At 51.6% G+C, this 54663-nt stretch overlaps 1 protein-coding gene and 1 long non-coding RNA gene across 8 annotated transcripts; one reads left to right on the top strand and one right to left on the bottom strand.

The window, feature by feature from the left end:
* The first annotated feature begins 1377 nt into the window (after nucleotides 1-1377).
* On the top strand, nucleotides 1378-3049 carry LOC106146342. Its single transcript, XR_001230736.1, has 3 exons — nucleotides 1378-1538; nucleotides 2536-2923; nucleotides 3013-3049. It is a non-coding gene; the product is annotated as an uncharacterized LOC106146342 (long non-coding RNA).
* Nucleotides 3050-26775: 23726 nt separating this feature from the next.
* N4bp1 (NEDD4 binding protein 1) lies at nucleotides 26776-45614 on the bottom strand (the record flags this gene model as incomplete). 7 transcript variants are annotated; one of them, XM_005401396.2, is given in 8 exon segments in its annotated part: nucleotides 27399-27485; nucleotides 28171-28282; nucleotides 28584-28633; nucleotides 29693-29800; nucleotides 31568-31675; nucleotides 34817-34913; nucleotides 36594-36724; nucleotides 43921-45614. In XM_005401396.2, coding segments are annotated over 7 exon segments (2256 nt in total), but the record flags the coding sequence as incomplete, so codon positions are not given.
* Nucleotides 45615-54663: the final 9049 nt, after the last annotated feature.

The following is a 54663-nucleotide window of genomic DNA, read 5'->3' as shown; positions in this document are numbered from 1 at the left end:
TGACCAGTTGTCGATCTACCACAAGCAGGTTAAGCAGAAATAACCTGTCACATCAATCCAGCTCTAAATTCCAAAGCAAAGCAGTAGCCAAGTGTGACGGCACAAACCTGTAATCCCAGTACTCAGGAGGCTGACGCAGGAGGATCACCACAAGTTCAAGGCCAGCCTGGGCTACATAAGCAAGTTCAAGGCCAGCTGGGGCCGGGAATGTAGCTCAGGGATCAGGGATGTAGCTCAGCGGCACAGTGCCTGCCTGGCAAGCACAAGGCTCTGAGTTTGATTCCCAGCACACACACACACACACACACACACACACACACACACACACACACACACGAAAAGGCCAGGCCACATGGACTGCATAGTGAGACCATATCTCAAAAAAACAAATAAACAAACAGCATTCAGTGGCTGAGGATGAGCTGGACTTCAGGTGGGGGAATCTGTGTGTCTCCCTTCCTCACTTCCCCCGCTTGGGCTCCCTGCAATTCCCACTAGAGCCATACACACAATACAGAACAGATAGGTTTAGAATACATTTAGCCTTTTATCTTATTTCTGGTGTTTGACAAGTCCAAAAATAAAGTTTTTCTTAAATGTCCTATTATTTTGCACAAACTGCTTCTTGCAAAACCTCTGACTTCTGAGCCTGGCAAAGACTCTGTCAGGGAAATCAGATCCACAAAGGTCTTACCTCATGCAGTCTGCATTTTGCAACAACCTCACACTATCCTTTGTTCAAGTGTTCTGACCTCATTGCTCCACTGCCTGCGGCCCGGCCACAGGAGCTTTTTGACACCCCTGGGGTTGCAGGAGATGGGCAGGATGTGGGACCCTGGCCAAAGCCATCAGCGCCTGCTCTCCTGCTGAGAGCAAGGGGCCCTCGTCCGGCTGGGCCTCACTGGAGTTTGGTGCCCGCCTCTGGCTGCTTGCTGAGCGGCACACTGCTTCCAGCCAGCATGCGCACTTTGCACCTGAGGCCTGAGGGACCCAAGGGGCTGTGGCCGTCTCAATGCAGGCCCCGCAGCTGCGCATCAGGAGGGTTTTAGCTCGAGTCTCACCCCAGCCTCCAGAATGAGGAGCGCAGTGTCCCTGCTGGAACCGGGCGGCGGGTTGGCTGGAGACAGTGACAAGCGCATCTCCTGCTACCTCTGTGCCGCCTATGAAAAACACGCTCTGCTTCCCAGCCGCTCCAGGAGCCTCAGAACGGAATCCTTCTGCCTTCGCTCTAGCCCTGGGTGACCAAAACCAGGAGGTGAAGGTCAGAGGTAAGAACAATGCTTTCTCTACATCTGTCCACCCAAAGTCAAAACAAAACAGTAAAAACAAAAGACAAGAAGAGGAGGACAAACACAGAAGTCCTTCTCACCCTAGGCAGATGTGTCGCTGGCGTCACTCCACACCATTGTGCAACTTGCCCTTCTGACCAGTTTTGGGGGGGTTGCTGTACCCAGGGCTCGGCGCCACACAAAGCTCACGTGGTAAGCCCGGGTTAAACAGTAAGTGTGTTTGAAAAGCTCTGGATACAAATGACAAAGGTAATGACTTATTATTTTTACAACTTTTCTGTAGTTTAAAGAGGAGCTGACCACGTCTGGTGTCCCAGAGAGGAGAGAGGACTCCAGGAGGGTGACAGGCTGGGCAGGAAGGCCGGGGGTGGGACAGGGAGGACAGAGAAAGCACTGCCTTTCCAAGTCACCCTCAGCGCTGGGTGGGGACTGGCTGAGCTCCTAGGAGCTTGGCAGCAGGACCAAGCGGCCTGAGCCCAGGCTTTGGAGGAGCAGAGAGATGTCACCTGTTACGCCACCACTCACTGCCATAGATGGAGATGCTGCCCTGGAGCCCAAAGCCCATGTGAGCAGAAAGCCTTCCGGCTGCCTTCCGTGGTGTCAGGGTAATAACCACTCGGATGTCCCAGGAGCCTGAGAGGCTGGCAGGGGGCAAGTGTGCAGGAGGCTGGCTGTGCCCACTGCCCGTCCCAGGAGAGCAGGGGACAAGAGCCTGGGTGGCCAGGACAGGGCCCTGGGAGCTCTGTCACTGTGGGAAAGGAGCTGGCCACTTGGCCCTTCCCCTGGGTGCTGGCCGGCAGCTGGGCCTGGCTTTCCATTCTCCACAGCTAAACTGGATCCAGAAGTTGCCTAGGCCTGTGGTATCAGATGTGTGATCTAGGGCCAGCTGGCCCTGCCTACTTCGAGAGCACAAAGCCCTGGCAGAGGTCTTGAGGGCCTGGGGCTGGTAGGTCCCAGGTCAGTTCCCCTGGGGGACGCGAGGGTGTCCTCAAGCTGTCCCCCAGCTCATGCTACAATCACTGTGTCCAAGAAGTGTCTGGAAGCGGTGGTGGGCTGAGTCTCACAGGCCCTTGGATCCCACCTTCCACCCTGAAAGCGCTGCCAGCAGTCTGGCTCCTGTCGAGCTGTGCCTAATGAAGCCGAGGCCCCTCGCTCCATCCAGGCCGGGGTCCGACGGTGCACACCGAGCACAAGGGTGGCTGTGCCATGATCCTTCCTAGTTTTGAGTCCCCTCTCTCCCTTCCAGGCAGACGGGAGCCAGGCATTCAAGAGTAGCAGCAGGCCGGTGCTCCGGGCAGCACTGCAGAACAGGGGTCCACACAGAGAGCCACAGCCAGGCAGCCAGGGCCAGGTCTGGTGCCTCTGTCTCCCAGGGCTGCTCCCTGGACACTGGTCTGGCACCACTGGAAGCGAGTGAATGGGGAGCCCTGCTTGAGGGGCTGGCGACATGGAAATGCAGGAGAGTGTGCCAGAGCGGGGCTGAAGGTGATGCCTCTCGAGCCCCTGGTAAGCCCAGGGCAGGGAGGCCCCGCTGCAGAGGACAGTGGTGACCAAAGTTGGGGCCAGCTCTGCTGAGGGCAGATGCCACTGGATGGAAGCAGCACCGAGCAGCTCCGCACAATCTATGATCCCAGGTCAGCTCTGGGGTCCATGGGGGGGAAAAGTAGAAAGGGCATTATTAGGGCAATTGATGAAATTTATTTATTTTGTCTTTTTGAGACAGGGTCTTGCTATGCAGTGCAGGCTGGCTGTGAACTCACTCTGTAGCCCAGGCTGGCCTCAAACTCATGGTAATCCTCCTGCCTCAGCTTCCCAAGTGCTGGGATTACAGGTATGCACTACCATACCCAGCAATGAGATTTAAATATAGATTGCGTCTTATATCATAAAACTCCCCATTCATATTTAAACTGTAGTCTTGTCCTGTTCTTAGGTGATGCAGCTGCAGTATTTAAGGGCTCCTCTCCAGGGCCTCAGCAGGTCACACTGGGAAGTGTGCTAGTGGATGACTTCAGATGAAAGATATAGCCCTGCCTCGTAGGCCCAAGGAGGGAGGGCCCCCGGCGCACGGGGAGCCATGCGGCCGAGAGCGCTGTGGCGCTCTGGCCTTCAGGCCGGCCGCTGCCGCTCAATTGAGAACTATCATGACACAGAGAAACAATGACACAATTGGCCCACCATGCACCGACTGCAGATGCCCACCCACAGACGTGTGTGAATCATTCAAACATGGAAAAATCCCTGGGAATACATGCCATACAACGGGACACTCTTGCTCCTGCCATTGAGGACCAGAAAGGTCCAGAGCCAGTGGAGGAGCAGCTGCTGAACAAGGACTCAGAGAACATGAGAATGCAGACTAAGCCCGAGGGGTCAGAGATCCTGTGGACTGGGGTCATGAGAGCCGCTCAGAAGCTGTAAACCAGGAGGACCTTGCACAATACCTGCAGAGACTCATTGGAAGCCATTCTTCCCCTGACAGTACAGGCTGTGGTGGAGCCCCAGGGAAGTCTGCAGCAGGATTCCTGCTGCCTGTGCTGACAGTTGGGGAGAGGACACTAACTGGTTGTGGGGTCCCAATGCGATGGGAGGCTGGAGAGAAAATGCTACAAAAAATGGCTTTGGCCCCAGATGGCTCACTTGATTTTTGACAACCCTTAGGCTGTAACTACTTGTTAGATCCTTCTTGTGTATCTCTTCCTGAGAAACCACTTTGAAGATACCACCATGTATTACAGCAGTCATTGATATTTTCCTACTACTCTATCCATAACTCTGTAATGTTTGTATTGTTCCTATCCTATTTCATAAATGGATCCATGTTTTAAAAAAAAGAAAAAAGAAAGATATAAAGGTAATGACTTATCATTTTTGTAACTTTTCTGTAGTTTGAAGAGGAGCTGGCCACATCTGGTGTCCCAGAGAGGAGAGGACTCCAGGAGGGTGACAGGCTGGGCAGGCAGGATGGGGATGGGAGAGGGAGGACAGAGAAGGCGCTGCCTTTGCAAGTCACCCTCAGCGCTGGGTGGGGACTGGCTGGGCTCCTGGGAGCTTGGCAGTGGGACGAAGCGGCCTGAGCCCAGGCTTTGGAGGAGCAGAAAGAGCAGAAGGGCAGAGTTGACGAGCGCCTGGTTGTTGCCCCGCTTCCTTCATGTGTGGACGTGCCTGCCGCTCAGGGCTGCTGCTCCTGCCTGTTACCCTTGCTGCCTTGAGCCCAGCACAGTAAGGGCATTTGAATGGAAGCGTGCCAGGTGTGCATTCTATTGCCAGAGTGGCCCGCCCCTTGGCCCCGGCAGTTCTTTACCCTGCACTGCTGCCTCGGCTGGTTCGGGAGTCTGCGAAGCATCCTGGGGCAGGGAGCAGAGGGTCAGCCCTGGCCTGCTCACGGCCGCGCTCAGAGTCCTCGCTCTGCTCTCTAGGCATCTTCCCTCTGTGAAGGTCCTGCGTCCAAGCTTTCCCCTTTTGTTAGGACAGCAGTCCTCAGACCCCCTCAAAGGAGCTCATCTGACCTAATTACATCTGCAGCAGCCCTGTCTCCTGAGGCCCTGCAGGTCAGGATGTCAACACTGGACTTTGAGGAGCACCCAGCTTGACCCACCATGAGATGGAATGTAGAGGGTGGTGGGGATGGTGGGTGGGGAGGGCGCTGCGTGGGATGGGGTGAGGTGTCCCCAGGCAGGGTCCGAGGGAGTCCCCGTGGCGGAGAGGCGGAGCCTGGCTCACTCCACCACCGGACAAGCTGCCACTCACTGACTTCCATCACAGAAAACACATTTTTGGGACAGGAGGCAGAAAGGGATTTATAGGCAAAAGTTTGAAAGTACACACTCCAGGAGAGCAGGTGTGTGTGTGTGTGTGTGTGTGTGTGTGTGTGCATGCGTGCGTGTGTGTTCTGGGGGACTTGGGAATGGAAATCTGTAGCACTTGTGAGTCTATGGAAGGGGAATCCGATTCACATGTGAAAGGTGACTGCTGTGTCCACAGGGAGAGGGCATGGCCCATGGGCAGGTGACAGCCACCCAGTGACAGGCAGTGGCCGGAGCAGGCAGAAGGCGATGGCCTCTTCACCGGAGAGCCCATTGACAGGTAAAGGGGAACGGCCAGGGCAGCTGGGCTTTGGGCTGGGTTCCGTGAGTAACGCGGGGCTGGGCTGCTCGTGGAGACCCAGGATCTCCTGCATAGCCTCGGTGTCCTCCTCCAGGTCTAGTGGCCATGGATTAATGAGCAGTGGGCAGCTGTATAACAGAGAAACGTGGCATGAGCTGGGCCAGGTCTGGGTTAAACCTGTCTTCTCACTTCCCAGCAGTGCGGCTGAGCGAGCCTGCCTCGAGCAGCCCACCTCTCACCTGTGGGACAGGCGTAGCATCGACCCGTCCAAGGCTGCTGGCAGCAGTGCTTGTCTTGAGCTCTGCAGAGTTGCGCACTGAGAGTCGCTGTAATTAATAATCAGTCACAATAGGCCACGACCCAGAGTCACTTAGGAAAGAAGCCTGAGGGTGGACACGAACCCGGGGACCAAAGTCTGGCCAAGGGCTTTTCTCCACTGAGAGGATTACACCTCTTCCAACCCCATCCCTAAGCCCTGTCTCGTCATGAAACGAGCTCCAATCGAGAGACACTGTACTGTATTTCTCACCTGTTCTTAAAAGGGGGAGGTCACCCTGGTTGTGGTGGCCCTTGTCCATAATCCTAGCTATTCAGGAGATAGAGGCAAGAGGATCGAAAATCTGAAGCCGGTTTGGGCAACTTAGTGAAATCCTAGCTGAAAATAAAATAAAAAGGGCTGGAGATGTAGCTAGGTGGTTGAACACTTACCTGACATGTGCAAGGCCCTGGGGTCCATCCCTAGCACTGAAATAAACAAAAAATGTCATCAAAGATAGAACACTCTGGGAGGCCGAGGCAGGAGGGTTGAAAGTTTGAACCCAGCTGGGCAGCATAGCAGGAAAGACCTTGTCTCAAAATGGGCTGAGGATGTAGCTGTGTGTGAAGGGCCTGAGTTCAACCCCCAGAGTCCTCCTCTCTCTGTACCCGTGTGCCCAGCTCCTGCCCACCCCTGCTCTGCACTGCTCCACTGTCCCCCAGAGCCACGTCCCCTCCCTACTCTGCTCCATGGGTGCCCGAGCCCAGCTCCCGTGGTCAGCACCACACCTCAGTGCACAGCGGAGAGCGGCTGTCTGCTTAACACACACGCACGCGTGAGATCCACTGGGTGTGGCAGAGCTGGGCCATTCTGTTCCATCTTCCAATGTCAGTGACAGTTTCTGCTCCAGCCACTGGTGGTGGCAGAGGGTTCCAACTGCCCTACGTCTTCCTCAACACTAGATGTTGTCCGTCTTTTGTTTTAGCTTTTCTGTCAGGGTAACTGTGGTTGTAACAGCCAAAATGCATCTTGTTAACAAGAACGACAGGAACCATGGAGGAAATACTTGGCGTTAAGGTCCAGGCTGCATGCCCAGCACTGCACACACACTGCTGTCAGTGTCACTTGGATTTGAGGTTGGTAGTGCTGGGGGTGGGCCAGGGCTTGACTGCCAGGCAAGCACTCTGTGTCCTGCCCTGCTTCACCTGGCCCCTGGCCCCTCTGCACAGCTTCCCTGAGCTCCCAAGGGCTCCTTTGTCCCATTGTCTCCTGCTGCGGGGCAGTCCTTCCTCAGAAAGGGTCACCCTCCCCTCTGCATCCTTCCCTCCCACCCTGAGACTGTTCCCGAGTCGGACCCGCTTTGCCTGCCACACCAATGCCAATTACAAAAAACAGAAAGTTTTGCAAAAGAGAAGAGATTATTCTCAAGGCAGCCAAAATGTGCTGGTGGCCCAGCTTGGATGCCCGACTCTCAAATCCCCCTTCCCTGGGTTTGGGGACATTTATGGGATAAAGAAGCAGGGTGATCTAAAGCCTGGGAAAGGTAATGGGACACATGTTCAGACACCCACAGTGGGGCTAACGTGATCTCAGGGTGGAATTTGGGGCCTTCTCACGTCAAAAGGTCACCTACGCTTGGGACGCCTGTGCAGGCCCCAGTGAAAGGTCAGCAGCTTCAGCAGAAGTGGCGGAAGGCCCCTGACAGGCAGCCCAGGCAGTGCCGGTCCTCACAACACACACAGCAGAGGTGTCGTCTCCTATGAAGAGACGAGAAATGTGTCGCTCAGCTTCGTGACCTCCACAATTAGTGATTTTCAGAGACAACTCAAAGCAACTGAAAGACAACGAAAAGCAAGCAAAACAAGAGAGTTTATTCAGGTTTCCCTTGGCTCCGGGTGTATCTTCTCATGGAATCTGCTGTGTTTGATGAAGCCAAGTCCTGGTGTCACTGCCTTTATGGCACAAGTCACACTTGTCCCCTTCTCCGTGGGCATTTCTGATGGTCTCTCGCTGCCACTTGTCAGGAACTCAGGTGAGGGGCTGCCTCAGTTTCTCTCCCTCTGATCCCCTGTGTGGAGCCAGAGCCTGAACAAAAGTGGCCCCATGTCCACTAGGCCTGGGAGAGTAGTAAGAGACAGAAAGTCCAGGGCCCATGGCTTAGAGAAAAGCACATTTATTTTTGTCTCCTGCAAGTGAGGCCCAGAGGCCAGGAATCCCAAGGCTGACCCCTGCTTGTGGGACAGGGACCCACAGCTGTCGGGCACCAGGCTGGCTCTGCTGTCTCACTGCCTTCCTCCACTCTTGGTAACTGTTCCAACCATTGCTTCAGAATCCCAGCCAGCGAGGAGATGGAGTGAGGAGCCGCTTCCCTGAGTTCTGGAAGCTTTCCGGAGGCTGCCTGGGCCCACTCTGCCTACAGCACCAGCATCAGAACCCCACACACAAGGGGGGCCTCATCCGGGAGGCCCTAACAGCTGGCCTCTATTTCCAGAAGGGGAGAGGGCCTAGCATCTATTGCCACAGCCCTGTCACAGCGTATATTGACTGTGGAATCACATTGAGTCCCCAGAACCACCCCCAACTAAGGGAGGTGTTTTTATTCCCATGGCACAGATGTTGTGTACCCCAAAACTCAGCTCATCAGCAGGGCTTGTGGGAAGTGCTTGGGTTGTGCAGAAAGTGCTCACTGTGGAGGTGGGGTCAAGTGGAGGAGAGGACAGGGGAGAGGGGGGAGGTGCCTCTTCCTGCCCTCTCATCCCTGGTCTCTCTGCTCCTGCTGCCGCGCGCTGAGCAGCTCTCCTTCGCCATATCTTCCCACTCGGCCTTCCAGCCTTAGAGCTGGCCAGCTAGACACTAAAAACGTGGGGCAAAATAAACCTCCTTTAAGTCGCAGGTGTTGGCCATCCAGGTGCAGTGACAACAAAGTGTTGAGACCATGGACAGTGTCCTGAGGTCCCGGGAGGCACCCATGCACCTGGCCCAGATTTGGGTCATCTACTGGCTTTCCATAGCTCCCTGAATGCTGTCTTCCCCTTCAGCTGGTTTTCCCACCTTCCACAGCCTATGAGAGGTGACCTGGATTCCCACAAGGCTGAGGCCCATGGCTTGGGAGAGCCAGCCCCTCCTAGCACCCAGTGCAAGTGGTAAGCTCCAAGAGGCACCAGTTCCATCCCTCCCCACCCAGGGCTCCAGCCACTGAGGGGCACCGACTCAGGACCTCGTCCTCCTGCAAGAGCACTCCCTGCTCACCTCCAAAGCAGGCCTCATGAGACAGGAGGCTGACGCCATGAGGAAGTCAGCAGTTGGAGAACACTGCCTGGTGTCTGGGTGTCCGGCCCCAAAGCCCCTCCTCATTGGGCCCGTGCCCACACTCTCCCAGCTGCTTTGGACACCAGCTGCAGACAGGCAAAACCTCCTTTCCCAGCACCCCACTGCACCCCACCAAGTCCCCAGGCCCTTGCATCACCCACAAGGAATGAGCTGGCTGTCTCCCTGGAGCAGAGGACCCTCCTGGAGTAGAGCTTCCAACGTCCACCTCCTCCTCGTACTAAGGGACTCGGGTGAGGAGGGGGAGGGCAAGCACTGGAGAGCACGCTGCATGGAGCAGACTTTGGACTCCATCCTCAGCAATGGGGCCCCGGAAGGGCTTACGCAGAGGGGACAGTGGCCCATCTCAGTGACCGTGGAGATTGGCTGGAAGGGAGCAGGAGCTGGGCCAAGACCAGCTCCTTCCTGCCTTACTGCCTGTCTCCAACACTAACTGAAAAGTCAAGTGCACACCCTTGCTCCCTAACATGTCTTGGCTGATGCTATTGCTTTCAAGTCAATGCGATGCGCACCAAATGTCCCGGGAGAGAGGAAAGGACATACAGGTTGAGGATCACTTTCCCTTGTCTTGGGACCAGAAGTGTTGTGATTTTACATCTAGAATATTTGCCCACCCATAAGAAGCGATCTCGGGGTGAGGTCTACACACGAGGTTCACTTACACTTCCCGTAAAGCCTGAGGTCGCCTTACACACACGCATAACTATGTGCAGTTTCACGGGGCGGGGTTCTCCACTTGAAGGGTGCGGTCAGTGTTCAAACACCTGCAGGCTTTGGAGCGCCCCAGGCTCCAGACTACAGAGGGAGGGTGCTCTGGGGTGCTGCAGGAGGTGGAAGAGGCCCTGCACCCCCACATCCATCCTACCCCGCTGGGGCTGCTCTCCAGGGACCCCGCTCGGGTGCCAGGGCTGTGCGGAGGACAGCGGTGGGGAGAGGGCTGTGCGACACCCTCAGCTGCAGGGCTCTGCCCCGATGGTCTCTATCCAGGGTCGGAAGTCAAGGAGGGAGAGGTGCTGGGAGTGCCTGGGCCCACAGGGAGGGTGGCGGGGCTGCTTCCCTTCACTGCCTCACACAGCGTTCCGGGGGAAGCAGGCCAGGCACGGTGGCAAGCGGCTGGAAAAGCTGGGTGGTGGGAGGTCCTGAGCCGCTCCGCCCCGCAGGGGAGCCGCTTTCCTGAGGGGGCACCAGCACAGCCATGCTGGGGCAGGGAAGGTGTGAATCAGCCAAGGCCTGGGGAGGGGCTGCCAGGAAGGGGCAGAGAGGCCTGAGTCAATCCTGACTGTACCTCGGTAGAACCCCGGCTTCCCCCATGCTGAGGCGGGATTCGGTAGGACGGATGTGGACGTCACCTTGTGCGTCCCCAGGCACCCAGTGGGCACTTGCTAAGCAGGCCCCCAGCCAGAGGCTGAGGATGCTGGTGTGCCCCTGAAAACCCAGACCCTTCTGGAGCCCTGGCGCCAGGGAGCAGAGAGAGCATGACTCCAGGGAAGCTGAGTGGTGACATGCAGAGGTGCGGCCGTGCACGGGACGTCTTGTGAATAGCTGAGTGGTTGGGAGGAGAGGGAGCCTTGGGCTCTAAACATGGAGGCCACTCAACCAGGGCAGCTGGGTGTGATGCCAGCACTCGGGAGCCTGAGGCAAGGATTGCAGCAAGTTTGAGGCCAGCCTGGGCTCCACAATGAGTTCAAGGCCAGCCTGAACTGCATAGTGAAACCGCGTCTCAAAAAGACAAAACAAACCAAAGGACGCACAGGGGAGGCATAGAGCCCCACCAAGTCAGTCCTGGCGATGAGCTTGGCTGCAAGTCCGGGCTGCAATTCCAGCCAGGGCCCAGAGCACTGAAGACAGGTCTGCCAGGGCCGCACAGCTCCAGGCCCCTGGCTCTAGGCTGAGCCTCCTCATCCTGGGCCGGGAAGGAGCCAGGTGGCGACAGTCACCAAACTTCCCCAGCTGATTCTGACCAGGGCAGGCTCTGAGAGTGACGCAGGCCATCGCCCCTGTGGACTGGGAGATAGCTCGGTGGTAGAGTGCTTGCCTAGATGCACGGGGCCCTGGGTTCAATCCCCAGTACTGAAAAACCCAGCCCCTATCTCCTGGCCTTGTGTTCCAGAGCAGCCCTTGGCTCAGCCAGCAGGGTGCCCAAAGGTCCCCAGGAAGGTGCCCCCTCTTAGCATCCACACCAGCAGCTTGCAAGGGCAGCCGGGGCTGGGAAGAGCCTGTATTGTTTTGCAGGTATGAGCAGCAGGGTGAGAAAAGCAGCTTTTGTCAGGGCTGAGCCAGGAGGTCAGTGTGTCCTGGGCGGCCAGGGCCCCTCAAAGTCCGGGTGGGGCTCCCCGCCGCCTGAGGTGGTCACAGCCACACTGGGCCATTCCCAAGGGCTCCTAAGGGCAGAGCTGTAGAGGTCTCTAAAAGAGAACAGCGAGCCCACCCTTCCCTCTGCGACTGGGGAGACTGAGGCCCCCCACACCATCACTTGCAGTGGCGTGTGACAAGATGATTTATTCAAACCTGTCATTGCAGGGATGTGAACAGCCACCAGGACTGCAGGTCAAGCCCATGAGCCTGTGCGCTGCCCAGGCGGAGACACTCATCTGACAAAGAGGGAGGCTTGGCGCTGTGCTGGCGTCCACATGGGAGAGGTTGGCCTGCTGCAGGCCTGGACTCAAGAAGCTGGCAGTTTTCCATGGCACAGACCCGGGATCTGGGATGGGAGAAGGGTGGGGATGGCCCTTCTTTGGAGGCCTCAACAATGGCTAGTGGCCGGCCTGGATCTGAGACGCTGCCTTAGCGTGGGCCTCTCCAGCCTGAGCAGGGCCTTGCCCAGGACACCCACTGCGGGAGTGGGCCTTGCCCTGCTGCCCTGCAGGCCTGGTGGCAACCGTGCACAACCTCAGCTGGGAGAAGCCAGTGAGCATCTCTCCCTAGGCGAATGGGGGCTCCACATGGATTTGACTTTTTAGGAAGCCAGAAATGGGATTTTGTTATGGTTTGTGTCTGAATGTTCCCAAAAGCCTCCTGCAGTCATGGGACGGGCTTCTAGAGTTATGATTGATTCATGGTCCAATGTTGGACTTATGGATGTGAGTGCTACACCCGCTCTGGGGTGAGTAGTTTGCATACAAGGTAAGGGAGGGAAGGAGGTTTGCTCTTGCAGCTGCTGCTCCTCCGTTTTGCTCTTGTTGCTTTGCTGTTCCGCTGCCATGAACGGCTGCCCTCTGCCATGTGCCACTCTGCCTTGGAGCCAGCCAAGTATGGACTGAAACCTCCACAAATTGTGAGCTGAATAAACCTTTCCTTCCTTCATTTTGGGTGTCAGGTATTTTGTCCCAGCAATGAGAGAAAGTAACTAAGACAGAATTTGGAATCACGAGTGGAATCGTTGCTGTGACTATACTTGACCATGTGGTTCAAGAGCCTTTGGAGATGGCTTGTGGGAAGTGTTTGGAAAGGTTTGGAGATGCTGCCTGAAAGAGAAGCGCTAGAATACCTTCAGCTGTTCTGTATGGGAGATTCCGGTCAGAGCTCAGAAGACCAGAAAGCTGATAGAAATCCTGCTGGTAGAGACCAGGTTTGGGAGGTTTCTGCTAGAAGGACTGCATTGGGTGCTGGACTCCACACAATGTATGTTATGGCTTGACAGAAAGTTTGTCTGCGTTTTGCTTGTATCCAGAGACTTTGCCTGAGGCTGAAATTAAGGGCAGTAGACTGATTAGTCTGGCAAAAGAAATTTCCAGGCAGTCAAATGTTGGGCCAGTGGCATGGCTATTGTTGGGGGCTTTTAGCTAGGCTTATGTTAAGAATCAAGAGCAAAGAGGCCAGCAGGATGATTTAAAACATGAGTTTGGCCAGAAAGGAAGCTCCAGTGAAGCGGTGGACTGCAAAGATAGAGCTGAGGAGATCTCCATTGCTGAGAAGGAACAGGAGAATGGAAAAGATGGCCTGTGGGCATCACAAGAGGCAGTGAGTCTTCACCCTTTGCATCCTCAAAACTGCAAAGGTGAAAGACCTTGCCTTGAGAAGAAAGCTGCAGAGTGCCATGTTCCAGAATGGCAGCGGCATAGAGAATTTGCTCCTCAGAATTGGATTCAGAGTGCCCAGTGATCCAGGCACTCAGCCCCTTTGGCCAAGAAGGGAAAGCCTGGGTACTGCTCCAGGTGGCAGCAGACCCTGGCATCATCCACATGGCACTGGTTTTAGGGGCACACAGAATGCAAGAGTTCTGAGGTTAAGGCTTCCACCTTGATTTCAGAAGGCCTGGGAGGGCAGGCAGAGTGCCCCTGAGAGGGCGGTGTGTGAAGCTGTGAGTGTGAAGTGAAAGATGCAGTGGAGACCTCAGAGGTTTGGAAAAGCCAGGAACGTGGATTGTCTGCGGAAAGCTGCAAAGAGGGAGAAAAGTTGTGAGCTCCAAAGGTCTTGTGTGGCTCCACCCCTGTGGCACTTCCGGTGGTTACAGCTTCCATGGCTTCTCTCTTAGGCCTGCTTTGCTCCCTCCGTGCTCTCCCCCAGCTGAACCTCCCTCGGCCCAGCACCTTAGCAAACGCCGTCCCTTCCTGAGCACAGGTCCCCAGAAGACACAGGCAACTCAGGCCCTGTCATTTTGCCTCTGCGGTGCCATCTAGGTCCGGTGGCTCCTTCCCACGTCCTGCGCGGACTGTGGATACCGCAGCACAGCACCTGTTGGGGTGAAGGGAAGCCTGGCCTCGCCTCCCACTTTGTGGGACAGTTTCCTATACTCTGATTTGCCAGTTTAGTGAAGATGTTGGCATTGCTTATTGGCACACAAAACAAAGTGAACTGAGATTGCATTTTGCAGTTCTTTATTCGTGTATCTTTGCAGTTCATGGTGACTCGTGGTGGGGAACTGTACATGTACTTAGTGTACCTTAATTCTTTTCATTCCCCTCTCCTTCCTATTCATCCCCCTCCCTCGGTCTCTGCATCCTTTTCCCATTTGCAAAAGATTCACCTCTCTGCTTCCTGCCATCTGTTTTTAAGAATTATTTACACTTTGTTTCTCATATTACATAGTATTTCAGCTTTTGTGTCTGTTTGTTTCACCTCACATTATGGTCTCAAGGTGCATCCATTTTCCCACAAGTGTCTCAAATTCACGCTTCTTCCTGGCAGACTGGTACTCCATTGTGTGCAGACACCACGGAAAAGCATCAGTGATGCTGATGCGGGGAGTCACGCTCCTCACCGCAGGGCAAGGGCTCCGTCCTACGTGCGACGTGGCAAAGGCCGTGCTTGCCCAGTCTTACAAAGCCCTACCCATCAAGCCTGGGAAGAGGAAGGCAAGCGATCTGTGATCCAGGGAGTGGGCAGGTCCCAGCACCTCTGCCCACAGATGGAAAAACGCAGATGGGGTTGCTTGAGGGCTGCTGGGGACCGACCAGGGTATCAGCCCGGACAGCGCCCCTGCTCCGTCTGGGACCCACACCCTCCACGCGGCCTGCTCTGCAAGGTCCTGTGCCGCTTCCTCCCAGCATTCCACCGCTGCCCGGATAGTGCCCCCTCCCGGTCCCGGCCCCTCTGGCGAGCACGAGTGCTCAGGGATTTACTCCAGCTGGCAGGCCCAGGCCGGGGCGCCGGCGGTGACTCAGGCTGAGCTGCTGCTCTCCCTGCAGGGTCTTCTGGGAAAGGGCTGGGCCTGGTGGCTCTGCATCCTGGTGGCACAGTGAGAGTCACTTTCCCGTCTTCTCCGTCAGGGCGTCCAGGAGGCCCAGCAGCCTGGACATACGTAACCTGGGGGCCACAGGACTCCCTGCTGGTGTCTCTGCAGGGAACCTCCAAATGTGGGCCCAGAGGGGACTCAGCCCTCCTCGCTGGGCAGCAGGGCACAAAGAGCCCTTTCTGATGACTGTCACCACACCTCCCTTGTCCAGTGTCCATTCCACAGCCTGATTAGAAGGCAGCTCTTCCCACTGGGGACGGACCTCAGGGCCCTGTGCACGCTAGGCAAGTGCTGCGCCGTGGAGCCCTGCCCCCGCCAGGCGGCGACAACTGACTGGCTGTGCACAGGGCAGAAACTGACCAGGGCTGGGCACTGACCCAGGGCACGCGTCCTGGCCAGTGAGAAGGAGCCGGGAGCACAGGACTCTGACCCATTGGATGGGGCTCACTAAGCCCAGGTGGACCAGAGGTGCCATCATGCGGCCTGGCGCCAGGGCTGCTGCCCTCACCTTCAAGCATGAAGTGACGCAGAGGCCCCGGGCCCCAGAGCACACGCCCACGCCATTACCAGCGCTCCTAGCCGGCCGCCACCTGTCCAACTCCACCTCGGTTCAGTGTCTTCGTCTTCGCCTCCCACAAGTTTTAAGTTTTTCATTTAGAGCTTTGACCATTTTGAGTTACTCTTTGGATCTGCTATGAGATATGGGTGGAGGCTCACTTTTTGGCTTATGGATTGTATTAATTTGCATAATCAATGACCACAAGTTCAGTGGTTTGGACAACATTTATCTATGTGTCCCAGCTCCTGTGTGCCCGCAGCCTGGGCACCCTGGGCTTCGTCCTCTTCTTGGCCTCTCACCAGCCTGCAGTCAGCATCAGCAGACCTGTTCACATCTGGGGGCTTCACTGCAAAGAATCTGCTCCCAAGCTCACGTTGGCTGCGGAGGACTGGTTTCCTCACAGCTGTAGGCCTGAACGCTCCGCTTCCGACTGGCCACCTTCCACTCCTAGCGGTGTCTGACGGCTCCACACATGCGTCTGACCATGCCAGCCTGCTCAGCAGGCCAGCGGGGAGAGTGGAGCCAGGGCTTGGTCATGAACTGCAATCCCGGCAGTGACATCCCTTCCAGTACCACACCCTACGGAGGGGGAAACTACCTGGGCCTGCTCACACTGGAGGTGTGGAAGCCAGAGGTGAGAGTCACAGGGCCACTCAGGCCTGCCAGGCAGCACATGTCTTCCCAGACACCTTCCACCCACTGATCTATGTGTCCATCCTCCTGCCAATAACCCGATGCCCAGACCAGCTTTATACCAGCCTGCAAGTCAAGGCAAGGGCATCCTCCAACTTCACTGCTTTTTTCCAAAATTGATTTTGGCTTTTTTTTTTTTTTTTAAGTCTAGTTTCTCTGCTGTCCTCTATACATTTTAAAATCAATTTGAATACAATGTACCAAAAATCTTGCTGAAACTGATTGAAATTATGGGGTTTTTGTTGGTACTTGTTGTTTTGGTTTGGTTTTCTGAGAGAGGATCTCACTATGTAGCTCAGGATGGCTTTGAATTCATGGTGATCCTCCTGCCTCAGCCTCCTGAGTGCTGGGATTATAGGTGTGCACCACTACACCTGGCTTCAGATTGCTGTGAATGTATAGAAGTGATTTTTAAAACTGAGCCCGGATTTAAAAATTGACTGGGGCTGGGGAGTGCAGCTCAATGGTAGAGCTAGTGCTCAGCATGCTCGAGGTCCCAGCAGCACACACACATATACACAGATAATAAACAGAAACTGATTTAAGTTTACATTTTACAACTCCAGATTTCTAGCTTTTCTTGAACACTGGGGCCATGGGACAACTCCTCAGGCTCACAGGACAACAATGAGCGCCCCACTTCCTCTCTAGAACAAGCCCAGAGCTGGGGTGCCCTGCCCACTGCCTCTCCCCAACCCAGAGGCCGCCTGTCAGGCAGAGTGTGGTTTGGGCTAGGTCTCCTCTGCTGTCACTCCCGCTCTCCGGTGTCTGAGGCCGGAGAGGCCTTCCCTTGAGGCGAGGTCCCTGGCCTGTGATTTTTCCTCAGGCCTCTCTGTCTGTCTCTCCCCAGGAGGCCGGTGTCCTTCCATCCCTGCTCGGTCTCCAGGGCTGCGTTCGTCCCCAGCACAGAGCAGATGCTCAGCAAACGTGTAAGGTAACAGGCTGCAGTGCATGACTTCCCTGCACAGCGGCTCCTCACATCCTCTCCTGCTCGCCACTCATGCCTTCGCAGTCCTTGCTTGACAACGCACCTGTGAGGACGGCTCTGAGAAGTCAGATTAGCTCCCGAGAGCCCGGGCTAGGCTGGCCTACAAACCCAGGACCTGGCCTTCTCTCAAGGGCCCAGCGCTCTGGCTCTTTTAGCTTTAACCATTTGCAAACATTAAATGCACAGATCCTAACTGCTCAGTGTTTTCACAGCTGTATACACCTACATAACCACTGCTCCGGGGCTGGGGATGTAGCTCAGTGGCACAAGCGCCTGCCTGGCAAGCACAAGGTCCTGAGTTCGATTCCCTACCAAAACAAACAAAAATAACCCCTGCTCTGAACAAAGTAGGGGACATGTCCATTGTTCCAGAAAGTTCCTCACTCCGGCCACTGCCTGAGTGCCAAGCCAGGTGTAGCATGGCCTGCAACCTTTCATACAGCACATGCACTCTCTGGGTCTGGCTGCTCCAGCTGTGCGTTTTGCAGTCCTGGACGGACCCGGGGCCTCATGCCTGCCCTTCAAGCAGTCTCTCATTGAACTACACCCCCGCATCTAACGTTTTTCGTCCCATAAGCGCTGTCGGCCCCTCCGTGCTGTCTGGCCTGAGTCCTTCTGGTGCAGGATGCTGTTTGTATGGTGACCATCAGTCCTGACAGCCTGGCAGATACCGGCATTGCTTCCAGCTTGGCTATAGGAAGCAGACTCCCGGAAACGCATGTACAATTCTTCTGTGTGGACCGAGGCTTTCATTCTCCTACTTACATACCCAATGGCTGAGTCAGAGGGACGGGTTCACCTGGTTCTCCGAGGAAGACCTGCCTTCTTATTGTCTCCTGATCTCCTTCTCTCCAGTGAGAAAAGATCCTCCAAGTCAAGAAAGGTGGGAGGCGTAGAGGTTTCCCAAGGTCAGCCCTCCCACTCCTGGGAAGGACCCAGGAACTGGGAGAAGACTGGCGGGGTCAGAGCTGTGCTGGGGCGCTAGACGCTGGCCCCGCAGCACCAGCAGACAGAGCGAGAGGGTGTCTGTGCTTGCTGCCGCATTCTCCGCAGAAACACAGCCCCGCCTCCTGCGCCACACTCTCCCCGGTGGGTATGGGGAGACGGTGGCCAGGTACGCGGGTGACCAAAGCCACTGCTCCATGAGGGCAGTCCTGCTGTGCTGCTCACAGCTCTGTGCCCCGTGCTTGTGTGCAGGAGAAGCTACCCCCAAACAATGACTGAACCAAGGGACAGTGTCAGCTACCAGGGCCACTATTCCCGCTCAGAGGAGGCCTCCCGGGAGCGGGCACGGAGCCGGCGCCTGATCTCTGCCAAGTGTCACTGCACTCAGGCCCACGGCTCAGGGCCTTCCATGCAGCAGCGTGGGGAACCTCACGTGGGCTTCACGTCCTGGGACACTGACACCCCGGGTGCAGAAGGCACAGCCCTGGGAACCCACGCCAGCCCTGGGGCCATGCCCGCACGCCCTCGACCTGACAGGAGGTGACTCGTGGGCACAGGGAGAGGGGCTCCCACCCTCGGTGGCCTCGGATGCCTTCTGAGGAGCAGCGAGCGGGCCTGGAGGCGCCAGTTTCCACTCGGGACAGATGGATGCAATTACTGCTGGGCACAGCTCAGGGAGGGTCCGCGGGGGCTGCAGACGCCCGCCGGGGGGCTCCACACTGCCAAGCTTCCGAGGTACAAAATAAAATGGCCTCTGCTGCTTTTCTCTGGCAAACCCACTGGACATCTGGTTTAAACACGTCATGCAGTTTTTAAAGACAAGAAAAAAGTGCTCTTTTCCTTGGAGAGCTGTGCTCATTTGGCTTTCTGTAGATTGGCTCTGGGAGGTTCCCTGGGGTTCACCCCTGCCCGGTTAGGGACTTCGCTCTCCTCAGCCAGGCCAGGGGACAGGGCTCTGGCACAGGGGCCGCGGCCTCGGTCTCTCACACCGAGGTGAAGGAAGCTTCTCTGGCCTCAGACTTCATGGCCGGTAAGGGTGGGTTCTGAGGACAGGAGGGGACTCTGCAGGCTGCAAGGGGACAGAACGTGAGGCTTGTGGACACTGAGCATGCTGTGTGTTTGTGAACGTTTTTCTTTTGTAGTACTGGGGATTGAACCCAGGGGTCTCCAAGCTGAGCTGTACCCCCGGCCCTCTTCAAACATTCATTTATTTATTTTTTGAGGCAGGGTCTCACTGTGTAGTTCAGGCTGGTCATGGATTCAGTACGTAGCCTAGGCTGGCTTCAAACTCAGCCTCCAGAGTGTTGGAATTGCAGGTATGCGCTACTATCCCCGGTTCTGTGTATTCTTCTACATGGCCATTACATTTCAAAATATTGGCAAAAGGAAAGGGGAAACAACCCCACCTGATTATGTAGGACTTACCAGGTATACACTAACAAGAGCTCTAATCCTGCCAAGCAGGACGGCCCAGAGTACAGACGGGGAAATGGAGGCCCTGAAGTCAAAGGACCCTCTAAGTAGATGCCGTATATGATGTCACAATTAGGAACAGATTTTTGCCTACGAAGCTTTTTTCCCAGACAGGAGCCAGATGCATTTGCCTGCTACCAGGACAGACTATGACAGCGGTGGTCACAGGTGCTCAGACTGCCTGGCCCCGTAAGTGTTCAGGTGAAGCCTAGGGGCTCGGACAGCCACAGCTGTGTTTCAGAGGGCCTGAATCACCGGACTGCTGACTGGCACCTCAGAGGGACGGTCCCTGTCCTGCCACCCCCGCAGTACACCACAGGAGTAGAGGGGGCTGCCTGGACCCCTCCCTTTGAGTCAGGAAGCTGAAACTGGAGCTGCCTCCAACATGCAGACACACAGGCTCTGGGAGGCTTAACCCCCCGCGCCCCTGCTGGCCTCGCCCTGCGCAGACACAGTGGGTAGACACGTCTCTGAGGAAAGCCAAGCCCCGTCCCACCCTCCCCAGCCTCAGGACTCGAGGTCCTCACAGGCCCCCCAGCGTGGCCTCCTTCCCCTTCGCCCTGCCTGTCTCCCATGGGGCACTCCCACCAGAGCTCGGTCTGCAGAGAGATGGCCAGAGGCCTGCTGCTGATGGGAGTGGGCAGAGGGACGCTGCTGGTGATTTCCTGAGCCCGGCAGTGGAGCGGTGGAGCTGCTGTCCAGGGTGAGGACTGCTCCAGTCTAGCATCTGCCTCAGGCTCTGTAAGGAGCTGGTCACCTGCCCCTTGGGCTGCTGTGGAGGCCGAGGGGATGAGCAGCTCTGGCTGGGACTGGGGGTCCATGTGGGGGCCACCTGAAGGGGCCTGGATCCTGAGTCTGGAAAGCAGCTGTGGGGAAGGAACGGGTTGGACTCTTGTTTTACAGCCGTTTACACTGGGCTGATTCTCAGGCCCTGGTGCCCAGGCTCACGATGTAAACTTTCCTGGTGGTCACTGGTACCTGCAGCACGGGAAGCCAAGTCCCACAGGGTGGCCCTCACAGGGGATACGCATTCTGATTCGCCCGAGGGCAGCAACTAGATCCAAGCGTGGGTGCAAGGACATGTGCGACAGCCAGCCATCTCTAGAGCTCACTCTGATGGTCGAGTCCCTGCCTCCCATCTGCCCCCCAAGTCGAGGTGCTCTGGCTGGTCCTGGCTTGGGGAATTCACCAGGTGACAGGAGACAACTGAAAAACAACCTAAGGGCAAGGATGGCCACACCCTCCGGGAGGCAGAGGAAAGTGCAGGTGCGGGAATAAGACCAACGGACTCCTTGCTCGCTGGGGGTCCTGAGCTCTTTAGGCCAGCAGGGAAGCGTCCGCACCCCGCAGCCTCCACCACCCTTCTCGACTGCCCCACCCTGAGCTCCCAGCCCTGGGTGCCCACAGGGCAATGCCCAGTTCTGCAGTGGGCATGGTAGGCAGTGAGGGTACCAGTCGGTGGGTACCAGCTGGCCCTTCCTCTTCAGAATTGTCCCCAGACATCATTACGGCCACTTCTGACAGGCAGCTGGGCTAGGGTTGGAAAGAAACAGAAGGGTCCAGCCCAGCCCGGGCTGGCGCTGAGGAAAGGAGCTAAAAGGCTCCCCACTGCGACCTCTGCAGGTCAGAGGAGGCCTAGAGCCCTTCAAGGAGCCCCATGTCCAAGGGATGCCAGGCCTAGGCCCCTGGTGCCCCCTGACAGTGGAGCGTGGTGGGGCCGTTGCTGAAGGTTCAGTCCTGGCCGCATAGTTGGGTGTGGAGGCTCAGCCTCCCAGCAAGAGGTGGTCAGTGGGAAGTGACAGGAAGCTGTCAAGAGGCTCAGGCTGGACCCCTGGCTGGCGGTGCCCAAGTTCTGATACTGGGAAAGCGCCCCTCTGGGTGACACCCGACTGGCCCTGGAGCTACACAGCTCCCACCAGCAGATGACACCGTGGCCTCCAGAGGCTATGAAGCACCACGGGTCAGAGCAGGCCCACAGGTCACCAGGAGGCCCCGGAGAAAGAGGGCTATTCTGGCTGCCTCCTTCCCCCACATGGGGCTCGAGGACGGCTCTGAACACAAGATGGGGCAGGCAGAAGCACCCAGAAAAATACACTCCAGCCCTCCCTCCACACCTGCAGCCGGGCCTCAGCATCCCGTCACATGAGGTGGGCATGGGCATGGGCGCGCAGCCTTCTCCAGGGCCCAGGGCCCTTTTGTGGTGAGGGATCTGCCAGCGCTGGGGGTCACTGAGCGAGGAAGGCGCAGCTCCTCGGTGCCAGCGCGGGAGGCCCCTCCTTCCTGCTGCCTTTTCTGGAGGCCGAAACCTTAGACTGATCCGGGAGCCAGACAGGCGGCAGACAGCGCATTCTTTTCACACACAGCCTCCTCCTCCGCTGGGCACAGGAGGGGGAGGGCAGGGCCTGCCCAGGCCTGACCCCAGACTGAGTTTCAGGGTGTGTGGCCGTGCAGGGTTCCCAGGGGAGCTGGGGCCGGGCTGGGTAGTAAGGAAAGCCCTGCAGCTGCAGTCTGCGTTTCACAGGCCTGTGACTCCAGGAGCTGAAGCTGCTGGAGCACAGGAGGTGGAGGGCTGGCTCACCCCAGCCTCAGCCTCCCCAGCCCCAGCATCACAGGTGTCCAGAGGACTGGAGCCAAGCTGCGGGTGAAAACGCTCTTCCAGCCTGCCAAGCCCGGCGGGGCCACATTGGGGGCCCTGAGTACAACAGAGGCGGGCACGGATTCCGCACAGACTCCCCGACCCACCAAGCTCGGCAGTCACCTCCCCAAACAGGGCCAGCCAGGCAGGAGGGTGGGAGCGCCCCCTTCCCAGCCTCCCTCTCCCAGCAGGCACCCATTGACTCTGTTCTCACAGGAGGAGGAGGGCCCTAAGGCTAAGGCATCGCCCTGCTGTCAAAGTCACCTATGGAGGTGGAGGGGCCTGCTGGAGTTAAACGACGGACATGCTGGCCTTGAGAACTCCAGGCTCCTGAGCCCTTTGTACCTCCGCCTCCTGCTTGACTAAATGGAGACAACAGCCCCACTCCAGACCCTGGCGGAGAGGACTGAACGAGCCAGAGTCACACCAGCCTCCAGCACCCAGCCCTCATGCCCGTATAGGCCCCACCCGACCCTCCTACAGCCCTGTGAGGCTGACAAAGGTGCAGGTACTGATCCAGGCGCCCTGGTCCCAGCACTCTCCCGGCGGCCGGCAAAGACAAGGAGCACATTCAGATGTCGCTGAGCTCTGGCTCCGGCGGACACAGATGTGGAAGAGGAGCGGTCCCCACGCGTGATGGGGGCCCCGGAGTTGTCACTGTCGGCTCCATCGGTGTGGTTGGAGGAGCCTTGCGGTACCGACACGCTCGGTCCTCACAGCCCCCGGCAGCAGGCAGCATTATCTCATGACGTCTACTTCACAGGTAGAAAAGCTGAAGCACACAGGAAGGTCAAACTCCAGCTGAACTCGGCTGGTCTCTGCTGCGCTGGGTGGGGGACTGGACACAGAGCTACAAGGCGGAGCAGCTCAGGTGCAGTCTGAAGAAGCAGGCACCCAGAAAGGGGGCGGCGGGAAGCAGTGGAGGGGGGCCCTCTCCTCTGAGGGGTGGGGCGCTTGGAAATGGTCACCCCACATGCCGTCCACACACGCCCTTGAGAGCAGTCTCCGCATCTGCCCAACCTCAACCTCCACCTGCAAGTCCTTGCTGACACTGACACGGGTTTTACCCAAGGGAAGACGGTCCAGCGTGAAGGCGCTTCAGCTAAAATGGGGCACGGCAGGGCCTGGGGTGCAGGCACACTCAGCACGGAGGCCAGGGGTTTCGAGTTCAGGCAGCCCTGATACAGAGCGAGACCTTGCCTCTAAAACACAGAGGAAGTGTGCTAGGACACCAGGCATGGTGACCCCTGAGAAAGGCCACTGCTGACACTGGGACCCTGGAACTCACTCTGCCAGGAGCAATGCTCTATCAACGCCCGGCTTTCCTTGGGGCAGGAAATGGGCTCTAGCAGATACACCAAGCACCCCCAGCCCCCACCCAAGGGCGAAACCCCAGGGGCTGGCCCAGCTGCCCTGCCCAGGATGTGAGTGCTGGTGCCCGGAAGAGGTGGGTGCGAACAGGATTCTGGCCCTCGGTGCATCGGGTCCGCCCTGGCAGGCAGCGGGCTCCCGGCCTCGGCAGACTCCGCTTCTCAAAGACGTCCCAGTCCTGCTGCTGATGCCGCTGTCAAGAACGCGTCGCACTAAGAAGGCACCGTGCACCACGTCACTTGAGCAAACATTTATTGAGCACCTACCAAGTGCAAGGCACTGTGCTAGGTGCGAGGGAAATAGAGCGAACACAGACGGTCCCTGCCCGCGAGGAGCTCACAGTCTAGAGGGAGGTAAAACACAACACACACCAGCCGCGGTAACACACAGCACAGGCCACGCGACAGCACGAGGCTGCTTCTGGTCAGCGCGGGGCAGGGGCTCGGAGGGCCGGGCTGGGCCCCGAGGAGGACATCTGCGCGGCTCAGGGAGCGTCTGGGGAGGGGCTCCACAGAGACACCGGGGAGCCACTGAGGAGCACAGGGAGGAAGCGGGGCTTCTGGAAGACCCACCTGAGCGTTGGGGAGCGTGCCGGGCAGGCGGGTGCGCGAGCACGGGTGGCAGGCTCTCGGAGCGCGAGGGTGGGCGCGGAGCAGCCCGAGGCTGGGAAGCGGAGGGCTCCGCCGGGCTGTGACTGGACTAGGGGTCGCTGCAATGGGCACAGCAGCCAGTCGGGGAGAGGAGGACCACCGAGGGCGAGTGTGGTTTCTCGCGGTGTGGTCCAGGGCTTCACGCCACGCTCCCGAGTCCAGACCTCGGACAGCCCCGGGTTACCGTCTCACCCTGCTCCCCACAGGTGGCCCACAGTTTGAGAACCAACTGCTGAGAAAGACAGGGGTTAAGGATTTGTAAAATGAAGAAAAGAAACGAAGGAAAGTCTAGAAGGGAAAGAAATGGGAAAATAAGGTCAGTGGCATCCAATGCTGTCACTGCCCAGCGTGCACACCAGGAAGGACTAAGAAAACCCAGCAGTTAGGTCGTCCCCGATGACTTTTCCCAGACGAATCTGTAAACCTAGCACTCTAAGGGGCTGAAGCAGGAAGATCTCATGTCTGACCCCATCCTGGGTAACTTAGCAACTTAGTACTGTCACAAAAGAAAATATTTTTTGTTTTGTTTGAGACAAGGTCTCACTATGTAGTGCAGGCTGGCCTTAAACTCACTATGCAACCCAGGCTGGCTGTGAACTCACATCGATCTTCCTGCCTCAGCCCCCAAGTGCTGGGATTATAAGCACGTACCACCATGCCTGGAAGTCTCAACATTATTTTTAAAAATTTTAAAGTGCTGGGGATGTAGCTCCATGTGTAGGCCTTGGGTTCAACCCCCAGTACTGTTGAAAAGAAAATCAGAAGACAGACAGACAGAGAGAGAGAGAGAGAGAGAGAGAGAGAGAGAGAGAGAGAGAAAAGAGAGAGAGAGAGAGAGTGTGTGTGTGTGTGTCAGGGTAATGGAGAGGTAGATCATGCAGAAACAGAGGTGAGAAGTTATGATTAAATAAATAAATTACAACTCGGAGATGTAAGGAGAGGGGCTCAGGGACCCCGGAAGGGGCACACGTGAGCACAGGAAGCACTGATGAGAAGTGGAGACGGGGCAGCTGCGGTCTCCATGCACACAGCAAGCCCACAAACTTGACCCCATCCCTGGCGACATGGCAAGCCTTCCCGACCGTGCCAGCTATCGCCCAGGAGGGCTGCAAAGCCTGCTGCTCTCTCCCCTGGCTGCCAGCCCAGGAGGTCTCCAACACAGGCTTCCCGACAGCCCAAACAGGTCCTCTGCACTCCCAGAGGCAGCAGCCCGGGCCCGTCCCACAGCCCCCTCCACGAACGCCAAATGCCGAGCGGCACAGGATGGCCACGCTGCACGGAGGTGGCAGGAGCTACATGGAGGGGACGGAGGCAGGACCATCTCCCACGCCCACCAGCAACAGCAAGGCGAGAAGGCACAGCTGAGGACAGCTCGTCTTCAATGGTTTGATAACCGCGTTTTTAAAATAGTAAACATGATGGATTTCAGAAAGAACTGTGAGTTATGCTTCACACCGTGACTTATAAAGTAAGTAATGCTCCTCTGTACTCTTCCCACTTACTCTTCTTCCCTCCCATGTCCAAAAAGGGGGTGGCAGACCCAGAAACAGTGTTAAGAATACAAAGTTCCCAGGACTCAGGTCAAGTTCAAAGTGCTTCCACAGCCCAGGAGACCTGGGAGCCCTTGGCCAGGCCAGCTCTAGCTGGCACTGGAGGAGGCACAGCCTCGGTGCCTGGCAGTCTATCTCCTGGACTGAACCCTGGGCCAGGCAGTCAGACACACCACAGGACAGGAGACTGTGACTGAAGTCACTTCCGTCACGTGCCTCAAACCTCTGCCTCAACTTCCACAGCCGGCCACGCTGGCAGCCTGGCCTGAGAAACAGCTGATAACCACTTCAGCTTTAGGATGCACACCCAGGCACCTGGAGAAAACACAACCGCAACACTAGTCTGCCCACACGGAGGGCTCGGATTCACCTTCCTAGAGATACAGGGGCCAAACAGAACCAACAGGACACAGCCGGGCGCACGCAGGCCCCACACCACGCAGGACAGACCAGCACCAAGTCCACAGCCACTCCTCGGTCCGGAAGAGACACCGCCCACAGGGCAGACAGCGCCCACCGTGAGCTGCCTGGGGAGAGCACGGGTGTGGAGCACACAGCCCTTTGAAAGCCCAGACAAGAGCACAGATGTCAGGAGCCACCAGGGAAGAACCTCACGGACACGAACCGGAGCAACACCAAAAACAGACAACACTAACAGAATCGGTTCCAAGAAAGACTCGGGAAGAGATGCCTACGACACTGAGGGACAAACACCAGAAAAGACAGGGCTCTGGCGGCCCCGTGGAAGCTTCTAATGCTATTCATTGGCTTGGGTCATCTTGAGAATAGAAAACTTTTTTGGCAAAGCTGTACAAACCCCACCCTGGCGCACTTCCCCACGGTTCGGGCTCCGCACTGAACTCCTCACCCCACGCCGCGGTCCTGTCTGGAGTCGGGTGTGCGGAGGCCCCAACCTGTGAGTGTTGCGGCACTGGGCAAGGAGTTCGGCCCTGCCCGGCTGTGCCCGCTGCAGCCCTGGACACAGCTGGGCAGGGGCGTACTGGCCTCGGCTCCTCTCCTGTGGGGCGGGAGGGCAAGGAGGGCGGGACCACACGAGCTGGGAGATGGCTAGCCCTGATAGTCTAACTTGGCCCTGGTCATGAACAATGGCTAGGCACGAAGTGCCACCTAGTGGCACCACTTGTCCACTCTCACAAACGGCTCCAACAAAAGCACCCACAGGAGCAAAGCACTCCAGGGGAGGTGGGCGGGGAGCCCGCTTCATGTTAGTGGACAGGACATATTCACCTCAAGAAAATATACTTTAAGAGCAACTGCTTTCCTTAAGAAAGCAACTCTTTTATTTAGAAAGGCTAACCATATCCATTTGTCAATATCCGCTTTAAGGAAAATAGTTTTAAAAAACATAAAAATGTAAATACACTGGAACTGCTATTAAACAGTTGTGAACAGGCAGAAAATGTATACTTTTCTCTTACAGAAATGTTAAATCTGTAATAGCAGCATAATTTATATATAGAAAAAAGCTGGTTTTGGAAATCCAGGGTTGTTCTTATACACACCTTTTCCTTTTCTCTATACAAGGGTGTCTACACGAGGAATGTCTTCATCAGGAGCTTCCCAGCACGTGCAGCCTCTGCACTGTCACCAGCGGCCTCAGCTCGGCAGCCTCAGTCCAACACCATGGCAGAGAGCGCGTTCAGGTCTTTCATGTACGGGTGGGCCACCAGGATCTGGTCGATTTTCAGCCTCTGTTCAGAGTCCGGGAAGATCTTCAGCAGAGCCTCCCTCAGCTCGCTGGTTTCTGCAGGGGACCTCTGGGCAGGCAGGGGCAGGCTGGCCAGGAGTGGGAGGCGGGGCTGCAGAGGGAGCCAGGGGCCCGGGCTTGCTCCCTGGGTCCGGGCCAGAGGCTGGTGGCTGGCGCTGGCTGGCTGGGCACCAGGGACCCTGAGTCCAGGGTCAAACATGCCCACCTTTGGCAGAGCGCTGAGCAGGGGCTGCATGTCTCTGCGGACAAAGTAAGTCCTGGTGAGCTGGGTACAAGATAAACAGAGAGACTTTAAACTATGTGCTGCTGGTTCTGAGGCTCCAGAGGCTGCTCCCTGGCTTCTAAACCCGACACCAGACTGCCGAGCAGTGGGGACACAGGCTCCCACAAGGCACCATGAAAGACCACAGGTAGTACTTCTGGTCTGTCAAAGCAGGGACTGTGCTCCTCATGTGCTGATCTTACTCTCCGAGAGCTGCTGTCTGAAGACCACACCTGTTTCAGTGCTAACCCAAAGATGCACATGAGATTTTAAAATACAACCCGGCTGGGCATGGTGACCACACCTGTAATCCCAGTACTCAGGAGGCTGAGGCAGGCGGATCGCCGAGAATTCAAGGTCACCCTGACATACACAGCAAAACCCTCTTTCAAAAAGTAAAACAAAACACAGACCATAGTTCCCACTCTTCTGGAGATCCTCATTTCAGGTAGGGTCTGGCTGATGGGAATTAGAAAAGGGACCTACCCTTTGGGCAGAGGCAGCCCTCATAGACCTATGGATTCTGCCCTGCCTGACAAAGCATGGTGAGACAGGTATGTGCACAGCGACGGTGTCTGTATCATTTTTAAAAATTCCCAGAGACTCTGGCTTGCAGTTGAGAAATGAAGCTAAATGTTCTCAACTTCGAAAGCCTGACTAACCTGAGCATAGTCACTCTCCACAGGAAGCAGGGCCAGTTTCCTCATCAGCAGACACCTCTGTAAAGAGCCACGAGGCGAGAGGAAAGGGGCAGGCAGGCAAGATCACCCCGACCTGGCACCCAGAAGAGGATTTTGTAGTTGAGGAAAAAGGGGATGAACTGATATTCTCCCAGTGTGGCAGGAAAGTAAGTGCTCATCTGTGCATTAAAACTCAAAAGGCTCCAAGACAAAGGGCTTCCTAGAAGACAGCTCTGTGCAGAGAAAAAACAAAACAAAAAGCCACCACCCGGCACCACCCAGCCCAAGCCTACAGCCACAAAGGCAGTGCTGCGAAGGGCGAAGAGCAGCAGCGAAGTCTCCTAGGCTGGAAAGCGGGGAGCAGGTGAGGTACAGCCCAGTGGGAAAGCACTCACCTGGCAGGTGAGGCCCTGCGTGCATTCCCCAGATGGTACCCTGAAAATACCTCCAAAACAAAATGAAATGAAATACAACCTGGGACACAGTGTGTCTTTCTCCTCCTAGACCCCCAGAGCCATCAGTGCAAATACTGCTGGGGTTTACACAAAACAGGTTATATGCTCTGCCAATAAGGCACATAAAAAACCGATTAGTAATTTTTGTTACCAGAGAACTGTGCAAACAGAAGCAACTACTGGCACTCAATAATCACTATTTTCCTCAAAAAACAAACCTGCCAGGTGCGGCGGCACATGCCTCTAATTCCAGCACTTGAGGAGACTGAGGCAGGAGGATTCCAAGTTCAAGCTCAGGCTGGGCAACTTAGCAACACCCTATCTCAAAATAAAAAAGGGTGGGGATTTAGCTCAGTGCAAAGGCCGTGTTCAATCCTCAGTACCAAAAAATAAAACTCAGCCAGACGGTTAACACCTGCAATCCCAGCACTTGGGAAGCTGAGGCAGGATGACAGCAAGTTCAAGCCTAGCCTGGGCTACATAGTGAGACCTGGGTTACATAGTGAGACCCTGTCTCAAAAAGGCCAAAAACAACGAACAAAAACAACTCAAACTTCAACAAAGGAAACCTAAAGGTTAGATTTAGGTCCTAAACTATCAAACAAATTTCGGAAAAATAGGCACTACTGGGTTCTCCATTCAGTGATGGTAGAAAGTAACTGTCAGGTAGATTCCTGAGTCGTAAATAAATTAATGTAAGCACAACCTACATAAAGGAAGTGACATGGAAGGTGAATGAAGAAAGGCATTCACCCACACAAACTGAGCCTACCCAGCATTCATAGGAAATGACCACCGGCCTGGAAAATGTTGGGCTCAAAGAAAGTTTAGGTCCCTACCGCTCCTAGGATTAAAACAAAAGGGATAAAAACTCACTCTTTGGTCTTTTCAGGTGCTGGCTTGGTTTCCACATGTGCTATACTTTCACTAAATCTATGGTTTTAAAGAAATTAAAATGCCATTCTGAGTTTGCAGAGATAACGTTTGTACAAAGCACAAGGTATCAGATTGAAAAGAACATTCAGACACAAGGTAATGGGAAGCAATACCTCAGAGAGACCTCCTTCTGAAGAAACTCTTCTAACCGAGGTCCACTTCTTCCCAGAGGGTCATCAGGAACCATAAATATGTCCCCCACAAAGGTGTACTGGAGTAACCTACAACACAGAAAAGTCACAGAGCTGAAGCAACCCGACTTTCTGTGGCTGCAGAAACCAAGATGCAGCTCCAAGTAGTTACCCAATTTCAAAGCCACGGTCAGCCTACAAATTCTAAGACCACTTACCTGCCGTGAGGGGGAAAAAGTTCACACTCACATTAAACCATTTTAATTTTCATTTGGACACAGAAAAATTAGTCCAAAAAACTTTTAGCAGTTGTCCCCACATTTTTTATTAGACCTTTAGATTTTTTTCTAGGCTTGGGAAGATTTTCCTCATGTAACTATGGGATTTAAAGACTTTCTGCTTAGGCTATAACAGGTGCTGTCTATGAAAGCTTAATTCTATAGTAAAACTGGAATGCGTCCATAGGCAAAACCACCGCAATAACCTTTTTAAAAAGGAAAACAAGGACATGGAGGGGCATACCTACAAGCCCAGCACTGGGAGGCAGGTGAGGCTAGCCTGGACCATAGAGTGAGACCATGTCTCAAAAAAAAAAACCTTAAAAAAAACCCTCAAAAATTAAAGACATAAAATAAAAACAATATGATACGACTTTTCTACAAAAGAAAAGTCAATCAGGAGGGCGGTAGTTATCAAGTGTGGGGCAGGCTGGGGCACAGGAGTAGCATCCATGCCTCGCATATGTATATGAAGCCCCAGGTTCAATCCTCAGCACTGGGGTGCAAAACCCTTGTGCTCGCGTTTGTTGTCCAACCTAGCTTTCCACTTTGCTTATGCAAGTTCTGGATCAATGGATCAGTTAGCATCTCACTCCATGCAAAGCCTCCACGGAGCACCTAATGAGCATGGGGGGAAAAGCCCAGCAGGACCGTGTCTGGAGACTAATGGCTCATCAACTGTGCCCAAAGGTCAAAGACCAACTCCCGGTTCAGCTCCCAAACCCACAGCGTGCTCTTTTCTTCCTCCCCCTGCCCCGTCTTTGCAACTGTATATGGGTCAAAATCCCTGCACCACTTAACCTTTACCTGGGCAGTTATAGCAAAGCTTTTCGAAAACTCTAATAATTTTGCAAACTTTCAATACCAGACAAGGAGCAACTGAAACCCCACATCTCATCATGCTGGTTTACATCTGGTTGTACTTGGCTTGTCTGTTTTCATTTCATGTTTTAAGACTGGGGCATGAATGGCTTATGCCTAGCACACAGCTATATCATGCTTTTCGTTTTGCATAACTGGTCAGGCGACACTTGTTAACGAGAAGTCCTACAAGCCAGTGCTCACTGATGTAAAGGCAGTTTCCAGTAGCCCGATGTGTTCACAGGGTCACGTGCATTAAAAAATTTACTGCAGCACAGCCCAACCCTGCACGTGTTCCCTGTACAGATGATTATGCTGAACTGCCGAGAGCTCCTGACAAGTATCAGATACCAAAAGCAGAAATGATCTCTCCTACGCCCCTCAAGAAGTGAAGCCCTAGTCAGCACACTGCTTTTGGTCCTGTCCTCTTGCCCGAGTCGTGTACTTCAGAAGTCACGTGCTCCTCTTTTACTTCACGGCTGAGAGAGCAGGCAGGCAGGGGTTTGCCGCATCGCCCGGGACGTGGCCGGCACGGCAGGGACCACTCGGGTGCAGAGCAGCGCTGCTCGTCTGCCACTGTCTCCTGCAAGACGCACACGGGACACGAAGCAGGCCACACGCAGAGTCCTTGGCAGGGCCCAAGGCACGGCAGGCAGGCAAAGCGCAAACAGAGCAAACACAGAAGCTTTCTAACTAAAAACAAGTTAGAAAATATTACCTTTTTGTAATAATTTCTCGCCAAGAGACGGACTCAGTCACAAATTCTCTGAAGTTATCATTTGTTACAATTATGCCACCAGTTTTGTCCGCTAAATGTAGCAGAAACCTATAGTAATACAAGAGAGTTTCAAATGAGCAAACAGACACCCCTGGCTTCCAGAGACTGTGTTATAAGCAAATAAAAGGACATCCTCTACTTAGGAAAATCAAAGAATTCAACCCAGCCTGCACAATAGTTTTAAGTCTCTGTCAATTAAAGACCAACTAGAAACAATGAATATTTATGAAATTAGTGTTTATAAACAACTTTTCCGTACAATCTAATTTTTAAAAATGACTTCAGCTATAATGTGCACACGTTTCTAGGAAAGTTACACGACCAATAAGCAGCACTGAGAACATCTGAGGACCGCAGCAGTGGTGAGCCAGAGGACACGAGCCAGCGAAGGTGCCACTCAGTTCCTGCTGCGAGGCTGCAGGACTCTGGCTCCAGGTCAGCTGCTCGGCACAGTCAGCCCTGCAGCTGCTTTTTAAGTTCATACGTTCATTTTCTGCTTTGATTTGAGAAGAGATGACAAGAATAGTCACTGTGTATTCTGTTTAGCCTAAATTTTGGATTTACTCAAAAGCAAGCTACAAAAGGGCACATGGAGATGACAAAGAAACGGTAAGAAAAGTGTTCTGTTTAATGGCTGGAAGTTACTTCTGCTCGCACTGTCTTAACAAGAGATTTGTAAGGGTAATGTAAATTTTTTCTATTAAATTAGGATGACTACATATGTCTGAGACAATGTAGACAAAGGCAGTGAAACAAACTAAATCATGAAAGGTGCAAACAACTGCCCATAGAGTAATGTGTTCTTAAAGAACAATAAAAACCAAAACAAAAAAACCAAATCCAGTAGGCAGAGTGGCACACACCTGTAATCCCAGCACTCAGAGGCTGAGGCAGGAAGATCTAGCAAATTCAAGACCAGACTGGGCTATATACTGAGATCAGGTCTAGCCTGGTCCACATAGCAAGATGATGTTTCCAAAAAACAAAAAAACCCAAAAAGCCCAAACGGACAGAAACTAAACACCAACTGCTAGGTGTGGTAGTATACCCCTGTAATCCCAGCACTCAAGAGGCTGAGGCAGGAGGATCAGTCTGGGCTACAAAATGAGTTCAAGGCCAAACCTGCACTACATAGTGAGATCCTATCTCAAAAAAAAACACAAAGATAAACAAACCAAAACTAAAAAAAAAAACAAAAAACAACCAAGTTTCATTAGTTTCAGGGGTCTTAGGTCCGTGCCTTGGAAAATAAACATGATTTAGTTCTGATAAAAATTTTATTTCTGAATTACCTGTAATGGCAGAGTGAAGGAGCAATGGTGCTCAGGTAGTAAGGCTTCCGCATGTGTGCGTGTACCATGAACAAGACCCAGAGAGCCGAATAAAACCCGCAGCTATGTATCTGCATGTGTGCCTGAGTTCTACAATGCTAGGAGACATGAAGGCTGTCTGAGCCCAACCTGTCCTTCTGTGGGCGCTCTCCAGGGCCTGCCCTCAACCCTGGGCCGGCAAGGACGCAGCCTTCTCACCACTGCTCCACACGCTGTCCCCAGCTCACAGGCCGCTCCTCCACATCACCTGATTCTCCCCATCCGACCTGGCCATGCAAAGGGCAGTGCCAAGGCTCAGATTCAAAACGTCCCAAGGTCTCTGGTGTGGAAGGGACTGGGGCACAGGGCGTGCTGCTCATCAGCGGGTGCGTCCGTGGATGAGTGCAGCGCCTGAGTGTGCTGGCTATGGGCCCCCACCAAGGGGTCACTGTGCTCCTGCCCGCTCCTCCCTCTCTGCTCCTGGCTGTGCAGCCTCTCCTCCACCATAGCCTCTGCCATGCCGTCCCTGCCCAGGAGCCAGGCAGCCACAGACTGACAGAGCCAAGGAAAGCTCTCTTCCTTCACGTCGTGGGTGCCAGGGATTTTTTCCCAACAATGGGAAAGTGACTAGACATGCTGTTGGTGCGAGGACCCAAGCAGTAAGCACGTGTGTGCGGTGCTCCCAAGTCACCTTGGCCGAGCCCGGCTCTCTCCAAACCAGCTGCTCACTCCTTAGCTGCAGTCACAAGCTGCACTACCTTCAGTAGGGCTGGGGAGCACTCGGGGAGGAAAAAACAAGCAGCTGCTGCTTAGCTGCCCAGTGCAGACTCCACTCACGATGGCTCACATCACTATGCGCCACTGGTTAAATTGCAAGGGTTTCACTGGGTGTGGTGGCTCATGCTTGTAATCGTAGCTACGTGGGAGCTGTGGCAGAAGGATCACAAATTTGAGGCCGGCTTAGGGAGTAATGAGACACTGTCTCAAAATGTCCCGGGGCGGGGAAGGTGCCCCAAAGCACTGCCCTGCGTTACCAACCTGCGTCCCTTCTCTCCCAGACACACATCAGGGGAAGGGTGTGGCACCAGCACGTCCCCAGAGCCTAAGAGCCTGGTCAGCAGTCAGGCAAGGTTTTAGGAAAGACACATACGAAGTGTGGACTAAATTTTAATGTCTCGGAAGCACCAGCACTGCTGAGCCATCTACCAGGGGAAGAACCGGAACTTCCTTCTCTCAGGATCAGTCGAGACAGCTTGCACGGTGTGGAGGACACCCAGAGGAAAGGCATCACCATGCAGGCCCAGCGTCTGGCCACACCAGACCCGGACAAAGGGATGACCCTGAAAGCTACGCTCTTTCCCACCCTCCCTTTTTCTCTGGCATGTGCTAAAAAGACAGGGTGCTGCCCTGACTGGTGTCACATTTCCGGGCTCAGCCTCCAGGACAGTGGGGATGACAGGTGCGCCCCAGTGGACCCAGCAGGAAGCCACTCAGGGCTCCACATAAAGGCAAGATAGGCACAACATGCACCAGAAAGATGACCCTAGGTACCTACCTCAGATACATTTTATTAAAAAACAAAAAGCTCTAATTCAACAGCTTTTGGGGCTGGGGATTTAGCTTAGAGGCACAACGCCTGCCAGGCAAGCGCAAGGTCGTGAGTTCAATTCCCGGTACCGGAAAAAAGCCAAAAAATAAAATAAAATAAAATAAATCAACAGCTTCTTTTGTGATGTTCCTAAGCTCACACAGCAAAGACTGCTAAGCACATAACCTTAACAATCATGAACTGTGAAAATCCTCGGGCGCTTTGAGCCCACATCACCCACAGGAAGGCCCTCCCCACCCGCCCAACTCCAGAAAGGAAAACCTTTCATACCTGTCATCATGAGACGCAATTCTTTCTCCAAAGACCATCCGAGCAGGAGTTAGAGATAATATTCCAAGCTCCTGGAGCTGGGTGAGGAAGTGCTGTTCTGTTCATGGAATAAGTTGAATACACATATTCAGAAAAAGGCTCTCTTCCCAGATGGTAAATGAAAGTACACCTGAACGCCTGCCAAGGGGAGTTGTAAACTTTTGTTCTATTGACTCAGTTTTACTAACTCACTGGAAAGAAAAAAAAAATCCAGTAAGACCTATACTAAGGCAAATGCAATGTATCAATTTACTTTGTCTTGTTTTTGTTTCAAGACAGAGTCTCGCTGTGCAGTGCAGGCTGGCCGTGAACTCACTTATGTAGTCCAGGCTGGCCTCAAACTCATGGTGATTCTCCTGCCTCAGCCTCCCAAGCATTGGGATTACAGGTATGTGCTACGATGCCTGGCTTTTGGTTGTTTTTAAACACAAAAAGCCTCAGTCCAATTGCTTCTTAAAACATAAACCTACGTTTAGTGAATCTTGTCATTTAGATCTTTCCCAAAGCCATACTCCAAGCAGTAGGGGACAGAGAGGGCGACCAGAGTGGTAGAGAGTGGGTGAACATCGGACAGGAAAGCACACCCGCAGGTGCAGTGGGGGAGGAAGCCACTCTGCCAGTCCGAGAGAGGTGTGTGCGGCTAACCAAAAGTCCGTCAGCGTCTCCTCCAGCTGCCGGGCCAGCCTTACTACCTTTACAGCGTGGGTGGTAGCACGGAGGGCCATAGGCATATTTCAGAAACCCAGGAATGAGCAAGAGAGGCTCACTGCCTTCCATGCAGTGGCACCAACACTGGCCCGGACTGAAGCGGCTGAAGAGATTGACTCCCAGAACCACACAGTGCACAGCGTACGCAGACTTGGACTCATGCAGGGGTCCAGCTGAAAATCAGCCACAGAAATAGCAGATCTGCCTCGCTCCTCATGTGCCTTCTGTCAGGACACACGCTCTCCAAACTGAAGCAAGCTGGCAGTGCTCCGGGCACCTCGGGAGGGCTGAGCTTGACTGCCACCCATCCACCTTTTCTCCCTGGGCGCTGAGGTGTGAGCTGCCTGCACAGCCCTCAGCCATCTTCCTCCAGGGCCTGGTCTGTCTGGACTACTTCAGGACTGACGTAAGTTCAGCTCTTTCGTGTGGCCTGCAAGTAAGCCATGAAGCTCTATGATCAACAGAAATGGTTTAGACTACTAATTAGGCTACTGAAAAAACAATGCAATAGCCAAACGTAACAAGGGGCCAACTCAACAAGTGGGCTTTACAAAATACTATTTCAGCAGCAGAAACCCAGCCTGATAGAGGCCACATTTTAATTTTTAGAAAGTCAAAAAAATTTTTGTGAGGCAGGCGTGGTGGCAAACGCCTGTAATCCCACCACTCGGGAGGCTGAGGCAGGAGGACTGCTGGGAGTTTGAGGCCAGCCTGGGCTACAAAGTGAGTCCAAGGCCAGCCTGAACTGCACAGCAAAACCCTGTCTAAAAAAAAAAAAAAAAATTTGTGGTATTTAATAAACTCTAACACAACTTTGCAACAACTACAACACAACTTTGCAACAACTACCTTTCTCGCCTCCCTCCCTCTACCTTTTGTACTGTCACACTCCCTTCAGCAGATTCTACAGAAGTTGGAGCAGATTTACCACTCTGTGGTTAATGCTGCTGGCTATTCTCAGTACCAGCCCCAAATCAGCAGCCAATTATTAAACGTCTGCCCAGGAATCCAAAGAAAGCAGCTGGCTCACCTGTGACATTGGGGTCCCGTCTCGTTCTCCACTGAGGGACAAACACAGTGATGTTTCTGTTGCCAAGCTTCCAAAAATACTCAACCGCAATTGCAATTCCACGACAAGAAAAGAACTTTTTCAGGCCATGGCTAGAAGAAAAGTAAAATTACTTCAGTTTAAAGTATGTTCAGGGTGTAAGTTTTAAAGCAAACCATCAACAGAATGAAGAGACAACCCACACAATTGGAAAAAAATCCTGCCAGCTACTCATCAAAGGACTAGTATCTAGAATACTAAAAAAAGGAAAAAAAAAAAAATCAGAGCCCCCGCTTATAAAGATTCAATCCAAAAATGGGCATCTGAAATGAACACACACTTCTCAGATGAAGAAGGAGAAATGGCAAATACATGAAAAAATGTTCAACATCACTGGTCATTTGAGAGATGCAAATTAAAACAATGCTGAGATTCCATCTCACTCCGGAAAGAATGGCTGCCATCAATGAATCAAGTAGAAACAAATGCTGGGGAGGCTGTGGGGGCAGGGAGGAACCCTCTGCATTGTTGGTGGGAGTGTAAACTGGTACAACTACTATGGAAATCAGCAGAAATCCCATTTGATCCGGCTATTTCCCAACTAGGTATCTTCTTGAAGACACCATATTACAGTGCTACATGCACACCCATGTTTATAGCAGCAAATTCGTAAGTTAAACCTTAGAAACAGCCTATGCCTGTCAAGAGATGAATGGGCAAAGAAAATGTGCTGTCTATACACAATAGAGCACCACTCTACCACAAAGCAGGACAAAAGAGGCAGCTGCAGGAAGCTGCCCCACACAGCAAGCAGTGAGGAGCCCTGGGGCACAGGGGTCTTAAAAAGCATCTCCTCAAATAAATCTCAAGTATTTCAAGAATAAAAAGAAGAAAAATACTGTCCCAGAGATGGAGCGGGTGTAGATTCCCGCCGTGCGGCAGCTCCCTGCCCTGGCTAGCACGCTGCCCACTGCACCAGTGGGTGTCAGCTGTGCTCTCGTCCTCCGGAGCAGGGTGCACACCGAGCAGCAGAGGGGATAGCAGATTCGGAAGAGCAGCTCCTCTTATAGCAGCTCGCACCCACCCTCTCAGGGAACTGCAAGAAGACCGCAGAAGGGCCCGGAGGTTTAGCTCAGCAGCACAGAGCCTGTCTGGCAAGTGTGAGGTCGTGAGTTCGATTCCCAGTACCAAAAAAAAAAAAAAAACAAGACTGCAGAAGAGGCCACTCCAGCAGACTCAGGGAAGCAGATACATCCATTCTTGATAAAATGATCCAGAGTCCTCTGTTCATCTAAAAGCACCCAAACACGGCAAGGAGTCTAACAACATGACATCTGTGACTGGAAAAAGAGTCTGTGGGGGACAGTTTTTAAATCTTTAAAAGAGAGTAAACTGGCTGGGTGTGGTGGTGCACGCCTGTAATCCTAGCACTCGGGAGGCTGAGGCAGGAGGATCATTGTGAGTTCGAGACCAGCCTGGGCTCCAAAGTGGGCTCAAGGCCACCCTGAACTGCATAGCGAGACCCTGTCTCAAAAAGACAAATAATAAAATAAAATAAAACAAAATAAAATAAAGGATAAATCATGTATTATTTTAACTGCTTAACAGTTAATGTCACCAGCGCCGATGTCATGATCCAAAATACAACAGCCTGTTATCTCCTGGGAAAATGGAAGAGTGCATGTGTTTAGTCCTCAAAAGGATAAACCCTTCAAGGAAACGCACCAAAAAGGCCTGTCAAATGCCTTGTGTTTTTCAACAGACAAATGTATACCGCCCACAGCGCCTCTTTTCCAGCCTGGCTACAGAGTGAGTACAAAACCAGCCTGAACTACACAGCAAGATTCTGTCTCCAAAAGAAAGAAAGAAAGAAAATACCAAAACATGTTTTCCATATCACGGCAGACACACAACTAAATGAAGCTTGTCCAAAGCAGAGGATAGGTGACAGCTGATTTAAAAAAAAAAAAAAAAACTCAGCGCACCTGGAATCCTGGCACTCTGGGAGGCTGGCACAGGAGGATCAAAAGTTCAAGCCCAGCCTGGACACCTGAATGACTTGGCAAGACACTGTCTCAAGGTTTAAAAATAAATGAATACAAAAGGCCCTGAGATGTAGCTCAGTGCAAAGGCCCTGGGCTCACAGCAGACGAGACAGTGTGGGGGAACAGAGAAAGCCCTTCCAAGTTACCCGACAGAGTGATTTCCTCCCATAATGTCCTTCATACGAACAGCCACGGAACCTGCTAGAGGAAGATTAGAGTGAGGCTCGGTAAAACGCACTGCTCTAGCAAGCGAAGGGGCAGACCTCATCTGCAGGAAAACCACCGACCCAGACAAGTCAGGTGCTCTTTTGCTGAAGTTTCAGGCTGACGGAGCCCAAAAGTTACTTGGCCATGCTGCGATGTCTGGCCATCCACCGCAACCAATTTCCATGACTCATCACTTGACTCACTCACAGTGTCGGGAAAAACCAAGTAAAGATATGCATAGTAGGCAGCACAGGGAAATGTGCCCCGGAATTTCTCACGGTGGAGATGAGCTGCACACACCAAGTCACACTGGGCAGCTACAGAAAGGAAGCTTCAGCTTTGCACAGATCCAGGAACGGTGAACCTGAGCCCCGCTGGGTGCGGCTACTCTACCCTCGGCTACTCCACCCTCAGGTCTTATTGCTTAAGGACTCAGATTTCCTTTAACTACTTCCCCACTAGTTGGGTCAAGTGGGTGAGGTTTACCCAGCAGAACTTATGCAACCCAGCCCTTAAGGATCCAGGGATGCTCAGTCCTGAAAATTTGACCTCCACATCTGTGGGAGGGGCCAGTGAGGCTGCCCAGGAGAGGCAGGTAAGGCCCAGACCTCTACGCAACACCAGACATGACTTCGAGCCTGTGTGATGTCATTCAAGTTACAGGAACTGCTGCCTCCAGAACTGGTACGAAGAGATCACGTTTTAAAAAATAAAGCACAATACCTGACACATGACAGGTACTTCAAGATTTACACTACTTGTTTCGCCAGGCGTAGTGGCACACACCTATAATCCCAGCACTCGGGAGGCTGAGGCAGGAGGATCCTTGTGAGTTCAAAACCTGCCTGGGCTATAAAGAGAGCTCAAGGTCAGCCTGAACTGCATAGTGAGATCCTATCTCAAAAATAAATAAATAAATAAATAAACGACTTATTTCATTAAATAATATCTTCATTTAACATTTAAGTTGATCATTAGAATGGCAACCATGATGTCTGTAAATGAGTGAAGAGTCCTTTAAAAATCTTAATCTAGGGCCAGGTATATAGCTCAGCTGCACAAGTGCCTGCCTGGCAAGTGCAAGGTCCTGAGTTCAATTCCCAGTACCAAAAAACAACAATAAAAATCCTAATATCTCGGGCTGGGGTATGGTGGCAAACACCTGTTATCTCAGCACTCCGGAGGCTGAAGCAGGAGAATCACTTTGAGTATGAGGCCAACCTGGACTACATACATATAGCAAGACCATTTCAAAAAACAAAACAAAACAAAATTCCTAATCTACTGGGCCAGGGGCGGGCGGGGGGGGCCTGCTGGGCCCACAGGCCCCACCCACCCCACAGCAATACCTGGGGTCCTGGGCACAGGGCAGCCAGCCTGGAGCCCTGACTGTGGGCCTCACACCTGTGGGCCTTACCCACCATACCCAGCTGGGCCAGGCCCAGGTGTAGGGCCCTGCAGGGACCTCTGTGAATCGTACATATCACCAAGTGCCTTCAACACAGCTCTCTCCTGCTCGCCACTGGGTGAAGTGTCGGGCCCTCCTTCACGTGTCTCCAGCCACCAGCGCAGGGGGCCAGGTCCCTGTTTCCTAAGGGTCCAAGTAAGTATGTACATTTCTCAGGCCAGGGCCAGCAGGGGGCTGCCTGAAGCCCATTTTTCATGCTATTACCTCTGCAATTATTTTTTCAAAGGTACTTAGATAACAAGAGATAAGTTTTTCAACCTAAAAAATCCTAACCTATAGCCGGCTGTGGAGCTGCACACCCGTAATCCCAGCAATTGGGAAGGTGAAGCAGGGGGATCTATGTCAGCCTGGGATACACAGCAAGAGCCTATCTCAAAAAAATAAAAAATGTCGCACACGCCTGTCATCCCAGAACTCAGGAGGCTGAGGCAGCAGGATCAATTCAAGGCCAGTCTCAGCTGGCTCATAATGAGCTCATAATGAGCTCAAGGCCAGCCTGAATTGCATAGTGAGACCTTGTCTCAAAAAAACCAAATAAACCAAAAGCAACAACAAACAAAAACCAAAAACCTTACCAAAGCAAACAAATATCCTATCTCTACGTCTTCCATTCACCAACAAGTCTTTATTGAGTACCCACCATGATGGGTCCATGGCTGTTGAGGGTAGTTCCATGAACACAACAGACAAGCCCCCTCACTGAACTCACAATCTAATCTAACTCACACTTAGTGTGGAAACATCTGGTTTGGAGTAGGGTTAAATCCCACCCCCACTCCAGCTAACTTTCAGTTTGCTGTGATGAAATTCACATAAAATAACCATCTGCAAGTTACCACTTCAGGGGCATTTAGTACACTCACAATCCTGTGCAAGCACCACTCATATCTGGTTCCAGAACATTTCCGTCACCCCCAAATTAAACCCCACACCTATCAGTAAGCAGTTTCTCTCCAGGGTTAATTTTAATCACTGACATTTTCAGGTCAATCTATACCCAATTAAGTAACCATGTCTCCTTAGGCAACACATCCTTTTGTGAAAGTTCTGCCTTTAAACTGAAACATCTGAATTCAACAGAAATTCAGATCCTCCTCCAAATAATCAGTTATTAAGAAACATTAGCAAAAGCTTGCAGATTTGCCTTAGTGCACAAATCCGTGGTGTTCAAAAGAGAAAGCACTGTCCCAAGGGTGTCAGGAAATAGGTGCTCACATTCTGGTATCTCAAGGACTAGGAGGGCACAGATGGGGGGCACACGCCGAACACTCTGGCTCTGGTAGCCAGCAGCATTAACTCCACCGTGACTCCTAAGGGGCCACCACTCCTAGAGGTACTTTACAAAGGATCCCATCAGGGCTCAACCCCTGTCTACTTGCACCCTTTTTCTCTGAACATCCGTGTGGGGCATCTTTCCACGTACAGAAGAGTTTCCACAGGAGGAAGTGCGGAAGTAAAAGGGATTAAGATGCAGTATGTATCAATACCCCACCAGGAATATATTCACTATGTATCACAAACATATACAAACAAAAAAGAATTTTTTAAGAACAAGTTTCTAAAAAAAAAAAGAAAAGTTTCTCAACCAAGTTGGGTGGTGCACACCTGTAATCCCAGCACTTGGGAAGCTGAGGCAAGAGGATCACTTCAAGTTTGAGACCAAGGGGCTGGGGATTAAGCTCAGTGGCACAGCACCTGCCCAGCAAGTGCAAGGCGATGATTCCGGGTGGCGGGGGTGGGGGTGGGGGTGGGGGGAGCAGGGCGGAGTTTGAGACCAGCTTGGGCTACATAGCCACCTGTCTCAAAACAAAACAAAACAAAACAAAAATATGGGGCCTGGGGATATAGCTCTGTGGTAGAATGCTTGCCTAAAAATGTGTGAAGCCCTGGGTTCGTTCCCTACTGCTAAGAAAAAAAAAAAAAAAAATTAACCAAGCATGATGGCACGTAGCTGCAGTCTCAGCACATTGGGAAGATCCCAAGTTCGAGCTCAGCCTGGGCAACGTAGTGAGACCCTGTGTTAAAATAAAAAATAACAAGATTAGGGATATAGTTCAGCGTGAAGGCCCCAGGTTCAATCTCAACCTCCAGTACTACAAAATAAATATATAATCCTAACAGGTATCCTAAAAATTCAGGTCATTAATCTCTTAATGACCTGAATGTGCAGAATGTGAGAATTACAGGTGTGAGAATTCCAGGGAAAAGGTCATACAAACATTCAACAATTCAAAAAAAAAATTTTTTAATATTTGGCAACTTCTCCCGCATACTATGTATAGGTACCATATATCTTGAATTGTGACTGAGGTAGGAGGATCACAAGTTGAAGGCCAGCCTGGGTAACTTACTGAGAACCTGTCTCCCAGTGAAACGGGGTGAGTATGTAGCTCAGTGGTTCGACACTTGTCTGGCATACCCAAGGCCCGGTGTTCAGTTTCCAGGACCAAGGGCAGACGGTTAAATCTGCCCTGCAGCTGCCTCCAGTTTGAAGCCGTCTGTAGTGAACCGCCAGCTAATATTACAGTATTTTCTTGGAACAGCTGAGTCTTAGCCAATCACATAAAGCAAATTCCTCACAACACCGTGCCCAAATAAGGTGAATGCAGAGCTGTGACCCATCAGGCTATCTCTGTACCCACTTCCTTTTTCTGTCTATAAATGCTGCCCATCCACTCTGTGAGGTGGACTCCTCCTGGTTCTGAATGCTGCCTGATTTATGAATCAGTCTTTGCTTCAATTAACTCTTCCAAGTTTACTTTGTTTTTAACAATGGGGTGACTCATTTTGAAAACTAGCATTTGTCGAAATGCATGATAAAGATGTCCTGAAGGACAGCTGAAAAAGCAAGAGACTGCAGCAAACAAAACTGAGGGGTGGTGGGCCCTGCCCAAAATAAGCACTCGGCACACAGTGGGGTGGGGACGCAGACCCTCATTCGCTTTGGCCTCTACGCTGAAACACCCTTTAGAAAAGGAAACCAATCCCACACCTTAGCCACAAACTGAAAACCTTAAGCGGAGCTCCAAGACAGGCTGAGCAGAAATGATGGCTCAACTCTTTCTACTAAGAGCAAACAGAAACTTAGCAAGAACCCAGGACCACACTGAAAGCTCAAACTGACTAATTTCCTCAGAAAGGAAATTGCTATTGTTTCACCGACTGAAGCAGAGAAGAAATCTGTCACCCTTAGTACCTCTGCACACTCTCGGCTACAGACTGAGCACATTCCAGCCTAAAGAGACGGGAACATCTTCTTTATTATAAGCTCCACCCTTGTGTTTAGAACCTAGCAGTACCTACAGTACTGAAAAGCTGTAATTTAAAACTCTCTATACTGTGTATCATTGCACCATGTGACAGAGGTCAGATTCTCTACCATCTCTTGCCCACGGGGATACAAGTTCACAACTCCAGAAGATTAAATGCCAAAAACTTTCCTTTCCAGCCAGCTGACGACCTCCCTCTCCCTGGCAGGCTCCACATCAGAGACAGATGCACATGCAGTCCTCCGCCAGGGCCTGCTTCGAAGACCAAGACAAGAAGCCCGCACCGGCTGACACCGCGAGGCTGTGCGCGCTGCACTTACGTGATGGCAACGTTGCTCCCGTCTATAACAATATGCTTCAAATCCGCTCTTCCGGGCTCATTTTTTAATTCCAGCTTGTAGGGTACTTTCAGCGTATCTCGAAACCTTTGAACGCCTGTAACTGAGGAATCGATGTGATCGGAAGGTCCTGCCAATCTTGCCTCACTAACTGAAGGTAGCAGCAGGGGCAGCGGCCCTGCTGGTGAGAGGGGTAGACAGTTTGGCTTGGGCTGAAGAGCGCCACAACACCCCAAAGGTTTCTCACAGGCAGCTTTCACATTATTCGGAAGCAAGGCTTCTGCTTGCTGCTGTAAACCATTTTCATGAAAAACTGGGACTCTAGGCTGGTGACCTGAAGCTCCCCTTGAAACAAAATTAACATCTTTGGGACTTGGTGGGGTGACAGAGGCGGAAAGGCCATCGGTTTCAAGGTCTGCATTACAGACATAGCTATGGTGTGGGCCCTGGATTTCGTGTTTCTGTTCTGCTGGGACTGCTCTGAAAGTACTACGTTTGCAGTTTGAGGTACATGGTTTAGCCTCTACTTTGAATGGCAACTGAGAAAACTTCTCTCCTGTATTTTGCTGTGCGTAAGCCTGTGTCTTCTTCGGAGTGGAATCTGCTGTAAGCTCATTTGTGCTGCCACAAATACCTTTACTTTTGGTTTTAGTGGTGTCTGGATACACAGTACTGGGTGAAAATTCTCTGTCTTCTTGGAACCGTTTATTTTCTTTTTCAATTTCTTCCAAGAGCAATAATGGTTCAGTAGAAGGCCCATACTCCCTAATGACCTTTTCAACAATTTCTTGAGAGTAGCCCATGGTTTTAAAAAAGTTGACAAGGATGTTGTATTCCATCTCCTCTGTAGTGTCTTTCACATCCAGACTTAAGTTTTCAGAGTCAACAGAAGAGTCAGAGAGGTCGATGATGACATTTCCAGCTGATGGCTTGCCATCCTGTAAAAGCTCTTCCTCTTGAACATTTTCTAAGGAAAACTGCTTCTTGGTGTGCCTTTCCTCGGAATCAGAAAATCTCCTTTTGCAACAAACTCTCTCTTTGGAAAGGGCCTCCTCGTTGGGGTTTACACCATTTACCGGCTGCACAAAGCGCACATCTGGTGAACTAGAAAAGACCGTGTCCATTTGTTCTGTAAGCTCAGAAACGGGAGTCCGGGCTTTATTTCTCACATCTTCCTGCAGAACAGTTTCATCTCTAGAAACACTCAGTCCTGTGGCAGCATTCTGTGCAAACTCTGTTTGCTGAGCATCTCCAGTTTCACTAACCTCACCGCCTCTGGTTTCAAACAGATTCTCCTCGCCCTGGGTGAGACTCAAGAGCTCTTTTTTCAAGGAAGTGGGCAAAATCAACAAATCCATTGTGTAATTGTCTGCCCGAGCTTCAACGAATTGCTTGAATTCCCTTTTTACCTCTGAGTCTTTCTGACTGCTGGGTAGGTTCTCATTGTTCTCAAAGAGCTTCACAAACTGCTGAATATGACTCCTGGCCATGACCACAGCCTCCGCGCTTCCTCTGATGCCGAGAAGGCCAATGTCCAGGACACAGAGGTCTGCACACGTATCCTGGATCAAGCTTTTCAGAAACAGACTGTGAGCCCCAACAAAAATGCAGTGCATCGCTTTGGGGTAACACTCTCTTTCCTCCAGTTCAGGTTCACAGATGCCTTTGATGTACTCCTGTAAAGACAAAGTAAGAAATTCAGCTCTCTCTACAAAAGCTCCTTAACTGTGGATGTGATGTTACACGTGTACTTACAAACATCAAAGTGATTTCACAAACGATCTTAAGCATGTTTATAATTTTGAGGAGAATGCCATGGTTTCAATAAAAGTTTGAAAACAACAGACAGGCCGGGCATGGTGGCGCAGGCCTGTAATCCCAACACTCGGGAGGCTGAGGCAGGAAGATCGTTGTGAGTTTGAGGCCAGTCTGGGCTACAAAGGGAGCTCAAGGCCAGCCTGAACAGCATAGCCAGACCCTGTCTCAAAAAGACAAAAAAAAAAAAAAAAAAAGACATAAGCTGTTTAATTATCTTTACAGGAATTGGAAACTTTGCATCTGAAAGGCAGGTATTGGCAACATTTTAAGTGTATATCTTGCAGTGTGATCTTAGGTGTTTGCCTAGCTACACAGAATATAATCCTGAGTCTGGACTTATTTTCATCTAAAGAATAAACATCTTTGTTCACTATCAGTCATTTATCACTACCATGACATAATCTAGAGATAACATAGTCCCATTAGAGAAATCTTGCCTTTTGCTTTGCTACCATTATTCTTGGTTTTCAGCTATAATGAAACACAGTACCCCTTGTGTCCAGATTTGTTGAAGTCATTTAGAAAGAACAAGATTGTTTCACAAAAATTTTTTCCAGTTGCTTAGAACAATCTACATCCTATATAATTTCATGGTTTTTTTCTAAGAAGATCAGACTGTTTAAAATAGACACAAACGTAAGTATAAAGAACTAGAGAATGCTAAGAAGCACTGCCATTCTCAAGGGAAGAAAGGGAACTGGGGCTGCTACAGAAGACAAGAATTAGGCGAGCAAGTACGCACACGGACAATGAGACTATCTGTTAACACACCAACTTCAGTTCCACAGTTTGGGTCAGTGTTTTGGTCTCACAGTGTGGCTACAGCACCACTGGTATGATCCTGTGTAAGTTACCCAGTCTTCTAAGCCCAGTTTCTTCAACTGTGAAAGTGGTAAAAATAGTGCAATCACAGAAAGTTGGAGAGAATCAGACATAATGAATATGAAGTCCTGGCAGCAGTGTGTTGCTTACTCAGTAGTAACGTCATTACTTAACTCATCAGCGAAAACCTTCGGAGAGACATTTGTGAGACACGAGCCTGACGTGATACCAGATCCACACTCTCAACTGAAATCACAACGGCACTGCCAAAGTTGGTGCCAAGTCTACCCTGCACAGCACCAGTCCGCAGACGCTCGCCGCACACACCGCACTTGCAGTGGCAAACTCGTCCGCAGTCAGAATTTACATTCACATGTGCACACATGTGTACACATTCCCTGTGCATCCCTGGCTCAGAGCACAGAATCCCTACGAGATGAGACCCCAGAAGCCTGAGGAAGACTTCACAGAGAAGCGAGACACAGTAACAGGGTGCTGGCTGTATGTTCCCCAAGTGGGCCGGGGGTCTTCAGTCCTGGTGGGTAAGCACAGAAGCCTCTGCTGCTGGACAGACGCCCTGCGCCACGCCCTGCACCATTTGGTCTTATTGGTAACATGGTAACTTCATTAAACCAAAGTGTTAACAACTGATCATCCTTTCTTCCTAAACATGTAAACAAAGTGTTAAATACTCACGTCAGCATGCTTAACACTGAAACAGTCTGAAATATTTGTAAAATTCTCCAGCTAAACTCAACATTCTTTATGGAAGTTCTTAAATTAACTCAATTTCTTCACTCGCTTAAGGATATTCAAATTATCTATTTCATACTGGGCAATTATGGTAGTTTGCACTCTTCAAGGAATTAGTGCAGTTCACTAAAATTGCTAAAATTACATACCCAGAGTTGCACTATTTTTTAAAAATCTTTTAAATGTCTGAAGAGCCAGGCGTGGTGGCGCATGCCTGTAATCCCAGCACTTGGGAGGTTGAGGCAGGAGGATCGCTGAGAGTTCAAGGCCAGCCTGGGCTACAAAGTGAGATCAAGGCCGGCCTGAACTGCATAGTGAGACCCTGTCTCAAAAAGACAAAAAAAAAGTCTGAAGATTGCAGTTGCATCCTGTTTCATTCCTCGTATCAGTAATTTGTCTTTTCTTTCTCATGTCGCCAAAAGATTTATCACTTTTTTTTTTTTTTTTTTTTTTTTTTTTTTAAGGCAGGGTCTCACTATATAGTGCAGGCTAGTCTTGAACTTGTTTACATAGCCCAGGCTGGCCTTGAACTCCTGGCAATCCTCCTGCCTCAGCCTCCCAAGTGCTGGGATTATATAGGCATGCACCACCATGCCCAGTAAGATTTATCAATTTTTCAATTCAAAGAATGGATTTTTGTTTAGTTGATTTTGTTTCTATTTTAATATATGTTCCTATCTTTTTTATATTTCTCTCTTTCTGCTTTAGTGTATTTCATTCTAAACTTTAGGTCCTTGAAGTAGAAGTTTAGGTGGAGCCTTCCTTTCTAATGTATGCATTTATATGTTATAAACTTACCTTTGAGCCAGACGTGGTGGCACATACCTGTACCCCAGCACCCAAGAGGCTGAGGCAAGAGGACCACTGAGAGTTTGAGGCCAACGTGGGCTACTTAGCAAACTCAATACCAACCTAAATCTATATAGTGAGACCTTGTCTCAAAATACCAAAAAACAAGCCAGGCCTGGTGGTGCACACTTGTAATCCCAGCACTCAAGAGGCTGAAGCAGGACGATCACCACAAGTTCAAGGGCAGCCTAGACTATAGAGTGAATTCAAGGCAAGCTGGAACTACATAGTAAGATCCTATCTCAAAAAAAAAAAAAAAAAAAGGAAAGAAACTTCTCTTTGAGCAATGCTTCAGCAGTATCCCAGTAGTCTGATATGTTGTATTTTCATTTAGTTTAGTGCAATTTTTAGAACCTTTCTTGAGAGGTAGCTCAACGGAAGAACACTCTTTAATATGCCTGAGACCCTGCGTTTCACCCTAAACACACACACTGGTATCTCTAGAAAAGCCATGTTCTGAAGGTAAAAAAAAAAGTGTTGTTTAGTTTCCAAGCATTCTCCAGTCTCCAGTTATCTTTGCATTACTGGTTTCTAGTTTGATTACTTCGTGGTCAGAACACTCTACGTGATTTCAATTCTTTTCAATATGTTCAATCTGTTTCATGGCTGGGGCGGGAGTTTACCTTGATAGCTCTGTGGGTGCTTGAGAAGAATATGTACTCTACTACCACTGGCTAACCCTCTCTACAGTCGTCTCTGGCAACCTGGTGGCGGGTACAGGCGGCAAGCTCTGGGTCCTTGCTGATTCACTGTTTTCAGCTGTTTAATGGTCTATCAACTGTTCAGGAAAGACAGCTGAAGTCTCCAACCACTACTGTGGATTTACAATTTCTTATTTTGGTTTTGGCAGTTTTGCTGCTCTGCTAGGAATACATACATTTGGCATTGTTATATAATCTCTCCCTCTCAAAATGACCCTCATCATTATGTACTATCATCGCTGATATTTTTTTTTTGCTCTAAAGGCTACTTTGGTAATACTATTGTCACTATACCTTTCATTTGATTAATGCGTACATGGTATATTTTTCTTCGTTTTATTTTTTGAATATTGTTGTACTCTTTTGAGTGTGTATTTTTTTTTTCTTTTTTCTATTTTTTGGTCTTTTTGAGACACGGTCTCGTTGTGTAGTTCAGGTTGGCACTGAGCTCACTTTATAGCCCAGGCTGGTCCCAAATTCGTAACAATCCTCCTGCCTCAGCCTCCCGAGTGCTGGGATTACAGGCATGTACCACCATGCCCAGCTGTTCCACTTTTTATTTTACAACAGAATTATCTCTTGCAATTAAGATTCACACACACGCGCGCGCGCACGAATCCACCCAGAACCCTGAACCTTCACAATGATCCATATCCCCAGTCCTTTCTTAATGTTTTATTTTTGAGACAGGATCTTGGCTAAGGTGCTCAATTGCCCAGGCTGGGCTTGAGCGTATGATACTCCCGCTTGCTCCCAGAGTGCTGGAATTACGGGTGTGCCCCACCATGCTTGGTTTCAATTTTTCATTAAAGACTGACTCTCATAAATTACTGAGTAGCAACAATTTATTATACTCATATTTAGAAGTGAACAATGAAATACACAGCATTATTACATTTTAGGAGCCAGGTGTCATCAGGTACACGGATAAGAAAGACGCTGTAGATCCAAACATCCATCACTTGCATTTGGTTGTATTTGGTATCCGAACATTCTTAGTATAGTTCAAGCCCGTCGCGCCCACCCTGAAATGATCAATTTCCCTTTTACCCAGTGAAAGGAATTTCTATTACTGTACCTTCAACAAACTCAGCTCTGCTCAACACTATCAGCATTTCACAAAGCCAGGCAGAAGACCCTAAGCCCAGGGGTGATCAGAGCAAGTCTCTCTACACCACTGTCATGTTTTACAAAGAACACACACAAGGGGGCTCTGCCAGCCTCACGGCCAGTTCCACACTTGCAGAAGCAGCCGACCCGGGGGAACAACTTCAGCTGCTACCTGCAGAGTGTGCAGGATCAAGTGACAACTGACAGCACCCATGCCAACGCTCACCGAAGGCAGCAACAGCTAAAAACCACCACGACTGGAGAGCACCATCCCGGCTGCGGACTGGCTGCCAGGCATCCCTGCAGCACAGCACAGCAAAGAATGCCAGATACCCACAAATCACACAGGAAGGAGCAACGCTACATTCCCAGAAGCCCTCAAGGCGCGAGAGTTCTACAACGGTTGTGGCTGCACACTTTGGGGATTCTAAAGATACTTTTCTACTTAGAAAACATGTCCATAAGAGTTCTTGTATTATCTTTCAGGTTTTTTTGTTTGTTTGTTTTTGTTTTTGTCTTTTTGAGACCGGGTCTTGCTATGCAGTTCAGGCTGGCTTTGAACTAACTATGTAGCCCAAGGTGGCCTTGACCTCAACAGCAGTCCCCAGCGCTGGGACTGCGCCACCACGCCCAGAGAGTTACTATATTATCTTAAGAGAAAAGTGGATTCACATGACATTTAGGCATTAACAAATCCTGCAGCATGCCACGAATCAGAAACACTACACAGGGACTAGGATGTAGCTCAGAGGTAGAGCGCTCACCCAGCTCTACCACCAGCATGGCAAAGGGGAGGGGCACAAAAAATATGCCTCAGAAAATACAAACTCTTAACATCACTAATCTACTAGTCTACAGTGGAAAGCAGGTCCACTGCACATCTCTATCTGGCGATGTTAATAACATTGATGTAAAATTGACACTAACCATACTAACCACTGTTCCAACACACTCTCAACGTCTGCTTTCTGTTGCACCTTTCTCCCCGCTGCCTCAAGCTCCTGCCTCAAGTTCTTTCCGGAGGAGCTTTCACTGCCCTCCAGGGAAGGGCCCTCCTGCAGTCACACAGTGCACTTCTGGTCACACTCAGAGTCCTCCAGTCTTTACCCCTGTGAAACTACATCTGCAGAGCTCTACAGCTTGACTGTTTTCAAAATATTCCCCTTTACTGGTCAGTCTATCCTTTACTCTTACAGAAAGAACCATGGCAAGCCAACAGTGCCCTGTTTACTATCACTCTCAGGAAAAGGCATACATTTATGTGTGGTGGTACACACCTGTAACCCTAGCATTCTGGAAGGCTGAGGCAGGAGGGCTGCAAGTCAGAGCTCAGCCTGGGCAATTTAGCAACTTAGGGAGACCCTGTCTCAAAATTTAATAAGTAAGTAAAGAGGGATGGGGATGCAGCTCAGTGCAAAGGCCCTGGGTTCAACACCCAGTACTCCACCCGCAAATAAAAAGGCATACATATCTTATCAGAGTCTATGAGCCAATATGTATGAACCCCTTTGACTTGTCTCCATTTATCTTGTGCCTGTAGTCCCAGATACTCAGGAGGCTGAAGCAGGAGGAAGCAAGTTCCAGGTCAGCCTGGGCAGCTTAGCAAGATGCTTCCTCAAAAACTAAAAATAAGTAAAATTTTACAGAGTAAAAAAAAATCCTTTTCCCTCCTTTTGCTTCAGAGTTGTGCCTTCATACTCCACCTTTCCCAGGAGCCGCTCTAACCCCTCTAGGCTGCTGTAACTGCAAACCCGCTGGGGTGTCTTCAGCCCTACATCATACTTCCTGCAGCCCACAGCCACGCATAGCGCCACCCTACCGTCCCTTTCACCAAACAAAGGCATCTCAGCCATTTTACATCTGCCCCCTGAAATCATCACTCTGTGCCAGTCAAACTGACCAACCACAACACCAACAACAAACAGCACCCAGACCGAAGGCCCTTCTCTGCACGCCTCCTCCTCGGACTGGCTCAGCACAGCACTGCCGGGCACCTGCGCTCAGCAAGCTTCTCCTCCTTGCACATGCCCAGTAACCAATGGAGACAGCCTGCCACGCCCACAGCGCCTGGAGCTGCCTGACTGCCCCAGGACCCTGGACAGGTTTTCCTGCATAGCTTCCTTAGCAAAGGGTGATCAGATAAAACCAGCTGCAGGGAGCACCTGACTCTCTGATTATCTTAGATAAACCAGGTCCATTCCGCCCAGCATGAAGTCACTCCTGTCTGAACTCGTAAACATGCCACTCTCCAACGCAACTGTGGGAACCACCTGCTTCTGCCACCCCAGGCCAAGTTCCTGTTAATATGACCCCCAATAATTACTCTGCGCCGCTCTACCCGGGTCTGCCTCTCCCCACCCCACGCCTGCCAAGGCCAGAGCGCACAGCAGGCTTGTGCCATTCCAGCACACCACGCACTGTCTGTACTTCCTACTCCTTCCCCGAGTTCTATGCTGTCACTTCCCAAAACTCTCTCCTGGTCCTCTCTGCCAGCTATACTCAGACTCCTCAGGCTCCCATCACAGCTCTCACTGTTCTAATGCCAATGGAGGCTCCACCCCCACCCCCACCCGCTCATTGGCAGCCACGTCCCCATGGAGCTCCAGGCTCCCTGTGGTGCCAGTCGTTCCAGTCCTGTGAGCACTGTAGGCAACTCTCACTCTTCTCTCCCCTCGCAGGTCTCATCACCTCCACTCACTTGTTATAGTATCAGAGTCACTTCTAACAGCACTGTTTCACTTCCTGCTCAAAAGCTTTCTTTTTTTTTTTTTGGTACTGGGAATCGAACTCATGACCTCAGGTTTGCCAGGCAAGCGCTTATGCCACTGAGCTATATCCCCAGCCCTTAAAAGCTTTCTAAAGCTGTTCTCTGCACAGAAGTAATGCTCAAGACCCTTAGAACCACACCCAAAGTCCCTTAGAGTTGGACTAACATGTCTGCTTATTTTTTGCAGCTGGATTTAACCCTCCCTTCCTTCTGCTCTTATCCAAAATACCTTCAGAGAAATCCGGAGTGTGTATATTAATCTCTGTATGATGTACACAACAGTGCCTTAATTATTTAAAGTATAATGTGTATCATAACCCTACCACATCATTAATTTAAAAAAATTTCCAACTGAGCATGATAGCAGTGTAATCCCAGCGTTCTGTGTGTCTGAGACAGGAAGGTAATAAATTTCAGCCCAAGACAAACCACTCAGGATCCCTCCTATCTCTCAGGAGTCATCCTATTCCCCATTGCTTTTCTTCAATAAACTTTCCTACTTGTAACCTCTGTTGTTCTTTAGAATTCTTTCTGCAACTTCAGGGAACATGAGCTCAGCATATCTGACATCCAGCAAATCATCTTGGAGGTTCCACTGAGGTCTTTGGAAGGAGGTATGAGTTTTCTTTTGTTTCATGGCACCCCTGAAATGTTTCCACTGAATTCTGGATTGTGGCTCACTTCGTGGCAGTCAAGAGGACTGCCATGAGTTCAAGGTCAGCCTGGGATGTATAAGCAAGTTCAAGGCTAGCCTGCACTCGAAAATCTAATTTATTTCAGCCCAACATGGGCAACTTAGCATGACCTATCTCAAAATAAAAAAAATCAATGTCTGATGCCAGGTGGGGTGGTGCATGCCTGTAGTACCAGCACTCCAGAAGCTAAGGCAAGAAGATCTCAAATTTGAACCCAGCCTGGCTCAGTAATGTAGTAATGCAGTGCAATTCAGTGACACTAGTGAGACCCTGTTTCAAATACTGAAGTGAGGGAGAGCCTGGGAATGTAGCTCAGTGGTAGAATGCTTGCCTAGCATGCACAAGGTCCTGAGTTCACCATCTCCAGTACTACCAAAAAAAAAAAGATAAAGGGGGGGCCTCGGTGTGAAGGCCCTGATGCCAATACTCATTACAGAAAAAAACAAAAAGGCAGGAATTTGGGGGACAGTATATGCCAAAAGGTGGACTAACATGCTATGGCAGTCCTACGTATCCTCTGCCAATACTGTACCCATTTTTTACTTCTTTAATAACAGGATCCAGCTTTTGTTCAGGGCAGCAATCACCTATGTTAAAACTAAAAACTTCCTACAAGATTATAGTAATGTGCCACCATGCCCTAAATTTTTTTTCTTTCTATTATACTTTTTTTTTTTTCTCCTACCTCCTTCTGTTACTAAAAAAAGCCACATGACATAGCTCTGACCAACAACAGATAAAGAGCACAATTTTTTGGAGAAGAATTACTTCATCTTCCATCATTTCTGTTTTGGTCTTTTTGAGACAGGGTCTCGCTATGTAGTTCAGGCTGGCCCTGAGCTCACTTGGTAGCCCAGGATAGTCTTGCAAAGACAAAAATTTTGTCTCAAAAAGACAAAAATAAATAAATAAAGACCTCAGAGGAATGGTGGATAGGCAGTGTCAATCAGAAGACACCATAATCACAACTGCCTTCCAGGCAGAAAATCCAGGTGTGAATTTATTCATACAGCTCTTACTCATCAAGTAATGGAAATTATTCTATCAGCACTAAAAGACTGAACAAAACCTTCCCCAAGTGGAAAGCAACCTCTTAAAATTCAGCAAAAGCATTTTCTTTGCTATATTGATTGGAAGAAAAATAGTTCTTTACTGCAAGGACTTTCCACCTACAATTCTGTTTTGAAATTTAACAGCCGGGCGTGGTGGC

This window comes from Chinchilla lanigera, unplaced genomic scaffold (assembly GCF_000276665.1).
Source record: "Chinchilla lanigera isolate Chin_1 unplaced genomic scaffold, ChiLan1.0 scaffold00073, whole genome shotgun sequence".
NCBI classification, from domain to species: Eukaryota; Metazoa; Chordata; class Mammalia; order Rodentia; family Chinchillidae; genus Chinchilla; species Chinchilla lanigera.
This window is presented reverse-complemented; position numbering and strand designations above follow the sequence as displayed.